At 45.9% G+C, this 60,948-nt stretch overlaps 2 protein-coding genes across 6 annotated transcripts; one reads left to right on the top strand and one right to left on the bottom strand.

The window, feature by feature from the left end:
- Positions 1-643: 643 nt before the first annotated feature.
- Positions 644-5,693, bottom strand: LOC133382413 (butyrophilin subfamily 1 member A1-like; the record flags this gene model as incomplete). The annotated part of the gene is made up of 2 exons (XM_061622115.1): positions 644-1,208; positions 5,677-5,693. Coding segments are annotated over 2 exons (582 nt in total), but the record flags the coding sequence as incomplete, so codon positions are not given.
- An 11,105-nt stretch (positions 5,694-16,798) lies between these two features.
- On the top strand, positions 16,799-44,596 carry LOC133380989 (zinc finger protein RFP-like). 5 transcript variants are annotated; one of them, XM_061619303.1, is made up of 9 exons: positions 17,693-17,922; positions 29,969-30,140; positions 30,445-30,984; positions 31,360-31,455; positions 31,982-32,212; positions 34,427-34,449; positions 35,588-35,703; positions 36,430-36,462; positions 42,481-44,596. In XM_061619303.1, the coding sequence occupies exons 3-9, from the start codon at positions 30,565-30,567 to the stop codon at positions 42,516-42,518; spliced, it is 957 nt and encodes a 318-aa protein (XP_061475287.1). In that variant the 5' UTR covers positions 17,693-17,922; positions 29,969-30,140; positions 30,445-30,564; the 3' UTR covers positions 42,519-44,596. The 5 variants fall into 5 exon arrangements, with proteins under 5 accessions (XP_061475292.1, XP_061475291.1, XP_061475287.1 ...); XM_061619305.1 differs by having other exon boundaries at positions 29,965-30,140; XM_061619308.1 differs by lacking the exons at positions 17,693-17,922; positions 29,969-30,140 and adding an exon at positions 16,799-16,899.
- The last annotated feature ends 16,352 nt before the right edge of the window (positions 44,597-60,948 follow it).

Genomic DNA, 60,948 nt, shown 5'->3' with positions numbered 1-60,948 from the left:
TTTTGTCTGATAAAATCCCCCAAGTATCAGCCAAGGTAGCCAGATTTTGTGCTGCTGCCATTTGCTGCAAAAGAATATTAACAACCCCACAGATTTTATAAAATTTAGAATTGGTTATAGATAGAATCTTTTAATCTAACTTGTCTATTTTAAAAATGGATGTTTGATTGCTGGTCTGTGACCGTAATATAGTTATCTACATCTGCATTGTAAGTGGGATTGCGTATAACTGCCCTGTTGCCATCATGAGCACAAATCATCATGAACATACAATAAAAAGGATGTCTGGTGGAGCCCTAAGAATTGCAATCATAAACCAAGTTTTCAAGTTCCTGCTCAAAAACCACTGAGGTGACCAAATTGCTTTGTGGCACACAACTTGTAACCTGCGTGGTACGTTTCTTATGTTGAAATGTTTGGGTATGTTATTTATTTATTTATATCCCGCCCTTCCTCCCAGTGGCAGCCCAGGGTAGTTATTATTAGTAAGTTAATTTTTTTTAAAAAAGAAAAAGAAAACAAAAGAAAACCATTGAGATTGTAGTCCCTTTCATGCAGCTGTAGAGAAAGTGCTGAAGTGTCATCTCTTTGGGGGGGGTGAGCGGGTGGACCTGATGGCAGTGGTGGGGATTCCCCTCAAGATTCAACACTTCAAAACAACTCCTGCATTCAGCCAGAAAAAGGGCCGGACTTCTTCTCCAGAGAAGGAGGCTGAAGTGAAAGTGAAGACCGATTCATTTGTATCAGCATCAAAAAATTTCACACAACCCTCTTCGTAGTCCAATGACACGCGGATCTTCCTGGGCTCACGACTCAAGGTCAAAGGGGTTTCCCAGAACCATCTTAGTTTTAAAAGGTTTGGCTTTGAGGATCTAAAAGCCCAGAATTGACCAGGAAAGACTGAGACACTGAAATCCTTCCCCACAGCCCAGAAGCCCTTCTTGGGACAGAAGCCAACAACTCCCTTCCTTTGCACAGACTCTTTGGCAACTCCAACAGCCCACATGGTTTCTTTCCACCCCGCCTCCACCTCCACCTCCCAACAATGTCTCCCCGAAGTGAAACGTTCACAGCCCAGCACACAGAACATCTTTTCAAATCTCTCCGGGTTCTTAGGCAGGTCCTGCTTTTCTCCTCTCCACATCACACTCTTCTGATCATCACACACAACGAGCAAAGGATGGGCCGTGTCTGGATCCAGAGTCACACTCACTGCAGAAAACAAGAGAGAAAGAATGAATGAATGACAGAGAAGGCTGGATGGTGGAACCCACCAGGGAAAGGATTCATTTTAATTGCAAGAGAGAGGTTCACAGGAAGTCTATCTGGTCAGGATGCCAGCGCAGAGCTGTAAAAGTCCATCTCACTTGTAGGAAGCCACTGGCGAATGAGGCATTTGGAATCCACATACCTGGGCATTTTTAAAATCCCACATCCCTAATAAAGTTGTGGACACTGTTGCCCTCTTCAGGCATGAGCCGTGAAGTAGAAAAGGGTTGCTTCAGTTGATGCCACTTTCTCATATTTCCAGCCTTAAATTCAGTTCACTACATTTCCACAGGAAAATTCACCAGCATGTTAGTGCAGATTTCTCCTAACAAATACTTTTTTTGTATGTGGTTTTGATTCATATATAGTTTTGCAAGCAATTTCCTTTAATTGATACATTTTTGTAAGTTACTTTCACTAATGCATTTTCACACTCCCTTTTCCCTACTCCATGCATTTGTGTTCATATTGTTTGATTAGAAAACAGCCTCACGAGATCTGGAAAAGTGAGAATTTTGAAGGATAGCTGTGTCTCAGTTCGCAAATTGGTTCAAAAAGTGTGAATCAAGCAGTTTCTCATTAAAACGCAAACAAAGTCAATTTCTGCCCCATCCCTGCCATCATGGCCACTGGCAGCAGGGATCCTTTTCTATTCATGGAGGCTCCCATGCAATTAAGAACCCTGGAAAATCTTAATTCTGTGGGGACCGTTCATGAGTAAGGGACAACCAAGGGGTTATGGTTGAAAAAGGCAGGGCCGGCGCCAGAGGGCAGCCAGGTCGGGCCCTGATCTGAAGACCCCCTCCTTAGGTTGGGTGGGTGGTGCTCCCTTCTCCAATCCACAGCAGTGTCAGCTCCTGACCCTGCCACGAATCATGGAGAGGGAGCTCCCAGACACCCCCTACTGCCACAGAGGCTTGTAACGGCCACCTGCATGTCGCACCTACCTCTCCCTTCACATAAATGCTGGTTGTGGGCGCAAGCCTGCCATCAACCAAGATGGTGGCCAAGGCTTCCTTAAGGGGCTGATTCCCCTTCCGCCATCTTGGTTGATGGCAGGCTTGCACACACGTAGCACACATGCACGCCATAAACCAAGATGGCAGCTGATGCATCAGTACTTTAGGGAAGCCTTGACCACCAACTTGGTTGATGGCAGGCTTGTGCCCGCAGTGTAACCAGCATGTATGTCAAGGGAGAGGTAACTGTGGCAGGCAGGTGGCCGTCGCAGGCCTGTGCGGCAGTAGGTGTTATTGGGAGCTCTCTCTCCGTGATCTGTGGCAGCCCTGCCATGGATCGCGAAACGTAGACAGGTGGGGCGTGCATGCTGGTTCTGGGGCCCAGGCAGGCTGGTGCCCAAGGGCCCCAACATGCCTGGCGCTGGCCCTGGATAAAGGTTTCCTCATGTCCTTTAGTTCCTTCATAGATCAGAGATGGGAAAGCCATGGCACTCCAGAGGTTCTGGACTACAGCTTCCTTCATCCCTGAACATTAGCTCTGCTGGCTGAGGCTGATGGGAGTTGGAGTCTGGCAACATCTGGAAAGCCATGGGTTTCCCCCCCCTGTTGTAAATAGTTACCTTTTTTCTGTGCTTGTGTCAGCGGCTCTGTAGAAGAAAGCGTGACAGATTCAAAGTTAGATCATTCCAAGTATGGCAACTATGTCATTTCATATAAAGTCATGCACGTATATAGTGAATTCTTGATTTAAGATCATCCTGTTAATTAGGCTTATGTTGAATGATTTCATAATTTTGGGATACTAAATTTGTTCTCCTAGCTTTAGCAAGGGGGTCCTTCCTTTGCCCAATCTCAAGCATCATCTCCCCACAAAATTTCCTTTCTCATCTATTGCCAGAAATTACCTTTGGTCAGTGCTTTCTTCAGAGAAGCTGTTACATGGAGAAAAGTGAAAAATTTAATCAGATCACACCACCACATCATTTTTTAAAAAAAGAAAACCCCAATCTACCACACACCAATCATTTCCTTATTAAGGTCAGCATTCTCTTCCCTTCCCAAAAGCTTAAGTAAATAATATTGATTTCACTTGGCGGTGAAAAAATGCAAAAACATGAGCAACACAAACTTCCTTGGGGAAGACAACATCTCCATGCTCAGGTACTACCATTGAAAAAAGACCCTGTCTCTAACAGTGAGGGAATCCACACCTGACCTCCATAAATTACTGTTGCATATGGGCCGATGGATAAAAGAGATATTGTACAACCCAGTTCATCCATGCAGAAGCAGAGAAAGTGTGCCAGAGAGACATATTTATAGAGATACTATACATTGATCCTATCCTATTTTCTTTCTGGGAGAAGAATAGTCAAACTTTTGTCAAGTTGCTCCTCCTAGTCTCTTGCTGGTCTGTTCTGTCAAGTGTATTTCATGCTCAGAAACAGCAATATTGACACGACTAGTGAGTAAGCCCTTGGCAGAGGCGTTTACTGACTCACAAACTAGCCTTCTAGAATGGAAGGCATTACTGTACTTTCAGTACAGCAGTGGATGCTTTGATGAGGAGGACAGTTGCATCATAGTCAACTGGCCTCTCCTTTCTAGGTCAATCAGGGACAATGTTGGAGACAGGACAATACTTCAGACAGTTCCAACATCATTGCAAGGCACCCAAGTTCCTCTTTAACAAGGAAATGACTTCTAATGCAATCGGTTGAAGCGGAGCATTCCTAAAGATCTGTACCCGTTTCCTCCAGTACCTTCAAAATTTTCCATGGCCTTTATTAGAATTGAGCTTTTCTGAGTGTAGCTTCCGAGTTTCTCTTCTAAGTCTGGAGAAAGTTCCAGCAGTTGTCTTATTTGTCCCTGCTGGTACCTGGAAGGAAGACGCTTTAGTTTAAAGGAAAAAACTAAAGAACATCACCCCTTGCCCCTCCTGTGCAAGCCTAAAATGGTCAGTTGGGTATTTACTGAAGAGCTGAACCACACACGAAGGCTTTCTACCATTTCTACCATTTCAAGGCTGGAACCTTTTGGGCAAGCAGGTTCTGTTCTAATCTATTTATACTCTTAAGGCAAAAAATTAAAAACATCTCTCTACTCCCCCCCCCCACATTGATGGTAATCAGGAAAGGTGCTTGTATGAAGCATCAGATTATTCTTCCACATATGGATATAAGTTGGACACATCTGGGCCATGCCATAATTCTTGTGGGAGGAGGAAGGGGAAAGATAGGTAAGACCTGAGGATGAACATTAGTGCAGAAAGAAGGCAGAGGCCCAGAGCGGAGCTAGTATTTCATGTGTGGAATGTTGTAGTGTTAATTCATGTCATCTTCATTGAAAAGAATCTTGGGTATCTGAGCTGGGAAGGCTTTTATTAGTGCTGCCAAAGCTTTCTGTGGCTGTTTGGGAGTGGTGGTGGTTTTATTATTTTGTTTCATGGCACTCCTTCAGTTTTTAACAAGGTTGTAAGTCGCTTGGAGACCTTCGGATAACAAGCAACTAATAAAGCCAAATAATAATAATAATAATAATAATAATAATAATAATAATAATAATAATAATAATAATAGAGCAGCTGCCAGCTGGAGAGATGGGACATCTTGGAGAGCTGCTGCTAGTTGGAGCAGACAGTGTTGAGGTAGACAGAGCCATGGTCTGACTACTATAAAGGCAGCTTTTTCTGTCCATAGTCTTGACAAAAATGAGCATGTCCAACACCTGACAACAGTATTGGAGGCCTTAAGAAACGCAGGCCTCACAATAAAAGCTAAGAAATGCCAGTTTGGACTAAAGGAAGTAATCTATTTAGGACATAAGGTGGGGAGTGGGAAAATCACCCCCTTATGGAGCAAGGTGGAGGCAATACAAGCGTGGCCGATCCCCTTAACCAAAAAACAAGTAAGGGCATTTCTGGGTGTGGCTGGATTTTATAGGAAGTTTGTGAGAAATTTTGGGGAAATAGCAACCCCCTTGCATGAATTAACAAAGAAGAAGTGTTCTGAGCGTGTGGTATGGACGGATGAATGTCAGAAGGCTTTTGATCTACTGAAGCAAGCCTTGTGCCAAGGACCCATATTAATAGCACCAGACTATGAGAAACCATTCATCGTGGCTACAGATGCGTCGGACCTGGCGCTGGGAGTCGTCTTCCTACAGGAGAGAGAAGGCACCAGACATCCAGTGGCGTACCTGAGTCGCAAGCTGACGCCGAGGGAGAAAAACTATTCGTCGGTCCAGAAGGAGTGCCTAGTGGTCGTGTGGCGACTGAACAAGTTGCGCCCATACGTGTGGGGACAAAGATTCACAGTGACTACGGATCATCGGGCCTTGTTATGGTTGCAGAATATGAAAAACCATAACACTATGCTGCAGAGGTGGTCCTGGGCCCTACAGGACTATCAAGTGGACTTCCAGTTCATCAAAGGCAAGGACAATGTACTGGCCGATGGACTTTCCAGGCAAGTGGCTGGGACTGCAGTGACGTGACCAGACAGAGGAACAAAGAAAGACATTTTCCCCATAGAGACTTTTATTTGTTAACGCGACGTATAAATCCTGGAACAGGAATAATACTCTGCCGTTGTTTAAGGGGGGGGAAATGTGATGTTCCTATATATTAGTGTATATATGGTAAGTGCTGGTTGTTTAGAGTATACATGGTAAGTAGTGAAAGAGGAGGGGGAGTGAATGGGCAATAGAATGCTTGATGATTGGCTGAATGTTTAAAATGGCTGACAGTATAAATGAAAGGATGACAGGTAAATCTGGGTGAATGTGAGGTGGTGAATTGTGGAATCTGGGGGGGAAGAAGAGAAAGAGTGGATTGCTTGGTGGGGTTTGAGAGAGTTGTTTGCCAGGAGAGCGTGAAGAAGGAGGGAGGTGGAGTTCGGATTAGTATTGAGTAAAACCATATGCTTATGTGCCTTAAGAAGAAATCTTGTTAATCTTGTTAGCTTTGTTATCTGTAATAAATACTTAATTTGGTTTACCAAAGGCCTGATCCTTGGCTGGGGTTTCACAGACCAGAAGGGAGGGTAAGGTAATGACCAAGGCTGAAGGGGAACTGTAACAAATGGTGGCAGCGGTGAAGAGAATAACAATACCAGTATTCAGAGTCTCTGGGAATACTAGTATTGGGACGTTACTGGTGGTTGCCTAGCAGGGGGATCTGTTGAGATCTGTGCTAGAGCGGGGAGAGAAATCATAAGAGAGAGCGGTCCGGACTGGTGGAGTCCCTGGTGGTGCCTAGAGACAGGCAGTAACCACGAGCAGGTAGGAACCTGACAGGGAGAGCCAGGGAAGGACGCCTCACACTTCTCACATTCCATGTATCTATTGTGTGCGTTGTACAACTCCTGTCTCTCCTTTTGCATCTGGGCTTCCTTTCGGCTTTGACCCAGCTGCGTCATTAGTCACAGCACTACTTGTACTTGTCCTTTGTTCTTCCCCAGTAGCTCGTTGAGTGCCTTCTGACCTGGGGGTCTCATCTTCCAGCACTATCTCATGTTACATTTTGGATACTCTGTTCATAGGGTTTTCATGGTAAGAGGTATTCAGAGGTGGTTTACCATTGCCTTTCTCTGAGTCTGGATGCATCTTAGTCTGGTGTCTCAGCTTTGACCATTCCGCCATGGGTGCCCCTGCTAGGATTCTAGCCTTTTGATCTAGACTCCTGACGGCATTGCTCTCAGCTTCTTCAACACCCTCAGACCCCCTCACCACATTAAGTTGTGCATCCTAAAGGGGTATGTGAAGACATAACAAAAGTGAAAGCATCACATATTTTTGCGGTGTTTAACTGAGTCAAAAGTGCCTGCGTGGAAAATCACTGATTCAGGGGTCTCAGTTACTGTTCTTTGTCTCCCTGTCAGACCATTTATGGTAATTCATATTCTGCGTATGATTACATATTATAGGGGTCCACCCGCATTCACTGAAATTAATGTAGAGTTTATTGGATAATTCCAACCTGCTGATAAATATAAAAGGTATATTCAAATGTTGGGTTGGTTAGTTCTTCTTGGGGTGGGGGTAGTGGAATTTGCCTTTGGATTATTTTTTCTTGTTGCTTCTATCTGCTCTGCCCTGCTTTAATGTGCTCTGTCCAAGCTGAAGGCTTGAGGCCTACCCATTCATTAGATAACTATAAAAAGGGGGAGAGGCAAGATCCAAATAATTATCGCCGTATCAGCCTGTTGGATATTGGAGCCAAACTTTACGCCAAATTTCTTTTGCAGAAACTGGAGGACTGGGAGGAGGAAAACCAAATTATCTTTCCAGAACAAGCAGGGTTCAGAAAAGGCCAAAGCACAATAGATCATTGTGCCACTCTTTCCTTTATAGCCAGACATTCAATTAGCGGCCCAACTAAACATCTATACACAGCATTTGTTGATTTGGCAGCCGCCTTTGATTCTGTAGATAGAGCTAGGCTCTGGGAGAAACTGGCCAAATCTAATATTGATAGACACCTATTGCTTTTGCTACAGGCACTATATACCGATAACTCTGCTAGAGTTAGGGTGGGTATCAAAGGCTCCCTAACAGACCCTTTCTCAGTCACATCAGGGGTAAAACAGGGCTGTCTTTTGGGCCCTTTTTTATTTAATTTTTATCTAAATGATATTGTCAAAGCGATTTCGGGCCCAGATCACTTTCCCCCCTCATTGGGTGCTAGGAAAGTAGCGCTACTCCTCTACGTGGATGATACGATTTTATTATCTCTCACCCGTGTCGGACTGAGACGGGGCCTGATAAGACTGGCCAGCTATTGTGATTCTGAAAATCTTCGAGTAAATTGTGCCAAAACCAAGATTATGGTTTTCGGCAAAAGGTCTCCTATCCATAAATGGTCACTCAATGGTCAATCAATTGAACAATGTAGGACCTTCAAATATCTAGGTGTCCATTTTACCGACTCCCTCTCTTGGAAGAAGCACATTGAATTTACAAAAACGGCCGCCTTGAGAACGTGTGGTTCAATACTTACCTTTTCTCGTTCAGTGGGGGGTAATTTGATCACCCTGGCATTGAAAATCTACCAGAGCAAGGTACTTGCACAGATACTGTATGGGGCCCCAGTTTGGGGATGGGAGGACTCATATTTAGATATATTAGAGTCAATTCAAAATATATTTTTTAAAATTCCTGTTCTTACCATCAAGAACCTCGGCCGCCCTTTTAAGATCAGAGGTAGGCTTTCCTTCCATTAGAGCCAGAATCCATCTGGCCTACTAAACTACTGGAGCGCCAGCTCACATCCTCCCTCTTCCAAGTCAACCCTAAAAATAGGCGTTGAAATCACTTTGCTGGACAAGTTTTGGTCTTCTCAACTGGCTAAGATCTGTCAGTTATACCATATTCCTCAACAGATTCTTTCCCTGGTTCATGCTTCTCACATTCCATGTATCTATTGTGTGCGTTGTACAACTCCTGTCTCTCCTTTTGCATCTGGGCTTCCTTTCGGCTTTGACCCAGCTGCGTCGTTAGTCACAGCGCTACTCGTACTTGTCCTTTGTTCTTTCCCAGTAGCTCGTTGAGTGCCTTCTGACCTGGGGGTCTCATCTTCCAGCACTATCTCGTGTTGCATTTTGGATACTCTGTTCATAGGGTTTTCGTGGTAAGAGATACTCAGAGGTGGTTTACCATTGCCTTCCTCTGAGTTTGGATTAGAGTTACCAGGTCTCTGGTTTTCAGCCGGAGTCTCCAGTTTTGGGGGGGCCCTCCGGCTCTCCAGCTACCATCCCTTAATCTCTGGACTCTCAGCTTCAATTAAAAAAAAAGTTTCTAGGTGGTCTGGTTCCCGAGACATACACCAAAACGTCAGCCACCCCCCGCGACTGTTTAATCTATTTAACTGATATGACACTGAAGTTGGTTCCTAGTTCCCAGTTCCTTATCTGCTTGAAAGTTCAAAACACTAAAAAAGAAGAGTTGACAACTACAGCAACTTCAATCCAAACTTAACATTACTCTGAACCCCTGTATGATATATCACTGTGATCGGGGGACTCTCCCCGTCAAGAATAACAATACATTTGTGCAATCAAAATCATCAGGCTTCTGATATTATCATAAATACATAATGATGTCATAAAATACATACCCCAGGTGTCAAAGGCCAGGGTAAAGAGGTGATATTATTATTAGGTGCTTTGTGCATTTTGTGTAAACATAGAATTTGGTGTGGAGGAAAAATATATGGCATCTCCAAAACCACTACTTCCATTATATTTTAGGCATCTAATCTATATAATCTAGCTATAATCTGCTACACAATGTTTACATCTAAAACTATTTGAAAATGTTTTTCTTTATCTTAACAGTGAAGTTGATAAAAAGAGTAATGGCAGATTATGGTTTCATATTGCATCTCTCTTATTCTTAAGCTTTATGGTACAAAAACTTCCCATTTATAACAGGTCTTTGTAATGGGCATTGGGCAGACATCAGTTGTCTTCTCTGCTATGGTCTAACCTATTTCTAAGCTGCTTGCTGTTTCCACTTTTCTCCTTCGTCCCAACTGCTGAATTGACAGACAGACTGACAGCAAATAAATCTCAGTTGCTTCTTCCTAGGGGTAATGAAAATAAAGCTATGGATCCAATAGCTTTTCCTCCTGGATTAAAAGAGCGAATTCAGAAATTCTCTAAAATGCATCCTTTTTTGGAGACTGCCATGAAGGAATTCAAAGGTAACAAAGAGTCAGTGTATGAACTTTTAGAATGTTTGTCAGATTCCAATCTGGAAAATAATCCTCTAAATGCATTGATAAAATGAATAATGCTAAAACTGTAGCTGTTACACACCAGTTCACCCTTGGTCATCGGAACATAAGTAGGGCTCTGCTAGATGAGACTAAGGGTCATATATTTCAGCATCCAGTTTCCAAAAGGTAACAGTTAGGTCATGACTGGTGAAGCTATCAGACTATAGCTCCTGTCACTCCCAGCCAGTATAGCCAATAAACAGGCATTCTGGAAGTTGTAATCCAGTGGTGGATGGTGCCCATTTGTACTGGCAGCATGGAAGACAAGGAGGCCAAGCGGTTGGTGGAGCCTGAGCCAATGACAGGCAGAGCCAACTAACTTCAGTTTTGTCCCCATCCGCTACTCAGATGAGTTCTACAAGGGGCCAACCTGAAACTAAGGAGGAGGGCGATGACAGCCAGTGCCATCCCCTGAACTGTTCTGTATGACATCAGGTCTGGGCCATGTGAAGATGTGTCCAAAGCAGGGTGTGCAAGCACTGTTGATCGACTGCTTCGCAGGGCCAGCGAAGCCCTGTACCTTTGTTCATGTGGTTTGTTTTCAAACTGCACAGGCAGAAGAAAAACACTTCACCTGTCCATGGGCATTGGGGGAGTTCAGAATCTGGCGCACCAGGCAGATTGAGGTTCCCACCCCTGAGACCCCTGCTTCAGACCTTCAGTCCCCATGAGATGAGATCAATGGGGAAAAGATGAGGGTGTAGAGTTAGCACACTCTTCCCTGTCCTCTTTTTCCCCTCACCCCATGAGTTTCATATGTTTTCATAATACTTAATGGTTATGCCTGAAGAGGGCAAAAGATCATATGCTATGGCTAAATTTTAGATTTTGACATGAATGTTGGTCTAGTTCCAAGCCTTGTCAATCGAAAGCCTTACCCTGGGAGTCAAGCACTGGCATTGATTTGTTCCTCATATCCCTTTTCTTCTTTAGACACTGTGCTCTCTGGACCTCAAGGAAAGAAAAGTACATTTCAAGGTTTGGAAGACTTTTAAAATGTTCTTACAGATGAGGTAGGGAGGGTTTTGTCTGGAATAAAAATGAGTTCCTTTAATTTCTCCAATGGGTGAGAGGATGGTGACCAAGCAGGGCTTGAGGGGATACAATCCATTAGATTTGTTTGTTTCTTAAAAGAAAATGGTGAACACATTGCAGTGTAATGATAGCAAACTATTCAATAGCTCATTATACATGAATGAATCTTGGGGAAGGGAGAAATACAGAACAATCTATGCAAATAATGATTACATAGAAAAACAAAGTACAGTATGAATATACAACTTAACTTCATAAACTTTACTCAGAAGAACAATATGCAACATTAAAATTAACTAAATTTAACCATTGCTGAATCCTACATTGTCCCACCTAAACTTCACCAGTGCCTTTTAATCTCAGAGAAAAATACACAGTAGCTACCCATCCAGAGTGAATTTCCTGTGGTCTTACATGTGTGTTACCAGAGATCAATAGGGTCCTGGAAAATCGCAAGATAAAATTAGTCCAGGTAAAAAAATGTGTAAAATGGTGAAGTCTGAAATTCACCCAGGAATAAAATAATCAAAGAAAATGTGGACAATTCAGCACAGAAAAACTGTAACATTATTACAAGAGCAAGAATGGCATCTAAAAGCGAAGTCTTCTTGTGGTGTGTGTGCGCGCGCGCGTGCCGGAAAAGAAATAAATTACAGCACAAGACATTAGAAAAAGCTGCTTGTGTAGGAAAGAGATGACTCTTAAGACAGAGTCTGGAGAAGAAATATCTCCTTCAAGATATTGATATTTCTTTTTAAAATATCAATATTAAAATCAATATTTTTCTATGCAAAAAGACCACAGATCGGTAAAAGCAGCAGCTAGTGGATGCAGAACAGACTCAAATGAATGCCAGCTTGTTAGGTTGATGGGATGCTTTTGAACCAGCACCGGTCTGTAGCTCCCATCCCGAATGTGCACACAGAGGGCTGTATTCAATTAAGTCAGAGTAGACCCATTAAAATGAATGACCCCAAGGTTAGTCATGTCTATTAATATCAAATGAGTCTACTCTGAGTAAGACTACCATTGAATACCACCCAGTAACAGCCACACTGAGTCTCAAACACAGTATCTATGAAGCCTAAAGAAAAGAAACCAGCTCCAGAGTGTGGAGCGTCCCTCAACATAGGAAGCTGTTTTATACTGAGTCAAGCCATTGGTCTATCTAGCTTAGTATTGTTGGCACTGACTGGCAGCAGCTGTCAAGGGTTTTAGACAGGGAGTCTTTCCTAGCCCTATCTGGAGATGCCGGGGACTGAACCTGGAACCTTTTGTATGCAAAGCAGATACCCTATCCCTACCCAGTAGCCCATCCCCTCAAGTGGTGTTCTCTCTGCTTCTGAACTGGCTGTCATGGGGAAGCGCTTTTCCCGGAGAACCCTGGCTTTTCAAACCAGCTCCTTGCTCAGACCTGCATATCCCTTGAATGCAGGTTCTGGCAAATTCAGCCACAGGCACTATCAAAACCTCTTTGTGGGCTTCCTCCCTAATCTTTTCTTTCCTCTTGCAGGTGAACACATGACCATCCACACGTTAGGGTACAGACTTACTGGTTATTGAAAAGCTGCAAAGGGGCCACAGCTAGACAAACAACCAACAACTCCCAACCCCATCGCTGAGAGATTCAGCAAACATGCTAACTGAACCATCATAGAGACAACCAAAGACTGACAGTCATTTTATTGATGAGCAAGAAAAAATGATAAACACCTCGCACAGCTAGAGCTCAGATACTTGGAAGATTGTAGCAGAGTAGAAGACATTTTAAACCCCTGGAGGTGGGACCCCTCATCAGGATTCCAAAGACAAGACAAAATACCTGGGCTCAGGTACCTAATTCTTAAAGGTGCAAGACTGACTTGAGATCCATTCTTCAAATTCATCACTCATGTCACCTGAGATTTAAGAATCTTGATTGGATCAACTAAATTGGGGTCCCTTTATTTTCCACTCCCATCTAACTCAATCCTCTGTGCTTGTGTGATTATCTGTGTCCAGGTAGGATCATCGGAACTTCTTTGTCCTTATGGTTTCTTTCTCATGTCAGTGAATGTCCACTTCTTTGTTCTTTTGGTCAGTATGTTCCCTGTTCTCAGGCTCTAAATAATTCTAACCCAAACCACACTTAGGTCAATGTCTGAAGGTACTCTAGTGTTTACGTTTTTCAGGTGTGATTCATCTTGGAACTAAATGGCTTCCTTTCCTTTAGGTCCTAGTGTGTCCATCTAACCACTATGCCAGACAGGTAGCGTTATGTCTGTGTTTCTCCACGCCATTGCCAGGATGTTGCCAGATGTCTGATTTATTTTGGGTACCTGATGTGTTCTCACTTTTTCTTTTAAGCACAGAAACAATATTTTAGCAAAATCCAGCTCTTTCTCTTGCAAGCAAACACTTAGCAATTTCTACCCATACTCTTTTGGACAATTGAACATTTTAATACAACCACCTTTGCCAAATCATAAAATCCTAAATTCCAAAATCCCCAAATTCCCTAGTTCTATCAATGGATGGCCAGTCAACTTATTCAAACTAATAGAGTTTTTACAGAAGTCCAGATTGATTATATTGTTGATCCTGTGTTACAGGAGTTGAGAAAATAACTTCAGGGACACATTTCTGGGTAGTGAATGTGGACAATGAAAATTTCTGAGCTGTGGGCGTGGCCAAGGAATCATAGAATCATAGAGTTGGAAGGGGCCTATAAGGCCACCGAGTCCAACCCCCTGCTCAGTGCAGGAATCCAAATTAAAGCATACCTGACCGGTGGTTGTCCAGCTGCCTCTTGAACGCCTCCAGTGTTGGAGAGTCCACCACCTCCCTTGGTAATTGGTTCCATTGTCATTAAAGGAGTCTTTAAGGGAGCACAGTATGGTTAGTTTGAGCCCTGAGAGTGGGATCTAGGCGATGGGCTTCTGCTGCTGAATATTACCCATTCCACCTTTCCTGGAATATCTCTGGAGCCATTGCCCTAGTCCAAAGAACAGCATTTAAATTGAAGAAGTTCCAGCCAAGGAGGATCCGGGTGTCTGTCAACTATTTTTTAAAAAATCATTGACCTTTGATAATGCTGACTTGAATTACAACATCTTCACATCCATCAATGCTTTATTCTCTGGGGAGGGAATCTGCTCCTGACTCAGTGTGGGGAAAAGAGATGAGGCTGCCATTCTGTGCTGACTAAATGTGACCGATCCTTCAAAGCAAGGGGATGGGTAGGGACGTTTAGAACACAGTATGGGTAGGCAGGCAGAAGGGACTGAATCCTCTTCCCACCCAGACTTTCCTCCCCAACACAGTGTATTTCAGCTGATTTCTCCCCAGTGAGCATTACTTGCATTAGGAGGAAAATGTCACAGTTTGGGTGTGTGTGTGTGTGGTGTAGAATGGGTTCAGCATATTAAGTCCCTCTTCCCCATTTTTTCCCACATCTCCACCTTTTTATAGGCAACGGACAAAGGGCTTGTTCTGACATACAGTGTACCTGCTGTCGTCCTTTCTTGGCCACATAATGCTATGTTGTGTGAGGCAAAACATGAGTAAACCACCATCCAGCCCCAGTTTTCTTCTTTTCTCTCCCATCTCTTAAAAAAATATCATGTTCTCCTTATTGGGGCAGTATGTGCATGCTACATCGAAGGACAAAATTTGTTAAGAGTATTCTTTGCTGTGGCTTCCTGGGTAACAGCTATAAAGTTCTCGGACTTGTTATATGGGTTTACTTTTGTTTTTTGCTCTTACTTGGTGCAAACTTTGTCAAATGGTGAGTCCAGCACTTTCCCTTCAAGCAATGATTGATGGCCTGGATGGAGAACCTTTGGCATGCCCGGTTGTTGGACTCATCTCTGACTATTGCCCATGACGGCTTGGACTCATGGGAGTTGCGAGCTGTCTTTGGGTAAAAGCAGCTTGGATTTCTGAAGGCATTGTCACTGCTGTCAGCACAAAGAATGTGAAACTTTAGCAAATCTGATAAGGAGTTGTTGTAGAAGTGTGAAGACATAACAAAAGTGAACGCATCACATTTTTGCAGTGTTTAACTGAGTCAAAAGTGCCTGTGTGGAAAAATCACTGATTCAGGGGTCTTGTTGCTCCTCTTTCTCCCCCTCCCAGACAGATTATGGTGATTTATAGTCTACATATGATTACATATTATAGGGGTCCACCCACATTCACTGAAATTCATGTAGAGTTTACTGGATAATTCCACCCTGCTGATAAATATAAAAGGTATATTCAAATTTTGGGTTGGTTAGTTCTTGGGGTGGTGGTGGTGGAATTTGCCTTTGGATTATTTTTTCTTGTTGTTCCTTCTACCTGCTCTACCCTGCTTTCACCTGCTTTGCCCAAGCTATCCATTCATTAGATAACTATGACTTTCTTTAATATTCTAGGGAACTTATATATATGCACAAGTAGTGATGCTGGAGGATGTTGGGTGGAAAATATGATCATGTATCTAGAATGCTTGCATTTCCAATGCTGTCTATTCAATGCTAGTAGTTCATATTTTTATTATTCTGTGGTTCATTCATGTTATTAATCATTTCTTAGCTTATACAAATATATACCATATTGCTTTAAGATATTTTCTAAGTTACTTTAAGTTGTTGTACCTTGGTTTTATTTTTTATTGATAAATATTTTCTGTTTCTATAATACCATTAAGCTTTGTACATCAATAAACCAGTGTATTCATTTCAGTTTTGAGTTTGTAGTTTTTATCTGCTCTTGCTTTGCTTCCTGTTTCACTGGGTTGCTTCTGAGCAAACTGAACCAAGATTGAGAGAATCCAGTGAGGGATGATGCAGGCCACAATTTGACATGATGTGCATGGGATCTCCTGATCAGGGCAGGTGCCAAAGGGTGGCCAGCTGAGGCCCTGGCCAAGGGCCCCTGGGGCTACAGGGGCCTCTGAGGGGGGCCTCAATAGGCTGGGAGAGTAGTGATCTGTGGCAAGGAGGGAGCCTCCAAGCCGGCCGCCTGTTCCCTTGCTGCACCTACCTGTCTCTCCTGTCTTTTGCGGTTGCGTGCGCTGTGTGCACAGGGCTACCCTTAACCAAGATGGTGGCCGACATTTCCCTAAGGGGCTGAAGCCTCCACCGCCATCTTGGTTGATGGTAGGGATGTGCGTGTTGATGGCAGGCAAGGTAGGGCATTCATGCATTGTGTGCCGGGGCCCAGGGCAGGCTGGAGCCCAAGGGCCCTAGGATGCCTGGCGCTAGCCCTCCTCCTGATTAACATTTGGTGCCAGAACCCAGGAGTCCCAGTTGGAAACTGGGAGTTAGAAAGCTGGCCAAGCTGAGAATTTGTGATAAAGACTGACTAGTGGGGGAGTGCTTTTGCATTTAGAGATATTGAGAGCTAATTGGCTTAAGAATACAGTTTTCCCCACTCTTGGGTGTGTTTCATTGAAAAGCAAAAAAAGAACTGCTGACAAGTGATACAGCCTCATTCATTAATGGAGAAATAGATGCCCACTTGTTCCTTTAAGTCTTTACATCGTGGTAAGATAGTGATATAAAATTTCAAAGTTTCACTGATATTTAACAATATTTCTGATATTCAATAGTCCTTCTGTTTTGTCTTGTTACAATTCTGTGTCAGTGGAAGTGGACTGGCTGCAGGTGCCTTTCCTCCCCTCCAGCAGCTCCCACCTCCCTAAATGGGGGCTGAAAGGAAAGGGAGGATCTCTGTTGATCAGGCAGTTCGAGCCAAGGGCCAGACTACCCACCGCATTAGCTCTTTAACTGTGCCTTCAAGTGAACTGAGTTTTTTTTAGAGGGTGCTGCTATGGTCCAGATCCTGGAGGACACCTGCAGTTTGCATAGGAAAAATGCTCCCACTGAAGCTAAGGTGAGTTGGTAGTAGAGCTGGTAGTAGAATCACTATATACTGGGGATGCTCAAGTGAGCAAACATATATTATTGCCCTCCACTAGTCGGGCAGGAGGACGTTATTTTTTTTAACAAAGGCACCCAGGCAGATCCTGTGCTATTATCTGCTCTCTTGATTGTAATACTTCATATTTTTTTAACCAGGATTAGTATTCTTTCTTTAAAAAATAGAAAAAGCACTGCCGCTTATTCTGCCTAGGAAATTAGTTGAAAGGTCTACCACTGGTTGGACTCTAGGCAAATCATCTTATTTCTGGCATAACAGTATATTTTTAAATTTTATTTATTTATTTATTAAAAATACTTGTATACAGCAATTTCATAAAAAATATCAAAGTGGTTTACAATATACACAATAGAAACTAGCTACAAATTTAAAACAGATCACCAGCCTAACTATTATAGAAAATGCTGCTTCTTAATTGTCTGCATAAGCTTAGCGGCAAAGAAGAGTTTTCAGCAAACATTTTAGGGTCAAAAGAGAAGATGCCGGCTGAATCTGTATTGGAAGAGCCTTCCACAGGACTGGGCCAATGGCACTGAAGGCTCAGCTTTGTGTTGATGTCAAATCAGCCTCGACCCACTCGAGAGACTGTCAGGCTTCGGTGAGCAACACAGCCAGTTCCAGAATAGACAATGCAAGAGTTAAAGTGTTTAATTGAAGGGAACGCCCAAGGTCAGTGTGCAGCTGCAGCAGATCAGAGGCTCAGCTATAACAGGCTTGGGTAAGCACACAATGGTGTGGGGGGTAATTAGAATGTGGTGTTGTTGGAGAGAGACGGAGCACGGTGTAATAAACTATTGGAACAGTAAAGTTTCATCTTCCAGAAGCCTTGGCTGTCAGTCTGTTATTTCATTCAGCAGCTGGCAAAACAAGACAAGTTAACAAGCTACTGGACAATTGGTTGCTCTGGTCTGCTGGCGTGGCGCAACAGAGACAACCAGCGACAGTCCTGCAGATGATCTCAGTGATGGAACTGGGGTATGAGGGTTCAGACTTACTTCTGCTCTGAATAAATATGCATAGTATTGTAGACTGAGAGAGACAAGCTTGTTAGCAAGGCAGCAGTTCTACTTAGTACAACTTTGGGCTGCTGTCTGTCCAGACAGCTGAAGTCCCTGGTAAGTGCTGCAAGGACTGGGACCCCCTACCTGGCCCTTGCTCCAGAGAGAGGCTGCAGTTAATCTCACAGCCTCTTGCAACAGCTACTGGCTGGGCCAGGAGGCATACAATGTTGGGCTGTTGACTAATAGGCATCACTACCTCTAGTTGTTTTCCATGAAGACTACAAGTCTGGGACAGGAAAGGCCTTATCTGCTTTGCAGCCTGAGAGCCAAGGTTGGACAGGTTGCTATGGAAATGGGAGATAACTGCTGGGAAAGACATAGCTGCCTGTTTTGTTAGTTGCTTTCTCTTCTCCTGCGTGCTGAGAGTTCTGTGTCATGTCTTTGAAGTGAGAGCATCTCTCCCTAAAGGGGGGAGAACTCTGTATGTATTTACTCTTAAGCCTTTGGGCCATAATGTCTTAATAAAGACTCTTAACTTGATCTAATGCTCATGAGGAGTTTCTTGCTCAACTTAACTCCAAAGTAATGTATGCTGTTTCACGCAAGAACCGCCACCGTCAACATACAAGTCCAGCTGCCCTTGGGCGGCGGGTCTGCCGCTGGTGGGGTTGCCACCGAAGGGGCAACACCAAAGGGAGCTGCCTCTTGGGGAGTCTCTTAGGGAGTCCCAAGGGCGAGGGCGCTACCCCCTTCTATTTTTCTTCTGTTTTTTTAAATGTGTTTTCTGTTAAACCAGTCTAGAGGAGACTGGTGGTGGGGAGGGCGTGTGGTGCATATGTAGTTCCTGCACAGGGTGGGAGCCTGTGCAGTGAAGTGAATGGTAGGAGAAAGCTTGGTATCAATTACACCTTATATGTAGGCTGCAACCCTACCTCCCTGTTCAACAGCTCCTACTCGTGGTGCATGCCCTGGTCACCTCTCGATTGGACTACTGTAATGCGCTTTACGTGGGGTTACCCTTGAAAACGACCCGGAAATTACAACTTGTACAGAATGCAGCGGCGCGCTTACTTACCAACAGCCACCGCCGAGACCACATTACGCCAGTATTATTTGATCTACACTGGCTGCCGGTTGTTTTCCGGGCCCGATTCAAGGTGTTGGTATTAACCTTTAAAACCCTGTACGGTTTCGGCCCAGCTTACCTGAAAAAGCGCCTCCACCGCCACCAATTATGCCGCCCAACTAGATCAGCCACTCAGGGCCTTCTCGCAATCCCGCCAACCAAAACAGCTAGGTTGGTGGGTACTAGGGAGAGAGCCTTTTCTGTGGTGGCCCCCACTCTCTGGAACTCCCTCCCATGTGACCTTCGACATGCCCCTTCCCTAGAGGTATTCCGCAAGGCCCTGAAGACGTGGCTTTTCCAACAGGCCTTTGAGGTCCTTGGGAAGGGTAAATCTTCATGATTTTACCATCTATCATATGCTGCTAATATAAGTGCTTTATATGTATTGATGACTGTCCAGTATTTTTATCTGTTATTAACATGACTGCATTTGATATTGTTGTATTGTTGTATTTTATCTCATTTTAATGTACGTCGCCTAGAGTGGCTATTTGCCAGATAGGCGACAAACAAATTAAATATTATTATTATTATTATTGTCAGATGCCTTCAGAGTGAGAGTCTGTCACTGGCAGAAGGCTGGCCCTCCCTGGGTGTGAGACAGGAGGGGAGTAGATGGGCCCTGTGTGAAAAAGTTTGAATGGGTGTGACTGTTCCCAATCCTTGCAGAGACCTACTGGAATAATTCGCTCTAGCAGGCTTTGTTGGTGGGCTCGAGTTGAGCCCATATTAGGTGTTTAGGAGGAGTCTTAGTACAGAGGAACATGGGTGATGCCACCCCAATTTCAGTGATTACAGGCAGAGGGAAATATAGCCATGGGGATGTGGTGAATTACCATAGAAGGTGAAGGTAACACTATCTGCGCCTTGTTCCTTGCTGCCACTCCTCTCATGGATGGGTTCCTCGTTGCTCATCTGCTGTGCCCACTGGCCTGTGTGTGTTGTTGTTTAATGCCAGATCTGTATATAATAAGACCACTCTCATCCATGACTTGATTGTGGATGAAGGTGCTGATTTGGTGTGTATTACTGAGACCTGGGTGGGTGAGCTTGGAGGAGTTGATCTGACCCAACTTTGCCCACCTGGATACTCACTGCAGCACCAGCAGAGGCTGCAGGGACGGGGGCGAGGAGTTGGTGTGGTCTACAGAACTTCCATCTCTGTCACCAGGAAACCACTCTGTCTTGGAGCTGGCTGTGAGGGCCTGCACCTGGTGTTGGGCCAAGGAGACAGTAAACTAGGGGTGCTGCTGGCAGCTTCTCTGACCTAGCTGGTGGAGGTCATCTTGGCTGTGGCGTTGGAGGAGCCCAGAACAATGTCCATGCTGAGGGTGCCTCTAGTGTTCCGGCTCGGGACTTCATGACCTCCATGATGATCATGGGGCTATCTCAAGTTGTTATTGGCCCAACACATAGGGCAGGGCACACCCTTGACTTGGTTTTTGCTCCAGATGGAGGAAGGGGTGGTCTGGAGATGGGGATGGTGGTGGATGTCACCCCACTGTCATGGTCAGATCACTTCCTGGTGAAGTTTAGACTTATGGCTCCAATCCTTCCCTGCAGGGGTGGTGGACAGATTAAGATGGTCCGCCCCGGGAGCCTAATGGAATCCACTGGATTCCCAGCAGATAGAGCAGGTGACACTGTTGAAGCCCTTGTCACGCTGTGGAACAGCAAGGTTCATCAGGCTCTCGACATGGTTGCCCCCAAGCGCCCTCTCCAGCACTGTGGAGCCCAGTCTGCACCTTGGTACACCAGTGAGCTAAGGGCAATGAAACAGGCTGGACGACAGCTAGAGGGCAAGTGGTGAAAGACGTGCTGTGAGGCTGATCGGGCACGAATCAAACATCATAACCTTGCCTACTGTGTGGCAGTGAGCGCGGCAAAGAAGGCCCACTTCTCTGCCTCCAGCACATCCTCAAGTAGCCGTCCAGTGGCACTTTTCCATGTTGTCAGGGGTCTATTGACATCAACGCCAGGAAATGGAGTCTTAGACCCTTCAGAGGCCCACTGTGATTTGTTTGCAAGGCACTTTGCTGGTAAAGTTGCTTGCCTCCATAGCAGTCTTGATGCCCCATCCACATCTACTAGTCCCCAATGAGGTGTTCAGTGCAACGTCTGCTGCAGCTTCTTGGGAATGGTTTCAGTTGATGCGGGCTGATGATGTCGACATGGTGCTTACGATGATGCGGCCAGCAACATGTCCTCTCGATCCTTGCCCTTCTTGGCTCATTAAAGTTTACCAAGGGGGTCTTACTGAGTGGATCCAGGGTGTGGTCAACACATCATTGCGGGAGGGAGTGGTTCCAGCCGCCTTGAAAGAGGCGGTGATCCGACCACTCCTGAAAAAGCCCACCCTGGACCCATTGGTTTGTGGCAACTACCGACCGGTTGCAAATACCCCCTTCTTACAGAAGGTGATTGAGAGAGTTGTGGCGCAGCAACTGCAAGCACTCTTGGATGAAACAGATTATCTTGACCCATCCCAGTCTGGGTTCAGGCCTGGTTATGGGACTGAATTGGACTTGGTCACCCTGATGGAGGACCTTTATCGGGAGAAGGACAGGGGGAGTGTGACCCTGTTATTCTTACTTGATCTCTCAGCGGCTTTTGATACCATTGACCATGGTATCCTTCTGGGCTGACTTGGTGAGATGGGTATTGGAGGAACTGTTTTACAGTGGTTCCGATCCCATTTCCAGGGTCACTCTCAGAGAATAGCATTGGGTGACTGCCTTTCGGCCCCCTGGCAGCTGTGCTGTGAGGTGCCACAGTCTTGTCCCCCAAGCAGTCATCAGGAGATTTGGGGCGAGGTGTCAGCAGTATGCTGATGATACCCAGCTCTATTTCTCCGTAACATCTGAATCGGCAGAGGCTGTGCAAGCCCTGGACCGCTGCCTGGACTCGGTGGTGGGCTGGACAAGGGCCAATAAACTGAGACTGAATCCTAGCAAGACGGAGGTGCTGTGGGTTGGTGGTTCCAGCGGAGGCGGGTCTCCGGACTGATATTAATTAGGGTGGGTGGCCTGTTGACTGGCAATTAGGGATAGAGACATGTGCAAGTCAGGGAGGGAGGTGGGGGGCCAAGCTATTGAAAGATTGGGCGGCAGGCGCTGGAAGGGTGCTGCTAGCAGACCATGCCAGAATAGGGGAACAGGGGATAGATGCATTATACCCATCCCCTGTTCCGGGTCGGCCCAGAACCAGACAAAAACTGGGGGACGCAAGGTTCCTACCGACCTTCGACTGTTACTGTGTAATGCCAGGTCTGTGGTACAAAAAACTTCGCTCATCCATGATATGATCTTGGATGAGCGGGCAGACCTGGCATGTATTACGGAGACTTGGTTGGACGAGCCCTCTGCTCCCATTCTTGAGGCCATGTGTCCACCAGGTTTCCATTGCGCACAGCAGCTGAGGGTGGGAAGGCGGGGAGGGGGAGTAGCAGTCATCTATCGAGAGTCCTTGGTTTTTGCCATACTCCCTCTCCATAGGACTCAATTTGTTGATTGTATGTACTGGAGGTTGGGCCCGAAGGGCAGTTTAGGGATCCTGCTAGTGTACCGCCCACCCTGCTGCACGGCAGACTCCCTGGCCGAGGTGCTGGAGGCGGTCTCGGCTGTATGGGTGTTGTCCCCAGAATTGTTAGTGCTGGGTGACTTCAACGTGCATGCCGAGACCACTCTCACTGGAGCCCCTCGGGATTTCCTGGAAACCATGGCTTCCTGGGAACTGCACCTTAGTAATAATGGGCCCACCCATGTAGCCGGTCATGCTCTCGACCTTGTGTTTGTCCTGGAAGAGGAGAGCAGTGCTCTGAAGTTGGGAGTGGCTTCTTCGACTCCTATGTCATAGTCAGACCACTACCTGGTAAACATGGACTTCTCAATGCCGCGCCCCCTCCGTAGGGGCGAAGGACCTATTAAAATGGTCCGCCCCAGGCGCCTGATGGATCCGAATGGATTCCTTTTTTTTTTAAATTAATTTTTATTCAAAGTTTCAAAAAACAAAACAAAACAAAGGGAAAACAAATTAATAACTAATATAATAAAATATTGACTTCCGATTTGTCGCAGATCAGCTATAAGTATATAGTATATAACAAACCTGTCCCTTAATATATTACAAAATCACTTTCCTCCAGTAGTTATCTTAATTAATCATCTAATCTCATTAATATCATATCATTTTTTTTGTTCTATCCGCAAAAAGTCAAAGAGAGGTTCTGCGCCTTGAGAAATATATCCATCAGTTTTTCTCCAGATATACATGTCAATTGATCCATCCCTACCAAGTCAGCTAAGTCCAGTAATTTTAATAGCCATTCTTCGATTTATCAGTATTAATTCCATCATCCATCTGCCATCCTTGCACACATGTTAATTTTGCTGTCATAATCATATAATAAGAGTTTCCTTCATCACAAATATTTCCTTGCAATCAATTCTGAATGTATTACTGAAATGTTGTTGTAAGGTCATGTCTCTGTTCCTCTTCTTTACGAAATGCACCAACATATCTCTTGAGAATTTTTCCATTGTCACATATCTAAAATTAATTCTGTAAATGTTCTCTATTTCAAGTTCCATCAAATTGTTCCAGTCCAGAAATTTTATCAAGACAGTAATAACTTTATCTCTGATATCTTCACCAGTTTCTTCACGAACAGCACTAAATTCCAAACAGTAATCTTTGTCTCTAATATCCATCACGGCCATAAAGTCCAAATCTTTTTCCAATTCCACATTTGATATATCTGTTCCAATCTCCAGAATTTGCTCCTTCCCTTTAATTTCTTTTTCATCTTCTATTGTTTGTCCAATTATCTCTTTGGTCTCATCTGCTTCTTTTCTCATATAATCCTTTATTTCTTTCAGCTCCTGTTTCACTTTGCCAAACTCAGTTGCAATCTCTTGTCTACTCTGTCTCAGTTCTTGTTTCGTTATCTTAATCTCATCCATTATCTTCTGAAACATATCCAGGGTCTCTACCACTTCTTTGATTGTCATTCTTAAAGCTGAAGAAAAAACCCTTCAAATTTCCAATATAGCTGAATGGATTCCTAACTGCGCTAGGGGAATTGGAACCTGCTGAAGGTCGCCCGGTCGAAACCCTGGTGAAGGAGTGGAATGATGAGATCACCAGGGCATTAGACTGGGTGGCTCTGAAACGTCCTCTCCCCCTCAGTTAGCACCGTGGTATACACCACGGCTGCGTACTCTGAGACAGGAGGTGAGACGACTAGAGCGCCGGTGGCGGAAATCCCGCTCCGAAGATGTCCAGACACAGGTTAGAGCAGCAGTAGCTGCCTACCAAGTGGCAATAAAGGCAGGAAAGAAGGCTTTCTTTGCTGCCTCTATTGCGTCTGCGGAGTGCTGTCCCAGGAGGCTGTTCCAGGTGGTCCGAAGCCTGGTCGGTCCACTTGCTCAGGAACCCTTGAAACAGTCAAGGGCCTCCTGTGACCTATTGGCAAAGCACTTTGCCGATAAAATCGAACACTTACGGAGGTCGATCCCGTGCGCCGTGGACACAGTAAGTGAACCAGAGTTGGCCAGTTGCATACCGGTAAGTTGGGATCGGTTTCGGCTTCTCCCTTCTGAGGATGTGGACAAGGTGCTTTCGTCTGTGAAGCCTACCACATGCCTAACTGACCCTTGCCCATCGTGGCTCCTTGTGAGCTGCAGAGAGAAACTGGGTATGGGGATTAAAGCGGTGGTAAACGCATCCTTGCAAGAGGGTGTGATGCCATTAGCTTTCAAGGAGGCAATTGTAAAGCCCATTTTAAAGAAGCCCTCCTTGGATCCCCAAGTTTTTAATAACTTTCACCCAATTTCGAACCTACCACTCTTGGGCAAGGTCATTGAGCGAGTGGTGGCCAACCAGTTGACAGCACACTTGGATGAAACGGATTACTTGGATCCATACCAATCGGGTTTCAGGACTGGTCACGGAACTGAAACAGCCTTGGTCGCTCTGGTAGATGATATGAGGAGGGCATTAGATAGGGGAGAATTCACCTTTCTTGTCCTCCTCGATCTCTCAGCGGCTTTTGATACTGTCAACCACAGTATCCTTTTATATCGCCTGGAGGGATTGGGAATTGGAGGAACTGTATTACGGTGGTTCCGTTCCTTTCTCTCCGATAGGTACCAACAGGTAGCACCGGGGGAGGAGGTTTCAGACCCTTGGCCTCTCAATTGTGGTGTGCCACAGGGTTCTATCCTCTCTCCCATGCTATTTAATATTTACATGAAGCTGCTGGGGACAATCATTAGGAGATTTGGGCTGCAGTGTCACCAATATGCGGATGACACTCAGCTCTATCTCTCATTTAAATCTTCACCAGAGTTGGCTGTGGAGACCTTGTCCAAGTGCCTGGAATCCGTGAGTGGATGGATGGGAAGGAACAAGCTGAAGTTGAACCCCGATAAGACCGAGGTGCTACTCGTGGGGGACAAGAGAAGGTTGGGAGATGTTGACCTGAAATTCAATGGGACGAGTTTACCCCTGAAGGATCAGGTCCACAGCCTTGGGGTTGTACTTGATTCCAGGCTGTCCATGGAGGCTCAAATTTCGGCAGTGAGCCGGGCAGCCTGGTATCAACTACACCTCATACAAAGACTGCAACCCTACCTTCCTGTTCACCAGCTCCCACTAGTGGTACACGCCCTGGTCACCTCTCGATTGGATTACTGTAATGCGCTCTATGTGGGGTTACCCTTGAAAACGGTCCGGAAATTACAACTTATACAAAACGCGGCGGCTCGACTACTTACGAATAGTCACCGCCGGGATCACATCACGCCAGTGTTGTTCGATCTACACTGGCTTCCAGTTGCTTTCTGGGCCCAATTCAAGGTGTTGGTATTAACCTTTAAATCCCTAAATGGTCTCAGCCCAGTTTATCTAAAGGAGCGCCTTCAACGCCACCAATTATGCCGCCCGACATGATCAGCCACACAGGGCCTTCTCTCAATCCTGCCAACAAAAACAGCTAGATTGGCGGGAACTAGAGAGAAGGCATTCTTAGTGGCGGCCCCCATTTTATGGAACTCCCTCCCACAAGATCTACGGCACGCCTCTGCCCTAAATGTATTCCGTAAAGCCATAAAGACCTGGCTCTTTCAACAGGCCTTTGGGATTTCCGGGGAGGGTTAACCATTGTGACTGAAATGCCTCTAACCCTGTATTGATATTGTTCTTGCTGCTGTATTGTTTTTGCATTCCATTATTGTATTATTGTATTCTGTTTTAATTGTTACATGTACGTCGCCTAGAGTGGCCAATGGCCAGATAGGCGACACATAAATTAAATTTTATTATTATTATTATTATTATTATTCCCAAGTTTGGATAATTGGTCAGTTGCCTGCTTTAGATGGGGTCATACTCCTTCTGAAAGAGCAGGTCCGTAGCCTGGGGGTGCTCCTGGATCCATCTTTGTCACTTGAGGCCCAGGTGACCTCAATGGCTAGGAGTGCCTTTTATCAGCTTCAGCTGGTGAGACAGCTGCAGCCATTTCTGGACCGGGATAGCCTGACCACTGTTGTCCATGCACTGGTAACCTCCAGGCTGGATTACTGTAATGCGCTCTATGTGGGGCTGCCCTTGAGGATGGTCCGGAAGCTGCAGCTCGTGCAAAATGCGACAGCGAGACTGCTCACTGGAGCAGGATATCGCCAACATGTCACCCCGCTGCTGAAAGAATTGCACTGGCTGCCCATTTGCTACTGGGCCAAGTTCAAGGTTCTAGTTTTGGTGTACAAAGCCCTATACAGCTCGGGACCAGGATACCTGAAATACCGTCTTATCCCTTATATACCCAGTCGATCATTGAGCTCTGCAGGTGAGGGCCTCCTGCAGATACCATCTGATCAGGAGGTCCATTCTGCACAATATAGGAAACGGACCTTTAGTGTTGCAGCACCTACCCTGTGGAACTCCCTCCCTTTGAATATTAGGCAGGCGCCATCTCTGTCATCTTTTCACCACCTTTTGAAAACTTTCCTCTTTCAACAAGCCTTTTAGGTTGAGACCTATCCCAGTCTGCGTCTGTGTTAGAATTGCTTAATAAGTTTTTTAATAATGCTTTTAACCCTTTTTTAAAGTTGTTTTTTAAAAATGTTTTCAACGCTGTTTTGTTTTAATGTATTTTAAGGTCTTTTTATGATGTTTTAAAGTGTTTTTAGCGCTTTGTTTGCCGTCCTGGGCTCCTGCTGGGAGGAAGGGCGGGATACAAATTAAATAATAAATAAATAATAAATAAATAGTCAACAATAATCATGGGGGCTGCCAACTTGGCACCCATGGAAGCCTTCATTGGCACTCCCTGACACATCCCAGACTTTTTTTAAAGCAAATCTCTAACCTTCCTAGAAAAAATGATATGAAGCAAAATATGCAGATACGCTTCCAGTGATTTCTGTTAAATAAGCCAACCTGGCTGCTCCCACCTGTCAGTGTTATTAGCCTATAGTGAAGTCAAACATGTATTTGATAAGGGAGTATTTTGGACACCAGGCAATAGGAATCCCTATGGTCCTAAAGAGGTTCTGATTTACATACTCTGTATGTGTGTGTGTGCGTGTATTTTTCTTAGCAATCACCAGGATGCTTCTTTCCTGTGGTGGGTCTGTGTGAGGTCAGGAAGTTATTTTCTGCAGATACTACAACACAGTAAGGGGGGTGGATGCTGGAGAACTGTCCTGCTGCCAAAAAGGTCAATGTGAAAAGTTTGCAAAGAGGTTTAAGCATGTCTCCTGCTGTGTAGGACCTAAACGGCAGGGCACTCATTAGGAGTTCACTATACGGTTGCCTTACACTGTGTAGTTAACTTACATATGTCTAGTCAGAAGTAATTCTATTTGTGTTTTTAAATGGGGCTTATTCCCACGTAAGTGGATATTGGATGGCACCTTCGGCTTTGGTTCAGGTTAACATTGGGGAAACACAGGGCTGCCTTTAATAACTGTATGCCAAGCAGAAATTCAGCAGGTTAAGCCTTTTCTATCTGAACAAGGTAGTTCATGACAGATGCTCTTGGAGGTCTTTGATTCATAGGATCGCCGTAAGTTGTAGTTGACTTGAAGGCACATAACAACAAAAAGCCTTTTCTAATATAGGAATACATTTATGGGAAAAGCTTCACCATGATTATACTTGCTGATTTTGTGTGATGTCATGCCCCCCCCATTACAACCATTTTGTGACTGCGACCCCTAAATTCATTCAAAATGTGCCCACTGGTCCATGAAAGGCTGGTGATCCCTGAATTACAAGGTTATGATCATCAACAGCCCAGTGCTGCCTGGTTGGCATTGATCTGTGACAGGAACTTCCCAGGACAGAATATCCCCCCTGGTGCGAGTGTGTCTGTCACCCTGAAGATTAACATTCAAGAGGAATTTTAAAACATCCTTGTTTATCTGGACATTTGATGGCTGAAAGATACTGTCCCAGATACTGTCACTTGAAATTATTAGCTGCAAGGATATGTGACTTTTTAAAAGATTATCTTAATATTTTAATTGTTTTTAAGTGTTCTATTTTTATTTTTTTTTTAAAAACTGTATTGTTTTACCACTTCAGTGTTTGCCATCCTGGGCTCCTTTGGGAGAAAAGGTGGGTAAGAAATTTGATAAATCACTAATCACAAAGCAACACTCCTTAAGTCACAGGTGATCTTTTTCCAAAGATGCCAAACCAAGTAAGTGTTACCCCTAGGATAGGGATGGGGAGCCTGTGGCCCTCCAGATTTTACTGGACTACAGTTCCCAGCATCCCTGAATGTTGGCCATGCAGGCTGAGTCTGATGGGAGTTGGAGTCCAACGACACCAGGAGGACCGCAGACATTCCTATCTTTTAAATCTTCTTTTGAAACATAACTGCTACGAGTAAAGCACCAACACACATTAGAAGTGACCTGAACCAGCGAAGGGCAACACACAGAAAGGCAATCTATTCTGCTGATTCCTCCTCTACAGGGTTTGTTGTTTTTGCAAGTTTTGCTCCTCCCCTTCATCTCTTGTCTTCCTGTTTTTGTTCTCAATTAGTTAATAACGGCTCCCTGGGTACAAGCCGCATGGCTGCTTCAGCATTCATGACTTTAGTGCATTGTAATAATAAACCTTGAAAAAAAAAAAGAAATGGACTGCCTTCAGGTCAATTCTGACTTTTGGTGATCCTATGAATATGGTTTTCATGGTAAGCGGTATTCAGAGGTGGTTTTACCATTGTCTTCCTCTGAGGTTGGGTGGCCCAAGGTCACCCAGTGAGTTTCATGTCTGTGTAGGGATTCACACCCTGGTCTCCCAGGTTGTGGTCCAACACCTTAACCCAGCCTTTCCCAACCAGTGTGCCTCCAGATGTTGTTGGACCACAATTCCCATCTTTCCTGACCATTGGCAATGCTGGCTGAGGCTGATGGGAGTTGTGGTTCAACAACATCTGGAGGCACACTGGTTGGGAAAGGCTGCCTTAACCACTACACCACACAAGCTCTCATAATAAACCTTGTTTCTTAAATTACTAGTCTTAACATATCAGTTTTTTCTGCAGTCCACTGAATATTTACCACACAAAAACCCTAACAGAAGGCACAGCTGGTTTTCAGATTACTGTAGCCTTTTTGTTGCATTTGTCTTCCCATACCTAACAGGGGTGGGGGAGAGCTCCTTTAATCCAGCAATATTGCCCTCTCTCTGTGTTTATGAGCGGGGGTCATTTTCGCTTTACAGCGGGGGTCCGGAATGTACCCCGCTGTATGAGTGAGGCCCTACTGTACCAGGAGAGGCACAGTGGGCTCCTAACCCGCCTGCTCAAACAGTTTGTAACCTGATTCTGCCCCCACTCAAAAAGCGGAGCTCTTGTGATATGCACTTTGTCGCCAGGCAGGCCCCAACCCTGTTTGGTTAGAAGCAAGCGAGTTCGTCTGCAGCTCCGTCTCCCCAATGAATGGAGCATTTGAGGCCTACAGAATAGTTGTGTAAAAAAGGCCCGAGTGACTTTGGCTTGTTTGGAAGCTAAACTGCAACAAAAGGCGAAAGCGGAAATAAGAAGAGTTCGGGTAAGCGTGGGAGATATTAAAAAGGAAGGGTGGGAAGGGGGGCATGTTGGTGTTTGCAGAGAAAGGCCGTTGAGTAGAAATTGCAAATAAATAAAGATCAGGGGCTTGGGAATAAAGGTGACCATTTCCGCTTCACCAAACACAGAGATTTGCATGAAAATTTACATGTACACTAGCATGCTATTTTGTGGCATTTTGGTTGGCTTAATAAAGGTAGTGCCCTAATAGGGATTATGGATTATTTTAAAAAGCATTTTGTGTGATTCTTTTGTATATGCGGTTTGCACGTTTCCGGCTTCTCCAGGTTTTTGTTGCTGCTTTGCAAAACTCTTGACTCACCGAGAGGGATGGAAACACCCCGCCCAGTTCTACGCAAAGGGGGAGAAATGCAAGTAATCCTTTAGCACAACTTCAGGCAGACAAGATGGCAGAGGAGAGCCCAGTCCAGAATCTCTGCGATGAAACGACGTGCTCCATCTGCCTCGAGTATTTCAAAGATCCAGTGATCATAGATTGTGGGCATATTTTCTGCCAAGCCTGCATCACCCAGTACTGGGGGAAATCGGACAGAGATGCTTCCTGCCCTCAGTGCCGAGAACCTTGTCAGGAAAAGAAATTCCAGCCAATCCGGCAACTGGCAAGTATTGTAGAAATAGCCAAGAAATTAAGCCTTGAGATGGCCAAAGGGGCAGAGGCACTGGGAAGAGTGTGCGAGAGACACCAGGAACCTCTGAAACTCTTCTGCGAAGAAGATCAGGCCCCCATCTGTGTGGTGTGTGACAAATCCAAGGAGCACAGGCAGCACAAGGTGATTCCAACGGAGGAGGCTTTTGAAGAGTACATGGTAAGAAACGCTGGTGGGCTAGGATGGGGGATGGAAATGCATGAGCATCTGGCTGCTTGACCTCAAAGAGAATCAGCTCTACAGTCGTCTCAAGCGATGCTCACTCATGCCAGGGGTGGGGAATGTTTTTCAGCCTGAGAGCCACATTCTCTTCTGGGCAGCCTTCCAGGGATCACGTGCCATTGGTGGGAGAGGCCAGAGGCAAAAGTGGGCAGAGTAACATGTGACTCTTATCTTTGTCCAATAGGCTGCTTTACACACACACTCATGCACACCTCTCCCATTTTTGTGCACGTGGAGCCTTGAACAGATGCTGCTTTTATATTTCATGTGTGTGTATCTGCAGCTAAAATTAACCCAAATACCTTTTTCCAGGGTAAAATTCTGAGTCATTTGGAGCTTCTGAACAAACGGAGAGTGAAAATGTTGTCTTCTAAACTGAGTGGGGAGACTGAATGCCAGAAGCTGCTGGTAGGTGCACCTATAGAGCTCCATGTCCCTTCAGTAGGGTTATCCTTACAGAGTGAGGCCAGAGTTTTGTGGTGGAGCCTCTGCTTCACTGGCATAACATCCCAGGTTTAATCCTTGGCAAGAGCAAGGACTTTGGGTGACTGAGTTGAGAAAGGCCTCTGCTTGAAACCTTGAAGAGCCACCGCCAATGAGATGAGACAAGGATGGGCCAACATTTAGCAGAAGAGGCTCAAATTGGGAATGTGGCTGTCATCTGATCTTTCTGCCATTAGACAGAGTGAAGTGACCATTTCAGACAACGGATGTTGGAGGTTAAGGGGGTGGCAGTGAGTGAGTAGCAGCAAAATACTGGAGGACAGACCCACACTTCCTGCCGTACTCTCCCTAAGCTAGCCTGCTGTCCTCAGGTGTGGTAGTGCCAGTGCCAGTGTTGAAGAAAATGCCAACTGCCATCCTACTCTGCTTCTGTACATGAAATTAGGGGGCATCTATATGTCTTTGACCGGTCCGGACGCTTGCATTACAGGGGCAGACAGAAATGGAGAGGCAGAAAATTGTGGCTGACTTTAAGCAACTGCACCAATTTTTGGAAGAACAAGAGCGCCTCCTGCTGGCTCAGCTGAAAGATCTGGATGATGTGATTAAAAACTGTAGGGACCAATATATTGCCGAACTCTCTGAGGAAATATCCTCTGTTGGTAACCTTATCACGGACATGGAGGACAAGCAGAAGCAGCCAGTGAACGAATTCTTGCAGGTGAGTATTGGCCCAGTGAAACAGTCCAAGCTGCCCCCTAGGGAAGGGTTGTACCCCCAGCCACTCTCTTTATTGGTTTATATAATAAGTGCACTGGTCACAATATTTGGTTGGGACTTAATGCGCCTAAATTAGTCATGTTCATTAATTTCAATGGGTCTGCTCTGAGTAAAACTTAGTCGAATACCACCCTTTAATTCAGTGCTTTGTAAAACAGTTTGATATTTTATTTTATTTATTGAGATTAATGTGACTGCATTTGATATTATTGTATTTTATCCCATTTTAATGTACGTCGCCTAGAGTGGCTATCTGCCAGATAGGCGACACACAAATTAAATATTGTTATTATTATTATTATTATTTAGCTCAGGCATCAACTTCATTGTCTCCCTGCCCTTGCAACTGGAAAATCAATAAATGGCTTTAACTTTTTTGCATTATAACAGAAGCAAATTAAATTTGCAGGCCTAGTTTCCCCTCCAATGTGGATAAAGTCTGCCAAATTACAAGCAAACTGGTCCAGGGGACTTTTGTGCTGGTGTTGGCAACGATACCAGCAGAGCTGGCCATTTGAGTTCTCCCACTACCACACTCAAATACATCCTTATTGTTGCATGCATAGCAGCAGGAACAGGTTCCCATCTGCTCTGAGGCTGGCAGCACCAGTGGTGGGAGCAAGCAGCAAAGCATAACGTGGGATCACTGAACTGGCAGCGGATTGCCGTTGTGCCATCTGCCTGCATTGCAAGAAGCAGCTGAGCAGAGGGAAGTTTCCAGGGCAGTACAGCACCAGTGGTGTTAGAATGCATCTGCACAGACACAACCAGTCCCTCTTGCTCAGGCAACAGCCAGTGTCGGAGAAGGCAGGCAGGGCAATAGGAGTGTAGGGCAGAGCAAGAATTCTCCTTTCAGTCTCAGGCTCTTCCCCCCCCCCCCAAGAAGCAGAAGAATGTTCAGAACTATGGGGGATTCAGGAACGGGGAAATATGGGTCCGTGAGATAACACCAGTCCAGATCACCAACTGTACTGGTGAGATACAAAATGAAGTGTAAAGTAATAAACTGCAGGAGGGGACTCAGTTGTTCAAAGAAACTTTGGCAGAAGTAGTGAGACTATGCTAATGTTCCTTCAAACTGTATCTTGTTGGTCTTTCCATATGCCTGCCAGTGCCAACTCCTCTGCCTACCACCAGCTACACAAAGTACCTGAAGCCAGCCTAATCCTTAAAAATACTTTGCTGTGAGCAGTTCCATCGAGGGCACTTTTGTTCATCCTTGGGTCCCCAGATGTTGTTGGACTAAAATTCCCATCATCCTTGGCCATTGGCTGAGCTGGCTGGGGTTGATGGGAGTTGTTATCTGACAACATTTGAGGACCCAAGGTTGAAGAATACTGGCCTAGTGCATCTCGGGAGGAAAGAGAATCATCCCTTTTATTTCACTTTGCTCTAAAATAAACTTTAAAGATTCCTAGTGCACATGTACATGCGCGCACACACATGTATAAAACTTGTACCTATTTGTCTGTACTTTGGCAGGTTTCATACCCAGGACACAATTCTTATGACTGCTATTTTCAAACGGATTGCCCACAAAACACTAGGCAAGGTTAAATTATTCCTATTTTTCCCACCTCAAAATTAGAAACTCTGCCCTTCTGGGAGAACCAATGCAGCTATAATTCATGCCCTCAGAAGAGGCAACCACAGCTGCAAATTTCATCCAAATTTATAGATGTTTCCTTTTTTAAAAAAAATTAAAGGTGCCCAGCATAAAAACAGCTGGATGGATTTGCCTCTAATTTTGCAGACTTATTTCACTCTGGAGAGGCTTCTAGGTCTACAAATTTCATTTCTGTCAAAAGGCAAAAAGTTACAGTCCCTTTTTTTTACCCCCTGTAAATAGGGTTGGGTAGGTGGAAAGAGAACTTCATTTTTCTTGAAACTGATCCAGATCTGGACCCCGAGTTGAATCAGACAGACTTCACAGTGCTTCAAGATGGGACAGCCAGCTTTACAAAGTAGTGTATCTGAATCCAAACCAAATCTTTAGGCCAGTGGCACACTCTTAGTTGGTAGACCTATGCCATTTTACACTAGCTGGAGAATGTAGCTAGAGTATGTCCTCTCTATGACCAATGAGGTGTCTGGTGTATGAGAGGAGACTAGCGCATGGGACTGAACCTCTCTTGTTTTATTCTCTTCCATCTAGGATATGAGAGACATCCTGCAAAGGTATGTGGCTTTGTTGTTCTGCAAACAGTAGGCTGTATATTAATTTCTTGCCTTTCTGAAGTAGAGGAAAATTTAGTTTTGTTGGCATGTTTAAGTGAATCAATGTTGTTTGCAGTTTCCAGACTAACACATAGATCAGAATGCAGTTATCAATAGGATTGCACACTTTTCCAAATTTTGCAATGCAGTTTCATTTTAAAAAAATCATAAAATGCATATTTTATAAGGAAATTATGGACAAAAATATGTGCACAGGAAATGCATAGGACAGTATACAACATATGTAGTTCAGGGGAGAAATGTATTAAAATGCATATTTTAGGCAAAAGTGCATACAATTACATTTAAACATGTAGCTTAAGAAGACCTGTGTAAACGGGGCAAAATATACATATGTTTGAATGCATATGAGACTGACATGAACCATAAATAGAATATTCAGTCCATCTCTGTTCCGAGGCCATGCAAGAAATTTACAGGGCCTTTTCAGATGGAGGAAGATATTCCTTCCTCTCCTGTATACTTGTCTCAGAGCTATGTCCATTTTGTCCAAACAGGTGTTGAGTATAATTATTCAGCGTCCTGAAAATGACAGCTTCTATAATGTTTTAGGCATTTCTGACCTAGCTATTATTTTCAGTGTGATATGCTGCACAAAGTCTACCTCCTTGTAGTAGTGTGATGTAGTGATTAGAGCATTGGACTAGGACCTTGGATATGTGGGTTCAAATTCCCATTCAGCCATGAAGCACACTGGGTGACCTTGGGCCAATCATCATCCCACAGCCTAACCTACCTCACAGGGCTGTTATGGGGATAAAATGAAAAGGAGGGGGACCCTGTCTACCAACTTGAATTCTTTGGGGAAAAGGTGGGAGATAATGTATCTATAAATTGCAAATATATAGATAGAAACTTGCTCCGTATACTTCTCCTTTTCTTCTTAAACTTTACCCATTTATAAAAAATATTTGTAATGGCCATTGGGCAGGCAATGCATCAGTTCCTTCTCTGCAGTAGTTGAACTATTTGCATGCTTCCCACTGTACCTATTTTTCTCCTTCATCTCTTTTGCTAAATTAACAGACTTTAGAATGGACAGACTGATAGCAAATAAATCTCACTTCCTTCTTCCTAGGTGTAATGAATATAAAGTTGTGGACTCAATACGTTGTCCTCCAGGATTAAAGGAGCGAATTATGAAACTCCATGAAACGCATCTTTTTTTGGAGACTGCCATGAAGGAATTCAAAGGTAACAAAGAGTCAGTGTGTGTGAATTGTTAGAAGTGGATTTAGAAATACAGCTGAACTAGCTGACTTGTTGCCATCCACTCACTCATAATGCTTAGGATTGCCAGGGTGCAACATGGAAAATAATCCTTTACTTCTAAATGCATTGAGAAATCAAGTGATGCAGAAGCTGCCACTATTTCTCTCCTGGTCATTGGAAAGTAAGAGCCCTGCAGAATCAGGCTAAAAGGTCATGTACTCCAGCATCCAGTTGCTAACCCAGGGGTGGGAACTGGATCTGGCAGATGGATCCACTGGGGGTGGGAGGGGCTCAGTTCTCATTTAAAGCAGAATCTATCAAATCCACACTTTCCAAAATACTTTGAGAACCGAAATGCTGCCATCCTTCAAATTTGCACTTACCCAATGTTGCATATCTTAGGGTGAAATGTGCATAAAAATATCAGTGAAAATAATACAAAAATGCATTATATTGGGAAAATTGTTCACAAAAATGTGTAATTAGTCAAAACTGCATCCAAAAATGTGTATTGTATGAGAAATTCACACTGAAATGCTGTAGAATTCTCATGAGGATTTTTTAAAGAGCAAAATGCTGCAGAAATGTGGAAAACTGAATTTGTGATTGGAAAAATGAGGAACGGAGAGAACCAAATCTGGCTGCTTTTTCTATCTCCAAGTTAACTATTGCCATTAATTTGTTCCTTGTATCCCCTTTTCCCCTCAGGTGTTGTGCTCTCTGGACCTCAAAAAAAGAAAGGTACATCTCTAAGTTTGGGGGTTGTTGCTTTTGTTTACTTATGAGATTAGGAGGGGCAGGGTTCAGTATTGGCTTTGTACTGAAAACATTAGTTTGTTTTTTTATGGCCTTGATACCCTCCCTTTACCCTAAAAAGGTTCTCTGAGCAGTTTAGAAAACTCAGTTCTGACACATGAGGAAAAAGGGAGGGAGGGAGGAGGGGAAAGCCAGCCCCAGTTCTTAAAGTTACAGCCAGGGCAGAGGCTGTCTTGTCCTTGCTAAAGAGCGCTCCTTCCCCTGAAAGACTCTTCCCCTCCCAGATCAGATCCAGGAGCAGACCTGCTGGCAACCTCCAGGCGAGGAGGAGACGGCAGCCCCTGCTCTGTGCTTCTTGCCTCAGAGAGCTGACTTGATGGGAGCTGGAATCCTCACAGGAGGGGGCTAGATGGAGTTACTCTGTTTCCTTTCCAGGGTTGTCTCCAACTAAATCTTACTCAGAGTAGACCCACTGAAATTAATGAGCCTAAAATAGTCATGTCTATTTGCTTCAATGGGTCTGTTCTGAGTAGGACTAACGTTGGCTGTTGTTATGTGCCTTCAAATCAGTCATGACCTATGGCGACCCCATGAATCAGCAACCTCCAATAGCATCTGTGGTAAAACACTGGAGTAGAAAAAGAGGAAGGCCAAACAAGAGATGGATTGATTCCATAAAGGAAGCCACAGACCTGAACTTACAAGATCTGAACAGGGTGGTTCATGACAGATGCTCTTGGAGATCACAGTTTCGTAGGGTTGCCATAAGTCGTAATCAACTTGAAGGCACATAAGAACAACAACAAGCTTCCAGTGTGCTAGTCAAATTTCAGCATTTTGTCCCTTCTACTTCTTTCTCAGTTCACAACACAACTTACAGGCTTGTGTTTTAAGTCAACATCGCAAGATATAAATAAGCATGAGAGAACCTTTAAGCTTGAAGACTGAAACCCCCCCCCAACTCATCACAAGGTGCTTATGAAATCCACCTCCTATGACTATTTTAAATAAATCTGACCCAAATCCGTTCATCCTAGGATTTGGCCAGTTATTTTTAGTTAACACGTTAAATTCAGCTTTCCATTCCACTGGCTCTTTGTGAAGTTTTACCTCAGCTAAAGTAAAGTTCAGCTTTACAGACAATAATGCTGGGAAAAACAGAACGGAGTAGAAAAAGAGGAAGGCCAAACCAGAGATGGGTTGATTCCATAAAGGAAGCCACAGACCTGAACTTACAAGCTCTGAACAGGGTGGTTCACGACAGATGCTCTTGGAGGTCCACACTAAATAACATGGAGGCAATAGAGGTAAAAAAAAATCAACTAAAATTTAAGAGGCTTGACAAAATAAAAAGTTTGCCTGACACCAAAGAGACATAAAGATAGAAGTCACAGAAGCTTCCATGGGGACAGGGTTCCCGAGATAGAATGCAGTTCTCCATCTAACCTCAAACAATGAGCACTAAGAGAAGGGCCTCTGATAGCAGTCTTACTGCATGGACAGGTATATGGAAGACAGTGGCCTTTCAGGTACCAAGCCATGTCACAGACCTTTAAAATGGTCAGCACCAGCACTTTAAATTGGACTTAAGAGGTGGAGGGGCAACTGATGTTGTTTCAAAACTGACTGAGACTAATGTTGCTGTAATTTTTATTTTAGAAATTGTTTTTAACAATCTCTGAAATTACAGATGCAAATATAATTAATCTAATAATATAAACATAAGAAACTGCTTCATCCTTGATGGCATAATTACAGGAACAGATGTATTCAGACTTACTACTGCTGAATATTGCCATCTAATACTAATCCAATATATAAAAATATCTGCCAGAGTAACTTATTCATGGGGTACCACGTTTGACAGTATCCTGCACCAAAATAAGCATTGGGCTAGGAAAGATTCTATTCCATCTCAAAAGGTTATTCTCCAAAGGAAATTGGAGTTTTAGGAATAGACATTACTAAACAACTTGAGGGAAGGGGAAGGCATTCTCTTGAAGGTGTGTGGAAGTATATAATTTGGGATGGCCCAAAGCGTATTCCTCATTTTCTCCATATTTTGGCTGCTAGTACCATAGATATGGAAACTTCACAATGTCTTGCACCTAAGAAAACCACTGAGCCAGACATGATTTAATGCCATTTCGTAGAGGGGAGTCTCCTGCATGTGCGATTTTGGAATGGCCCAAGCATACTGTGGGTGCTGGAGGCACTCTGTCTCTGATGTAAGGGGCTGTGTACAGTATGTATGCATATAGAGCAAATGTGTGAGTTTTGATTGGTGAACATTATTGTGGATTTCAAAGGGGAAAGTCCTCCACTCAAGGGGGGTTACTATATGGAGTAGACCAAAGCTTATCTGGGGATTGAATGAGTTCACTGCATACGTTTCTGTTGCAAGGAACTGATAGCTGACAGGATGAATTGCTGGAGATTTTAAAAAGAGATACATGAAATATCCATACTGATAACTGATTGTCACGTTATTCCACATCAAAAAGCTTCATAGCAAGGGTCTCCAACCCTTATGGGCCCAGAGGCACATTTAGAGAAACTGCATTAGACACCATACAATGCCATTTTCCCAGAAGAAAATCAGTAACAGGCAAAGCAACTACATGCACTCCAAAACAAAACGGAGATTACAGCCAATCCTCCCCCAAAAGCTCATTTTTTAAAGGTATATGCAGGCCTTGGCAGGCACTTCACGGGGAGTTGAGGGTGCTACCAGATTAGGGACTGCAGCTTTGAAAAGTATCAGCTGGTGGATGGCTGGAGCTGATCACCAGTGGTCGGAGGCGGAGCATGTTTTTTTTAAAACTGTGCAGATGCCACACTTTGTGCAAGCAGCAGCTTGGTAAGTGCACAGGACCAGAAAGAACTGTGCAAGTGGGGGGGGGCTGCAGGACGAGCGGAGGGGGCTGCAGGATGAGTGGGGGATGGCAGCGTAAATGGGCTGGAAATGGTAACACACACACATCGTCACTCACCTCCATTCTGCTACTGCTGCCTTCTACCCCTTTATCCTTGCTGGTCTGGCTCTCGACTTCCTCCCTCGTGCCTCCTAACACAGAGCACGAGGGAAGGAAGAGAGACGCTGCGCAGAAGCCCAGTTTGAGGCACATGTCTTTTGTGCACCAGTCTGAGGATCATAGAATCATAGAAAAGTAGAGTTGGAAGGGGCCTATAAGGCCATCAAGTCCAACCCCCTGCCCAGTGCAGGAATCCAAATCAAATCAGTCTGCTCTGTGATGCCTCATTCATCCATGCAAGTCATCGCTAGTCCTGGGCATGCAAATCCAGTAATGTAGTGGCAAATTCAGAAGTGCCAGGGTCCCTTGATGATAGTCACAGCCACACGCCCTCCCCCTATTTTTCTTTTGCTGCTGGGTTGAGAATGTGATGCTTGCTAATGCCTTCTCCCACAACAACAAACATCCCTGGGACCCAATCAGCATGACAGGTGAGTGTTAGCCACTGAAGAGAGTCCTCTCAGTAGCTCACTCACCTCCTTTCACTCTGATTGGTTCCAATCAGCAGCAAAGGTCAAGGAGGCATGATAGAAGGTTCTTCTCAGTGGCTAAGACATTCCCCTTTCATGTTGATTGGCTCACGGGCTGCTGGAGACATAGGGACCCTGCTGAGACCATGCTCCCAAAAAAGCAAAGGGTCTAAGACCCCTCAAGACCCTGGACAACTACACCCCTGAGCATGCAACAAAGAGGTTATGGCATTTTAAGCTGTAATCAAACCACATTAAGTGATCTTGAACATGCAACACACACACACCCAGAAATACCCCAGAGTGCACAGGTAATTAGAAAATAAGAGTTTTTGTATGCTGTCTGGCCAAGATTCTCAAAAAGTGGGGCTAGCCTGGAAATTATTGCACACAAAGCTGCTCACCTAATATTTTAGAGTTTTGGACACAACAGATCAACTTTTGTTTCATTCTGTTCCCTAGTACAGTAGGGAAATTTAACTCATTCTTCCAGCATCCAAAGTACTAAATATATTGCAATTCCACTGCAAAACAAAAGTTTTTTTTAGGTGAGAAGGTTTAATGGGAATTGAAGATTTCGGCAGCAACTCTCCAAAAATTAAATTTCCATTATGCACGCATTTGTACAGAGCATGCAATCCTACGCACACTTACCAGGGAGTAAGCGCCATTCAACCCAGTGGGACATACTGTTGAGAATGGCACTGTTAAGCCTCCAAAGCAAGTTACTTTCCTGAAAGCCCTTTGGGGCTGTTAAATACCTCAAGGTGATGGTGGGTAAACGGAAGAAGCCAGGTGCTCCAGCCCCAGCTCCTTCGTTCCTCAAGCCAATGAGGGTCTGCCCCAGTCCTCAACTCAGTCCAGGGAAGGAGGAGCACCACCTCCACCACCTGGGCGATTCCCTTTGTTAAGTGGCCCATCGCAGGAGCTGTTCCCCGCCCCCCCCGCCTCGCAAGAAGAGGCAGGAGAAAGAGGAAGCACTCTTCCCGGCGAAGGCTCAAACTTGGCAGCCCTGCCGGAGCTCGGCAAGGGCGAAACGCACCTGGATGCGGAGCCCCTGGCCACCTTGCCTGGCACAGCCCACGTCCCCGACCGGGAAGCTCAGCGGGGCGAGGCTGGCGTCCGTCTGGAGACTCACCAGCTGTCTCCTCCTCCTGCTGCTGCAAACCAGCCGGGATGGCTTTTTCTCCGCGTGCGCCTCGCTTCTGCGCCTGGCACCGCTTCCTCGCACGTCTCTGCCGAGCTGCCGAGACTTCCCCTGCTCCCCCCTCAGTAACGTCAAATGTAACGCAGGAAGCGTTGCCTTCCTGCTAAAAAGTAGGGAAATTGCTAGTCGTTCTATTACTAGCAAATTGTAATAAAGTTACCTTCTTACGCAAAAAAGAAGTGAATTACAAGTAAGGCGTTATTTTTAACGAGTTACTTCCAAGCTCTGGTCTAGACTCCTGACAGCATTGCTCTCAGCTTCTTCAACGCTCTCAAACCCCTTTACCACGTTAAGGTGTGCATCCTATAGGGGAGTTTTATTGGCTACCACCCCAATATCCTTGCTGGATGTATAGTTATGTTTGGTGCTAAACTAAATTATTGTGTATTTTTCTCGCCTCTCTAACTGACACGGCAAGCCTGTTCAATCCTGAAACCTGCAGTTGAATGAGAGCCTGAGAATTCCCTGTTGGAGGGCCTTAGCTCATTTGCAAAATGGTTAAGGAGAATGAATCTAATTAGTAAAAATTCAGAAGTCTGTCCAAGGTGGTGTGTATGTATAGCTTCAGCAGGGTACGGTTTGTTTTTTCCCCAAAACATGGGAAAGCTTTTGAATGACAAGCATAAAGAACTTTAAAATCCTTTCCCTCTGTAGATGTGCACATAGAAACATGGACACAGAGTCTCAAACAGAGAATCTCTGAAGGCTAATGATGGGAAACCAGCTCCAACATGTGGAGTTTCCCTCGACATAAGAAGCTGTTTACAGGGGCAAATTTCTGCAACACGGTTATCAGATAGTTTCGCTCACTGCCTGATAGATTTAAAGCCTCACAATTTAAATTGTAGCAGACTGACCACAGTAAATTTATATAAATTGGCCCCAGGGAAGGGCATCTAATGTGAGACTGTCCCTGTTTCCGTTGTGTTACTTATTCCCACCCCTCCTCACTCTAATCCCATAATTGTTGAACCTACCCTGACTGACTAACCACTCCCCACACTCCCTGTTACCTTTTCCAGCTCTAAGCCCTCTCCAACTGCCAAACTGCCACACACTCAAATATAAACATTCAGGCCCCAGTCACTCAGCTAATTGCCAACCAGCACACTCCTCACGCATTCCCCCTCCCAACACTTATCACTTACCTTACACCTGCTAATATAAACCCTTACCATAAATATTATAATACATAACCATGAAGCATTATAATAGACGTATGGAACATCACATTGCCACTATTGAAGTTTCTTTCGGAGCTGCCTCCTTCATCTTTTCCTTTCTTTTGCAGATGAAGAAATGAATATTCCCACACTACTCCTATCATAGAATGTCAGCGCAATAGACCAACCAATATATCAAGACTCGTATTCTAGCCGGAATCCCTGTCAATTGAGTTGCTGGTCCTGTGTTAAGGGATTTGAGAGAATAACCTCAGGGACCTATTCCTGGATAGTGGATGTGGGGAATGAAGATTTCTGGGCTGTGGGGGTGGCCTAGGATTCTTTAAGGGGGTACACTCTTGCCAGTTTGAGCCCTGAGACTGGGATCTGGGCTGTGGGCAAGACTGGTGCTGGTTTTGGTTTTGGCATGTACTGCTGGATTGAAATGCCCCTGACGCCATTGCCCTGGTCCAGATATGCAGCCCCTGAGTTGATGCACCAGCCCAAGAGGATCCGTGTGTCTGTGAACTATGAAGAAAGATCAGTGACCTTTGATGATCCTGACTCCAATTACAGCATCTTCACCTTCACTAACGCTTCGTTCTCTGGAGAAAGAATCTGCTCCTGGCTCAGTATGGGGATGAGATGAGGTTGTCCTTTGGTGCAGACTAGAATGTGACATGGGGAAGACCTGTTGGATTGTGCTGAATCATATAAAGCAAGGGTGGGTGGGTGGGTGGGTAAGTTTAAATTATAGCACAGGTGGGCAGGAGGAAGGAATTGAACCCTTTCCCTGCTCAGATTTCCTCCCATGCCCCAGTGAGGGTTGTTTATACAGCCCCATTAGGAGAAAAAGTCTGGCAAAAGTATAGTTGAAGGGATAAACTTTATGTGTGTTGAGGAAAGGGTTCAGCACATTGATCCCCACCCTTTGTACAGGTAACGGCCTCATTCTGACATGCAGTGTCATTGCTGTCACATCTGCTTTGATCCTGCAAGCTTTCCTTGCCAGATAATGTTATGTTGTGTGAGGCGAAAGCCAAGAAAATCACCATACAGTCACAGACTTCTCTTTCCCCTTCATACAGGTTGTCTTTATTTGGGCAGTGAATGGATGTTACATCTGAGGACAGAATTTGATACTGTATTCTTAGCTATGACTTTCTCTGCAACAGCCACAAGTTCCTGGCTCTTCTCACAGCCTCAGTAATCTTCTGAGTTTCTCCCCTCTTGGCCCGAGCCTTTAAAAACTACTTTTGGACTACTTAGAAGATGGTTGGCTCCATTTTAGTATTGTTCACCTGCTCCTGTTTGGCTAATGGGAGGGGGAAGAGAGGGCGGAGACCCTCCACATGGTGGTGTTCATGCTTTTTAGAAGAAAAATGTGTGCTTTTGAAGGTCACTTTTATTCTGAAGAAAAGGCAGCAGTGAAGCCCCAGTCCAGAATATGCTGTATTTGGGTCATAGTCTCCTGTTGGGGTTTTATTGAGAGAAAATGCTCTGCTTTTTAAAAACCATTTCTCCCCAAAGATGTTGCTGACTGCAAACAACAGTCATGGGAAGTCATGGGGTGGAGGTGAGGATTTTCAACAAGGAATTGGCATGAGGCCGCGATCCAGAGTGGCTGCATGTTGCAGATCAGAATCGCATAGCTGCATTTTATTCACAATAGAAATACACAAAATAGAAGCACAGTTAAAGAGGAATAGTCCACAAATACACACTGCACAAAGAGAGCCATGATATGGGGGGCATTTAAGTGCATCCCCATTATTGGGACAACTGGATTCTCTACTCAGATAAGTTTTCTGACCTGATTTACATAAGTTAGTGAGAATCTTCATTTTTTTTCATACTTACAAGTTCAGCTGATGCATAAATCCATTATAGCTGGCCTTTTATACGTTTGCAGTGGTACTACCTTACTCACTGTTGGGAGGAATAGAAAGATGCCCACGTTTTGATTTTAGTCCTTTATATTCATGGAAAGAGAGTGATACTGATTTTAAATTCATTGTTTCTGTGTTTCATTGATACTTAATGGCATTTCCTGAGTTCCATCTGAGAAGGTCCTTTCTAAAGAAGGAAAAATCTGTTATTTAGGAGTCATTCCTTGTGTTTTGTTACAATTTTGTATTAATAATAAAGACATTATAGTCAAAGAAATAACACAAAATTCAAACATTAAAAAAGGTGAATGTTTTATCCCTGGAAAACAAAGGAATTGTTCCGTTTGTAACACACATTTCCTTAAGCATACTGGCTTGGCTTGGGAGGGGGCTGAGTGAAGGTGGCTTTCTTCCCCTCCAGCAAATAGACCGGGCTGTGATGCAGGGGCTCAAACGGAACGGAGGAGCCCTGTCAGCAGGTTCCAGGTAAGGGCCAAACTACACATTACATTAGCTACTTACCTGTGCCTTTAAGTCTGGTGTGGGGAACCTTTGGCCTTCCAGATGTTACTGAAATACACCTATTGGCCACTACAGCTCCTATCACTAGCTATTGGCCATGCTTTCTGGGGCTGATGGTGGTTGTATCTTAGCAACATCTGGAGGGCCAAAGGTTTCCCACATTTCCTTTAAGTGAAAGGTGTTTCTAAATACACAAATTGCCAGCAGGGCAACCAATCTGTATGGGGATCCTAAGGTGGGGTGGAGGAGCACCCTGTTCACCTTTCTCATGCACCAGGGTTCAGTTCTGCTGGGTGCTGCTTCACTGGCGAGGCAGTGTCCTGCGACCACCACACTCTTTCTTCCCCAGGCTACCTCCTCCTTGACAGCCCTGGGTCACTCTGGGTGGTCCAATCTGACCCAGGGAGATCTGGGACTGTCTTGGCCAAAGCCTGGTTTGGTCCAGGCTTTGGCTGAAACTGGTGCATAGCCCTAATTCTTTCCTTTTCACTTGCAGAAATGTTGACCATAACCTTGGAATTTGGGTGGTGAGCAATTCTGGCAATAGACAGCAAAGACAGGCAGGAGGGGCAATCTGAACACCGGCTCATCTTTTACTCCCCAGTTTTCCCAATCAAAGCCCCATCAGGAGAAACATAATGAGAGGTGAGCTACCAGTTGATGAGCTACCAATTTCAAGGTAGCCTCCCATTTAAAAGCTGGTTTGTTTTTTGTTTTAAAGCGGGGGAGAGAGGGTTAGACAGTGTTAACAACGGCTCAGTCTTGGGTAGGAGTTTCTTGAAGGGGAGAAACGAGCAGCCAGCATATTTGTCAAGATTCTACTGACATTCTCTCTGTTCCTCTGAAGAGTTGATAAAAGTTCTGCTGAGATGGGCCATTCTCTAGTCTATACCAAGTGTGGGGAACCTTTGGTCCTCCAGATGTTGCTGAGCTACAACTCCCATCAACCCCAACAAGCATGGCCAATGATGAGGGAGGATGGGAGTTGTAGTTCAGCAACCGCTGGCGAGCCAGAGGCTTGCCACGCCTGCTCTATACTATTCACTCCATGCACCCAAGTTTCCATAATCACCAATATGAATATAAGTGGCATTCTTTCATGTGCTCTCACTCTTTTTCTTGTGGCCTATCCATATCATGCATACTTGTTACAGAACTGTTAAATTAAAATAACCTGTAAAAGGCAGCTGGATGTCCCTAAACTCACTCCATGTCCTTTTTTATGTGCTCACATTCTATACCTCTAGCTATGAACATAAGACAAGCTTGATCAGACCAAAAGTCTATATTGTCCTACAGTGGCAAGCGCATAAGCAGAGATGAGAGCAGAAGGGGAATGTTTTTAGCCTATCAATTGTGGCTTCACTCTCTACTGCTACTGGCAGGCCCGGCAGTAGCGAGTGGTCAAGTTGGGCACTGGCTGAGGGCCCAGGTGCTCATGGGGGCCCTCACAAGCCTGAGCCCAACCTTGCCATGCCGGCTACCATACACACACTCCAAACGGAGCATACAGGTACCGGCAATACTGCAGCCTGGGATCCCTGGCCAACAGGGAGCTTGCCTGAAAAAGTGATGTACAGCCACGGCTGCCGTCTCCACAACTGCAGGCAGACCTACTCAGGCAGTAGCAGCAACAGCAGAAGAGCAGGAAGGGAAGGAAGCTGTAGGGATGCTTGAGGTCGGGGGAGAGATAAGTAGCAGAAACCTCAGAGGGAACCAGCCAAGGAGGTTCTGGCCACTGCTCTCAGCCAGCCAGCCCGTTCCGGTGGGCACCTCCTTTGCCCCATGCAGCTTTTCAAAAAAAGCAAGCCAGGGAGGACAGGAAGGAGCAATGGAGATATCCCTACATGCTGAGGCTGCTACTCCCAGCCAGCGGCCACCTCCTCTTTCACCCAGTGATGGGGCTTGCTTTTTAAAAAAAAACACATTGGGGAGGGAAGGAAGAGCAGGAATATCCCCTTTACACCCCTTCCTGCCATGAGCAAACACTCCCTTCAGTTAAAAAAATGTAAATGGACTGCTTTCAAGTCAATCCTGACTTCGTCGTCCAACACCTTAACTGCTACATCACACTGGCTCTCTCCCTTCAGTTAGGGCATTCTAAATGTATTTTTTTGTGAAAGGAGAGAGGGAGGCGGAGAAATGACAGAAGATCTCCTTGGTGGCCTTGCCAGTGCCTCCTTCTTTGGTGGTGGAAGGGGAAAGTGCACAGAAAAGGTGAGCACTCCTCATGGCAGTGGAGCCTCTTAAGCCCCTTTGTGATTCCTGTGACTTACTCCCTCCAGCGTCAGTCTGCATTCTGGGGGATTATGATAAGTCTGGGGCTGCCCCCCCCGTGAAAATAGTTTCTGAGTTATGCTGCATGGCCCACAGAACTCATGTGTCTCCTCTTTTGCTTCTTGGTTGCCAAATCTCTCCCACACGCCCCACCCATCCTTGTTCTTGAATATCCAGTGTCACTAGGCGGAACCTAGTTGGATTGGACTATAAACATCAGTAGAATCAAGTGAAACTGCATAATCCTTTGCACATTTACTCAAAAGTAAATTTCACTGTGTCCAATGAGGCTTACTCCCAGGTAATGTGTACAGTAGGGCCCCGCTTTACGGAGATTCGCTAATGTGGCAGTCTCAATTAGACATAATTAGACTAAAGCCTCACACATATGTTTGTTCTTTTTTTACAGCGGTTTTCGGGCGTTGCATGCCATTCTATTCAATGAGTTCTGCTTTACGGTGGGGGTCCAGAACATAACCCACTGTATGAGTGGGGCCCTACTGTATAGGATTTCAGCCTAAGTCTTGGGGGAGGGGAGTCAACTCCTAAATGGCTGCTTGCTGTGTGTCTATATTATACAGCCACAAGAGTGGTTTTAAATTTTTATCGTTTTAAATTTTAAATTGTTTTTAAAATGTGTTGAATTGTATCTGTTTTAATGTTTTTAGTTACTGTAAACCACCCAAAGAGCTTCAGCTATGGGGCGGTATACAAGTAAAATAAATAAATAAACAAGAGTAGCTGTATACTAAAGCCAGCATGGATTTTCCACATTCTGCAATGTTAAATTGAAAATACCTCCCATGCCATTCTGATGCTTCCTATAAGCTCAATTCAAAACAAAACCTTACAAAACGTATAGTCCTGAACTCAGAAATGCTTGCTTAACAACCATCTGAAATTTTATGGCGATACACAAAACAGTCAGAGAGAATCGAGAGTTCAAAGTGTAAAACGAGAGGAAAAAACCCAGATCCCTTTTGGACTTTTTTCTGTCAGAGGTCTCATAATTTGTTGAAATTAATTAAAAATCAGCCATGTTCACAGAGTACCTGTAATCCTATTACTGACCTTGCCCTATACTCTGATCTTTATCTTCTGCAGTTTAAAAGTTTAAAAAATGCTTGGCTGATTTGTAATTAATTTAAGAAATTTTATATTGAATTCAATGATAGCATCAGGCATGCTCAGTAAGAACCAACTGTCAGTGTTCTAAAAGCCAGACTCACAGCTGCTGGGCTTGCCTAATCAGGGGGCAACACCTACACTAGGCATGGTGTAGTCAGTCAGGGCTTCCCCCAAAGAATCGTGGGGAGTGTAGTTTGTGAAGGGTGCTGAGAGGAGACTCCTATTCCCCTGACAGAGCTCCAGTGGCCAGAGCTCTGTGGGGGAACAGAGCATCTCCTAGCAACTCCCAGCACCCTTCACTAACTACACTTCTCAGGATTCTTTGGGGGAAGCCATGACTGTATAAAGTGAAATAAAGGTATGGTGTAGATCAGGCGGCACAGCCTTGGAGACGGTGGAGAGTGGCTCCTCACTCTGCTTGGACCGTGCTGTTCCTTTCTGCGGCACTGAGTACAAAGACGTCACGCACACTATGCTGCTCCGGGCGCTGCTCGCCGGGGACGCCCAGGAATCGCCAGAGGGGGGAGAAGGAGAAGGAGGCTTCCCGCCTCCCACTTTCCGCATCCCGTACAGCTATCCGTCGCCTAAAGCGGCGAGTGAAACGGGCCCCTCCTTGCGACCGCCGCCACCCGCTGCCGCCACCAGGCTGTTTTGGACTTCCAGCACCGCCCTTACGTAGACCTGCAGGACTATTGCGACAGCCGAGACTTGGTGCCCAGCCTGGTGCCCCGCGAGCTGATGGTGGCCGTTGGGCTGCCTTGCTTAGTTCCGCCGCTTAAGCTCAGCTTGAGATCTATGAGTAGGAGCTGCAGCTGGACTTTAAGCGCTTCATCGCTGACCGTCTGTGCCTTCTCTTGCTCTACGCAGTGGACGAGAGCAGCAGCCGGGTCGCCTTCAACATAGCAGCAAAGATTGGATTGCCGTTGGACTTGGGGCATCTTGGTACAGTTTTAGGGGTGGGGGGCCGGCCTGAGAGGTGGACAGGGAGTGGGATATGTGCAGACCGGAGGGGGGTACCGGGGGGAGGGTGGGGAGCCATGATATTAAAAGGCTAGGCGGCAGATTCTGGAAAGGTGCAGGTGGCAGGCCATACCAGTATAGGGGAACAAGGGATAGATGCATAATATCCATCCCCTGTTCCGGGCCTGTTGATCACCAGAAGATTACTGAGGGACCCAGGACTCTATCCGACCTTCGACTACTGTTGTGTAACGCCAGGTCTGTGGTGCAAAAGACAGCGCTCATCCATGATATGATTCTGGATGAGAACGCAGACCTGGTGTGTATTAGAGAGACCTGGCTGGATGAGGCCTCGGCTCCTACGCTTGAGGCCATGTGTCCAGCCGGTTTCGGTTACGCACAGCAGCCGAGGGTTGGTAGGCGGGGAGGGGGAGTGGCAGTCATCTATCGGGGGTCCTTGGTCTTCACCAGACCCCCTCTCCACGAGACCAAGTTTGTTGACTGCATGTACTGGAGGCTGGGCCCAAAGGGCAGTTTAGGGATTCTGCTTGTGTACCGCCCACCCCACTGCACAGCAGTCTCCCTGACCGAGGTGCTTGAGGTGGTCTTGGGTGTACGGATGCTCTCCCCCAACCTATTGGTTTTGGGGGCCTTCAACGTGCACGCCGAGACCGTCCTCACTGGAGCCCCTCGGGATTTCATGGAAACCATAACTTCCTGGGAACTGCACCTTAGTAATATAGGGCCCACCCATGTAGCCAGTCATGCTCTTGACCTTGTGTTTGTCTCGGGAGGGAAGGGAAGTGCTCTAAAAATGGGGGTGGTTCTTTCTAACCCCGTGTCATGGTCAGATCACTATCTGGTGAATATAGACCTCTCAATGCCACACACCCTCCGCAGGGGACAAGGACCTATTAGGATGGTCTGCCCCAGGCGCCTGATGGATCCTAAAAGATTCCTGAATGCGCTGGGAGATTTGGAGCCTGATGAAGGACGCCCGGTTGAAGCCCTGGTGATGGAGTGGAATAGGGAGATCACTAGGGCAGTAGACTGGGTGGCTCCGAAATGTCCTCTCTCCCTGAATAGAGCTCAGATAGCACCCTGGTATACACCACGGTTGCGGAGTTTGAGGCAGGAGGTGAGACGACTAGAGCGCCAGTGGTGGAAATCTCGCTCCGACGACGATCGGACACTGGTTAGAGCAGCAATAGTTGCCTATCAAGTGGCAACAAAGGCAACAAAGAAGGAATTCTTTGCTGCCTCTATTGCATCCGCAGAGTGTTGTCCCAGGAGGTTGTTCCAAGTGGTCCGAAGCCTGGTCGGTCCAGTTGCTCAGGAACCCATGGAGCATTCTAAAGCCTCTTGTGACATATTTGCTAAACACTTTGCCGATAAAATTGAGCGCCTGAAGAGCATGATTCCGTATGCCGTGGATACAGGAAGCGAACTAGAGTCGGCCAGTTGCATCCCGGTCCGGTGGGATCGTTTTCAGCCTCTTCTTTCTGAGGAAGTGGACAAGGTGCTCTCTACTGTGAAGCCAACCACCTGTCTGCTGGATCCTTGCCCCTCATGGCTCATTATGAGCTGCAAAGAGAGGCTGAGTGGAGGGATCAGGGCTTGGAAGAGGGTGCAATGCCATCAGCCCTCAAGGAGGCAGTAATAAAGCCCATCTTGAAAAAGCCCTCCTTGGATCCCCAAGAGTTAAATAACTTTTGCCCAGTCTCTAATTTACCATTCTTGGGCAAGGTGATTGAGCGAGTGGTGGCCAAACAGTTACAGACATACTTGGATGAAGCAGATTATCTAGATCCATTCCAATCGGGCTTCAGGACTGGACATGGAACTGAAACAGCCTTGGTCGCCCTGGTGGATGATATGAGGAGGGCGTTGGAAGAGGAGAATATACTTTCCTAGTCCTCCTGGATCTCTCAGCGGCTTTCGATACCATCAACCATGGTATCCTTTTGGATCGCCTGGAGGGATTAGGAATAGGGGGCACTGTTTTACGGTGGTTCCGTTCCTATCTCTCAGACAGGCACCAACGGGTGGCAATGGGGGATGAGGTTTCAGACCCTTGGCCTCTCAATTGTGGAGTGCCACAGGGTTCTATCCTCTCCCCCATGCTATTCAACATCTATGTAAAGCCGCTGGGGGCCATCATCAGATTTGGGCTGCAATGTCACCAATATGTGGATGACACTCAGCTCTATCTCTCGTTTAAGTCCTCACCAGAGTTGGCTGTGGACACCATGTCCAAGTGCCTGGACTCCGTAAGTGAATGGATGGGAAGGAATAGGCTGAAACTGAACCCCGACAAGACTGAGGTGTTGCTCGTGGGGGACAAGAGAAGCTTGGGAGATATAGACCTGGTGTTTAATGGGGTAAAATTGCCCCTGAAAGACCAGGTCCGCAGCCTTGGGGTCATTCTTGACTCCCAGCTGTCCATGGAGGCTCAGGTTTCGGCAGTGAGCCAGGCGGCTTGGTATCAACTTCATCTCATACGGAGGCTGCAACCCTACCTTCCTGCCCATCTGCTCCGACGGGTGATACATGCTCTGATCTCCTCCTGCTTAGACTACTGTAATGCGCTCTGTGATGTTCCTATATTAATGTATATATGGTAAGTGTTGGTTGTTTAGAAGATACATGGTAAGTGGAGTGAAAGAGGAGGGGGAGTGAATGGGCAGTAGAATGCTAGATGATTGGCTGAGTGTTTAAAATGGCTGAACGTATAAAAGGAAGAGAGACAGTGGAATCTGGGGGGGAGAAGAGGAAGAGTGGGTTGTTTGGTGGGTTTGAGAGAGTTGTTTGCCAGGAGAGAGTGAAGAAGGAGGGGGGTGGAGTTCGGATTAGTATTGAGTAAAACCATATGCTTATGTGCCTTAAGAAGAAATCTTGTTAATCTTGTTAGCTTTGTTATCTTAAATAAATACTTAATTTGGTTTACCAAAGGCCTGATCCTTGGCTGGGGTTTCACAGACCAGAAGGGAGGGTAAGGTAATGACCAAGGCTGAAGGGAAACTGTATCAAATGGTGGCAGCGGTGAAGAGAATAACAATACCAGTATTCAGAGTCTCTGGGAATACTAGTATTAGGACGTTACTGGTGGTTGCCTAGCAGGGGGATCTGTTGAGATCTGTGCTAGAGCGGGGAGAGAAACAATAAAAAAGGACAGTCCGGACTGGTGGAGTCCCTGGTGGTGCCTAGTGACAGGCAGTAGCCACGCGCAGGTAGGAACCTGACAGGGAGAGCCAGGGAAGGGCATCACACGCTCTACGTGGGGTTACCCTTGAAAACGGTCCGGAAATTACAGCTGATACAGAATGCGGCAGCACGTTTGATTAAGAACAGCCGTCGCCATGATCATATCACTCCGGTGTTAGTAGATCTACACTGGCTACCAGTTGTCTACTGGGCCCAATTCAAGGTGTTGGTGTTGACCTTTAAAGCCCTATACGGTTTCGGCCCAGTTTATCTTAAGGAGCGCCTCCAGCATCACCAATTATGCCACCTGACAAGATCAGCCACACAAGATCTTCTCTCGGTCCCACCAGTTAAAACAGCTAGGCTGGTGCGGACCAGAGAGAGGGCATTTTCAATTGTGGCCCCCACCCTCTGTAATTCCCTTCCTTTCGATCTTCGTCATGCCCCCTCCCTGATAGGTTTCTGCCGGGCCTTGAAGACCTGGCTGTTCAGGCAGGCCTATGGGATTTCTGGGATGGGTTAGCTTTTAATGCTGTTTAGTTTAATTACTGAATGTGGTTTTTTGGTTTTATATTGTATTTTATTGTATCAGTGTACATCGCCTAGAGTGACTGTTAATTCGGCCAGATAGGCAACATAAATAAAATTTTATTATTATTATTATAAGGATAGCTTTGGTTTAAATTTGGGTGGGAGGCTACATGTGCCTGCTCTAGAATAAAAAGATAAGGGAAGAGCTTTGATACTGTTCACAGTGTTTTCCTTTTATAAAGGAAAGGGGCTTTCCCTCTGCCCAGTGCCCACCCACCAATGTCCTCTGCACCCTGCCCCTCACCCAGGTCAGTTTCACCTATCCTAAACATGATTGCACAGAAATAAATCCCACTGAACTCAAAAAGTATGCAAATGATCAAACCCACCCTCCTTTCTCCTCCCTCCTATCCCCTCCCTCTAGCCCCTTCCCTCCCCCTTGTTTTGCCTCCCCCTCCCCTTCCAATCCCCTACGTCCCCCTCCCCCTCCCCATGGTCAGTTTTACCTATCTTAAGCATGACTGCATGGGAGTAAATCCCATTGAACTCAATAAGCATGCAAATAATCAAAACTGTCCTCCCTTCCTTCACAGTCCAATCCACTGTGGCACATGTTACCAAATTCTTCCAAACTACACAGGAAGTGGGTTGGACTGTGAAAGACTAACCCAAATTTGTGTTTGCATTTTGACAAATCTGTAGGGCACTACAATATCTCAGAGAGGAGGTCAGGTCTCCTGCTTCGCTGGTGCATTCACTATAGCTGCCCAATTTCCTTGCTTTTTAAAGTTTGATAGAAATATCTGTGGGCTATAGGTACATTCTTAAATTGCAAGGTTTTTGCCTATTAGTGAATGCATATTATGTTTTGTTAATGGGGTAAAGTCCACAAACAAAGAATACGAGTCATACAAAGAGAGCAGGCCCTTTTATTGATCAGAGATGGGACCAAACCTATACATAAATTTGGACTTAAGCACAACATTGGAACAGCTATACCCTCGGAACATGCTGAGATTTCTTCAGGGTAAAAATGTAAATATCCTTGCAGTCGGCTTCTCTCCTCAGTCACACCAACCTGTTTCATATCAGCATCTTTGTCAAAACAAAACCAACTCCTTCAGTTACTGTGCTCTTCACAACCTCTTATCCCATCTGTTCAAGTGCCAAGGCCTCACACTGGCTAGAACTCCATCTCAGCAGTCATGGACAAAGAGCTTGCACAGAGTCTAGTCTGGATTTTTCAGTACTGGCTGCCATCCATTTTATTCCATTTTGCCTCTTCTGGGAAGTGCTGCAGAATATACTGCACCTGAAAAAAATGGAAATGGACTGCCTTCAAGTCAATTCTGACTTATGGAGACCCTGTGAATAGGGTTTTCATGGTAAGCGGTATTCAGAGGGGGTTTACCATTGCCTTCCTCTGAGGCTGAGAGGCAGTGATTGGCCCAAGGTCACCCAGTGAGCTTCGTGGCTGTGTGGGGATTTGAACCCTGGTCTCCCAGGTCATAGTCCAACATCTTAACTACTACACCACACTGGCTCTCATACTGTGCCTACGGTGAGGTAGAGCAAAATGAAACTGGGTTGCCACATCTAGTTGTCACCTATCTGGGATGCAAGAAGTGCTTCCTTGCAGGGCTTGAGCTACCATTGGGGAGAGTGAGGTGCCTGCCTCAGACAGCTGAGTTTTGGTGTCTTGAATAGGTAACCATTTGTTAGTTATTAAGGTTGCAACCCTAACCCTGCTTACCTGGAAGTAAGACCCACTGAATTCAGTAGGGTGTACTTCTGAGTAGACATGGTTAGAATTGCACTGTACTATTTGATTTTTATACTGGGGGGGGGAGAGGTGCTTATGGGATTTTCTACCTCAGGTGCCAAAACAATCTGGTTAGCCTTGGGTGCAAATTGACTTTGGGGTGGGAGCGGGGTTTGCTAGTACTCCCTCTCAGGCAGCAATATGTCTTGGGTTGGCCCTGCTTCTTTGGATAAGGGGACAACTTCAGCTCTGCATTTTGCATCCTTCATAGTGCCTTGGCCCTGGTATCCATATCATTCTGGGATATCATGGAGGAAAACTAGCAACACACACACACACGATGGAGAATACATGGGGATAATTCTGAAAAATTGTCTTCTTTTGGGGGGGGGTGACGAAAATAAGAAAAATCTCATATGTGCCTGGAAAAATGTCTTCTGAGAATTGCAGGTCTACTGGGCATGGGCATGAGAATATCAAGAGAAAATTGTTTACCAAGCCAGTAGCAGGAATTCCACCTTTCCAAGGGGGCAAAACTGGTGCTACTTTGGAAAGATTTAGCCCCAGCTCATCTTTTCCCCAGAATCCAAATGCTGGCAGAGGGCAGTGACATGGCATCCTGGAAGGCAGGAAAGCTTAGCATCTTCCACTCCATTGCAGGTCAGCCCAAGACCTTTTGGCCTGCAAGGCAAAATCTCCACAAACCCCTCCTGCATGTAAGGGGTCTGTCCCTGAAACTGTTGGTGAATGGGCGCACACGTGCATGCACATACACATTTACAGAGAGACACTGCTACAAAACTGCATAGACAAAGAGAACTATAGTTACTGTATAGAAATAGAAGAGGACAACAAAAAGGGTAACTCCACCGATACATACAGGGAGAGAGTCAGCTCAGTCCTTGCTAAAAAGGGCAGCTTTAGCCTTCCTGAAACACAACCACAAGCTCTGTTTCCCTAGGTTAAAGAAAGGTCAGGCTGTTCTAGGTGGGAAAACAACAAACAAAAAAGACTTGCCTGGAAGTCGCAGCCCCTTGCTTAGATTAAAAGCAGCCAAAAGCTTAAACAGCCCCACCCCTCGCTCAGGTAGGAAGCCTGCCTTCCTGCCTTTAAAGGAAGGAAGCCTGAGATAATACTAAAGAGTTAAGCCACAGCTGATAGTTGAGCCATCAGCCTCAAGTAACACATCATTGGCTGGCAGCAGTAGCTGGGAGGAACCAGCCACACATATAAAGACAGAGCACCCTAGCGAGGGAGCCTGCGCCACGAGCTAGAGGGAGCCCCAGCTGACGAAGCGTCAAGGCGAGTTCAGCAGCAGAGCGAGTTCAGCAGCAGGGCGAGGAGGCCAGGTCGAGGAGGCCAGGGACCCCCACTCTGCCCGTCTGTTCCCTGACCTCAACTAAACCGCAGTCTCCAACCCATTGACATAATAAACCTTAAACAAAACCATGCAGGTAAGAAGCCAGCAGGGGTGTGGGGGCTTTCCAGTGTTTTGCACCGCCTGCAGCATGTACGACTATCTGCCTGTTGGACAGAAGTTGTGGGTGTGCTCTCGGTGCAATGAGCTCCTGGCTGTCCGGGAACGACTTCATTTCCTTGAGGCCAAGGTGGCGGACCTGGAAAAGCTGAGAGAGGCAGAGAGGTGTGTGGAGGAGGCCTTCAGGGACGTTATAGCTGTGTCCCACTCCAACGATGATAGCTCTCCTGCTATCATGGAGAACGATGGTCTCGGGGAAGGAGAGCATCCAGCTGAGGAAGAGGGAAATGATCCCTTAGAAGGGACCCATTCCTTGGGGGATGAGCAGCTATCCTCTCGTGCCGAGGATATATCTCCAGGGGGTGGAGGGATCCTTGTAGTGGGTGATTCGATCATTAGGAACATAGACAGTGGGGTGTGTGATGAGCGTGTAGACCGCAAGGTGTTTTGCCTGCCTGGTGCGAAGGTTGCAGATATCGCCCGTCGTCTAGATAGTTTGGTAGACAGTGCTGGGGAGGAGTCAGTGGTCGTGGTGCACGTTGGCACCAACGACATGGGGAAATGCAGCCGTGAGGTCCTAGAAGCAAAATTTAGGTTGCTAGGTAGGATGCTGAAAGCCAGGACCTCCAAGGTGGTCCTATCAGTCAGCCTTCGGATCTCCATATGCTGTTGTTAAACGCCAGGTCGGTACAGCATAAGATCTCCCTTGTTCATGATTTAATTGTGGAGGAGGCGGCTGACCTGGTGTGCATAACTGAGACCTGGGTGGGTGATACGGGAGGAGTTGCTCTTTCCCAGCTTTGCCCACCTGGGTATACGGTTCAGCATCATGGTAGAGCCGAAGGTCGGGGAGGCGGGGTTGCCGTGGTCTATAGGAGTTCTTTCTCACTCACCGAGCACCCTGTACAGGTGACGACTGGATTGGAGTGTCTCCACCTTGCGCTGGGCTAGAGAGACAGGTTGGGAATTTTGTTGGTGTACCGCCCGCCCTGCTGCTCAACAAATTCCCTAACTGAGCTGACAGAGGTAGTCTCGGAGGTATTGTTGCAGTCCCCTAGACTGTTGGTACTGGGGGACTTCATCGTCCATGCCGAGACTGCTTTATCTGGGGCGGCTCAGGACTTCATGGCGTCCATGACAACCATGGGGCTGTCTCAGTTTGTTACTGGCCCGATGCATGTGTCGGGACATACCCTTGATTTGATCTTCGCCACTGGACAGGGAGATGGTGATCTGGAGGTTGGGGTTTTTTCATCTACCCCATTGTCATGGACAGATCACCACTTGCTGAGGTTTAGGCTTACGGTGACCCTTTCCCTCTGCAAGGGTGGGGGACCTATTAAATTGGTCCGCCCCCGGAGACTAATGGATCCTGAGGGTTTCCAAAGGGCTCTGTGGGATTTTCCAACTGAGAAGACTGGCGCTCCTGTCGAAGCCCTGGTTGAACTGTGGAATATGGAGATGACCCGGGCGGTTGGCACGATCGCTCCCATGCGCCCCCTCCTATGTAGAGCTCATACAGCCCCATGGTATACCTTGGAGCTGAGAGCAATGAAGCAAGAGAGGAGGAGGCTTGAGTGCAGATGGAGGCGGACTCCTGACGAATGCAATTATGCCTTGGTAAGTGCCTGCTCTAAGCGATATACAACAGCGGTGAGGGCAGCAAAAAAGAGATATTTTGCTGTCAGTATTAAGGCATCACTCTCCCACCCAGCAGAGCTTTTTAAAATTGTACGAGGGCTTTTACATCTTGGCCCTCGGGATACTATAGACTCATCTGTAGCCCGCTGTGATGAGTTCGCTGGACACTTCCAAGATAAGATCACTTGCATTCGTCGGGACTTAGACTCCAATATTATAGCAGTTGGATTCAATGAAGCATCCAGACCATGGTCTTGTTCTCATTTATTGGATGAGTTTCAGTTGGTGCAGCTTGAGGATGTTGACAAGATCCTTGGACAGGTGCGAGTGACCATGTCTGTGCTGGATCCTTGCCCCTCTTGGCTGGTGAAAGCTGGCAGGACCGGAACCACCAGCTGGGCCAAGGAGGTAATCAATGCCTCTTTGCGAGAGGGAGTGGTCCCTGACTGCCTAAAGGCGGCGGTAGTGAGACCACTCCTGAAGAAACCCTCCTTGGACCCAGATAACTTGAACAACTATAGACCTGTGGCGAATGTTCCGTTCCTGGGCAAGGTTCTGGAATGGGTGGTGGCCGACCAGCTCCAGGGGCTCTTGGATGACACTGATTATCTCGATCCGTTTCAATCCGGTTTTAGGCCCGGGTTTGGTACCGAAACAGCCTTGGTCACCCTGTATGATGACCTTTGTCGGGAGAGGGACAGGGGGAGTGTGACCCTGTTGATTCTCCTTGATCTCTCAGCTGCTTTTGATACCATCGACCATGGTATCCTTCTGGGAAGGCTCACGGAGTTGGGAGTTGGGGGTATTGCTTGGCAGTGGCTCCGCTCCTACTTGGTGGATCGTCAACAGAAGGTAGTGCTTGGGAAAGACTGCTTGACACCCTGGACTCTCCATTGTGGAGTCCCGCAGGGATCGGTACTGTCCCCCATGCTTTTCAACATCTATATGAAGCTGCTGGGTGCGGTCATCAGGAGTTTTGGAGTGCGTTGTCACCAGTATGCTGATGACACGCAACTCTATTTCTCCTTTTCATCTTCCTCAGGTGAGGCTGTTAACGTACTAAACCATTGCCTGGCCGCGATAATGGATTGGATGGGAGCTAACAGACTGAAGCTTAATCCAGACAAGACCGAGACGCTGTTAGTGAGTGCCTTCTCTGCCCAGATGGTGGATGTTCATCCTGTTCTGGATGGGGTTACACTCCCCTTGAAAGAACAGGTTCGTAGCTTGGGAGTACTTTTTGACTCTTCCCTGTCTCTTGAGGATCAGGTAGCCTCAGTGGCAAGGAACGCTTTCTACCATCTTCGATTGGTAGCCCAGCTACGTCCCTATCTGGACAGTGACGACCTCGCCTCAGTCGTTCATGCTCTGGTAACTTCTAGATTGGACTACTGCAATGCGCTCTACGTTGGGCTGCCCTTGAAGACAGTTCGGAAACTACAGTTAGTCCAGAATGCAGCGGCCAGATTGTTGACGCGGACCAGAAGGTCTGTTCATATAACACCTGTTCTGGCCCGTCTGCATTGGCTTCCTATTTGTTTCCGGGCTAAATTCAAAGTGCTGGTTTTGACCTATAAAGCCTTACACGGCATGGGACTGCAATACCTGGTGGAGCGCCTCTCCCAATATGAAACTACCCATACACTACGCTCAACATCTAAGGCCCTCCTCACAGTACCATCCCATTGAGAAGCTCGGAGGGTGATGACTAGAAATAGGGCCTTTTCGGTTGTGGCTCCCGACCTGTGGAATGGTCTCCCTGATGAGGTGCGCCTGGCGCCGACGCTGCTATCTTTTCGGCACCAGGTGAAAACCTTTTTATATTCCCAGGCATTTTAATGCGTATTATTATATGTATTGATGTATTTTGCTGCTGTTTTGATTATTTTTGTTTACGTCTGTTTGGTTTGACTCTTTTGTATTATTGTATTTATATATTTTTGATTGTTTTATTGTTATGTACACCGCCCAGAGAGCCCTCGGGCTTAGGGCGGTATATAAATTAAATTAAATAAAAATAAATAATAAGATTTCTCTGAAATGCTACCAGTTCCACGCGCAGGACCAGCCAGACAGGACCAGCTTTGCAGTCTCAATGCATGGATGAGACGATGGTGTCGGGTGGAAGGGTTTGGATTTGTTAGGCACTGGGGAACATTTTGGGACAAGCCGGGCCTGTACAAAAGGGACAGGCTCCACTTGAACCAGAATGGAACCAGACTGCTGCCACTTAAAATTAAAAAGGTAGCAGAGCAGCTTTTAAACTGACTGAGGGGGAAACCCAACAGGAGCTGAGGAAGGTCTGGTTCGGAATAAACCTCCCCCCTGGGATAAAGACCAAAGAAATGATGAAATTTTAAAAGGGGTAGGCCTAGAAGTAGGCATTGTGAGAGCAGGGGCACAGGATATAAATTCAGAAGAGCAAAATTACCACAGGCCTAACCACAAGTGCCAAAGACACTTGAAGAGAGACACTGCTTACAAGTGCCTGTACGCTAATGCTAGGAGCCTCCGAACCAAGATGGGAGAACTGGAGTGCTTGGTCTTAGAGGAGAGCATTGATATAGTGAGCATAACGGAGACCTGGTGGAATGGAGAAAACCAGTGGGATACGGTTATCCCTGGATATAAACTATATCGGAAGGACAGGGAAGGACGTATTGGTGACGGAGTCGCTCTATACATGAAAGAAGCCATTGAATCCAGCAAGCTCGAAACCGCAAAAGAGGCAGACTCCTCCACAGAATCATTGTGGGTGCTGATACCATGCCCCAGGAGGGATTTAATACTGGGAACGATCTATCGTCCCCCTGATCAAAATGCTCAGGGAGACCTTGAGATGAGATATGAAATTGAGGAAGCATCCGAACTAGGAAATGTGGTAGTAATGGGTGACTTCAACTACCCGGACATAGACTGGCCGCATATGTGTTCCAGTCATGACAAAGAAGCAAAGTTTCTAGATATTCTAAATGACTATTCCCTAGACCAGTTGGTCATGGAACCGACCAGAGGGACGGCAACCCTGGACTTAATCCTCAGTGGGGACCGGGACCTGGTGCGAGATGTAAGTGTTGTTGAACCGATTGGGAGCAGTGACCACAGTGCTATTAAATTAAACATACATGTAACTGGCCAATTGCCAAGAAAATCCAACACGGTCACATTTGACTTCAAAAGAGGAAACTTCACAAAAATGAGGGGA

This window comes from Rhineura floridana, chromosome 3 (genome assembly GCF_030035675.1).
Source record: "Rhineura floridana isolate rRhiFlo1 chromosome 3, rRhiFlo1.hap2, whole genome shotgun sequence".
Taxonomy (NCBI): Eukaryota; Metazoa; Chordata; class Lepidosauria; order Squamata; family Rhineuridae; genus Rhineura; species Rhineura floridana.
The sequence above is the reverse complement of the archived record's forward strand: the minus strand, read 5'-3'. Positions and strand labels throughout refer to the sequence as shown.

Coding starts and splice junctions, on each gene's coding strand:
- LOC133380989 (XM_061619308.1), top strand. CDS start 30,565: ATGGCAGAGGAGAGCCCAGTCCAGAATCTCTGCGATGAAACGACGTGC. Junction 30,985..31,359: donor AGGCTTTTGAAGAGTACATG/GTAAGAAACGCT, acceptor ACCTTTTTCCAG/GGTAAAATTCTGAGTCATTT. Junction 31,456..31,981: donor CTGAATGCCAGAAGCTGCTG/GTAGGTGCACCT, acceptor CTTGCATTACAG/GGGCAGACAGAAATGGAGAG.